The following is a 59,074-nucleotide window of genomic DNA, read 5'->3' on the forward strand; positions in this document are numbered from 1 at the left end:
TCTTCGGTGCTCAGCCTTCTTCACAGTCCAACTCTCACATCCATACATGACCACAGGAAAAACCATAGCCTTGACTAGACGGACCTTAGTCGGCAAAGTGATGTCTCTGCTTTTGAATATGCTATCTAGGTTGGTCATAACTTTCCTTCCAAGGAGTAAGCATCTTTTCATTTCATGGCTGCAGTCACCATCTGCAGTGATTTTGGACCCCACTAAAAATAAAGTCTGTCACTGTTTCCACTGTTTCCCCATCTATTTGCCATGAAGTGATGGGACCAGGTGCCATGATATTCATTTTCAGAATTATGAGTTTTAAGCCAAATTTTTCACTCTCCTCTTTCAATTGCATCAAGATGCTCTTTAATTTTTCTTTGTTTTCTATCATAAGTGTGGTGTCATCTGCATATCTGAGGTTATTGATATTTCTCCCAGCAATCTTGATTCTAGCTTGTGCTTCATCTAGTCCAGCGTTTCTCATGATGTACTCTGCACCTAAGTTAAATAAACAGGGTGACAATATACAGTCTTGATGTACTCCTTTCCCGATTTGGAATCAGTCTATTGTTCCATGTCCAGTTCTAAATGTTGCTTCTTGAACTACATACAGATTTCTCAGGAGGCAGGTCAGGTGGTCTGGTATTCCCATCTCTTTAAGAATTTTCCACAGTTTGTTGTGACCCACACAGTCAAAGGCTTTGGCATAGTCAAAGGGTCTTCCAACAAATGAATGAATTAAGAAATTGCAGTAAATATGAAGACATATTACCAAGACATCAGTGAAATACAGTTCTGATACATGTTGCAAGGTGGATGAACCTTGAAAACAGTATGCTAAGTGAAATAATCCAGAAGCTTTGGATTTGACATAGTCCAGAAGCTTTTGGACTTGACCAGAGTCCAGAAGCTTTTTTGGATTTGACATGATCCAGAAGCTTTGCTTTGGCATAGTCAAAGGGTCTTCCAACAAATGAATGAATTAAGGAATTGTGGTATATATGAAGACATATTACCAAGTCATAAGTGAAATAAAGTTCTGATACATGTTACAAGGTGGATGAAACTTGAAAACAGTATGATAAGTGAAATAATCCAGAAGTGATCCAAGTCTATGCAGTATGTAGAACAGTCAAATTAATCAGCACAGAAAATAGGTAGTGGTTAGCATGGCTGAGAGGAGGGAGAATGGAGAGTTATTGTTTCGTAGGTATAATGTTCATTTTGAGGTGATTAAAGGTTTTAGAGATAGATGGCAGTAATGGCTGCACAAACGTGAATATACTTAATGCCACTGAAATGTACAATTAAATTAGCTAAAATTGTCAGGTAAATAAAATAGAAGTGGGTCTAGAAGAATTAGCACAGAGAGTAGCCTGAGCATCTGAAAAGGAAGTGTTCTGCCAGATATTAAAACATATCATCATTCTGTAATCAGAGTATTGATTTGGCGTTAGAGCAGGAATGGGAAAATTCAAGGGAACAGAAAGATCAGATCATGTATGAATTTAATGTGTGATAAAAACTGGTAGTTCAACAAAGCTGGAAAGAGAAGGACTTACTCAACAAATGGAGCTACTTCACACTGGATGAAAGTAAGTGGAGTCAAGAGAAAGCCAAGCGCACTTCAGATACCCTAAAGAAAGCGAGATGAATCAATGATTTGATGCAATCACAAAAACACTATGATGGCAACGTTTATATAATTTCAGCATGGAGAAGACCTGAAGCTTTTATAAGAAAAACACAACACTCTTGGCCATTAGGGAAAACATCAACACATCCAACTTCCTATTAATATAAATATTCTGTAAATTTAAATGACCACTGATAGAAAAGTCAGGTGAAATATGGTACACATTAATTACTCAGCCATTAAAAAGAATACATTTGAATCAGTTCTAATGAGGTGGATGAAACTGGAGCCGATTATACAGAGTGGAGCAAGCCAGAAAAACACCAATACAGTATACTAACGCATATATATGGAATTTAGAAAGATGGTAATGAGAACCCTGTATGCGAGACAGCAAAAGAGACACAGATGTATAGAGCAGTATTTTGGACTCTGTAGGAGAGGGAGAGGGTGGGATGATTTGGGAGAATGGCAATGAAACATGTATAATATCATATAAGAAACGAATCGCCAGTCTAGGTTCGATGCAGGATATGGGATGCTTGGGGCTGGTGCACAGGGATGACCCAGAGGGATGGTATGGGGAGGGAGGTGGGAAGGGGGTTCAGGATTGGGAACACGTGTACATCCGTGGCGGATTCATGTTGATGTATGGCAAAACCAATACAATATTGTAAAGTAAAATAAAGTAAAAATAAATAAAAAAACAATATGTGAATCACATAAAAAAATTAAAAAGGGGCATTGTTTCCAAAAGTAAATAAATAAATAAAATCATATAAAAAGATAGGACTAAATCTAACTGCAGCTCCAATTCAAGACATTAAGTGGAAAAAGTGCAAGTTTCAGAGAAATATGAACAGCATGATGACATTTTTGGATAAGAATAAAGCCAAATACGTAAACCTACAAAAATAAGAATGCTTACGCATAGAAGTAGATTAAAAAGACTCCCTAAACTATAAAGATATTAACTTTAATAATTAGATAAGAGAAATAAGTGGACACCCAATCTTTTCACTATGTATGCTTTTGTAATATCTGAAATTTTAAAAATTCATATTAGTATGTGTGCATGTTCAGGCACTCAGTCACATAAAGCTCTTTGCTGCCCTAAGGACCACAGCCCACCAGGTTCCTCTGTCCATGGGATTTTCCAGGCAAGAACACTGATATGGGTTGCCATGTCCTCCTCCAGGGGATCTTCCCGACCCAGGGATTGAGCTCACATCTCCTGCACATCTTCTTTCCTGCTGGGAGCCACCTGGGAGCCCCTCAGATTAGTATACTAATATAGTTAAAAGCTACAGAAAGCAATCAATTTTTAATAGTGTAAAATCTTCAAAGAAAACTGACTTTAAATAATGACAAACTAGAGAAAAATTCTGCTTCCTGATGAAAGGATTTTAACTTATAATGAGCTTTGTTAAATCAACATGAAAAATATTTCAGAAATCACATAGAAAAGTGAACAAAAGACCAATATCAGCTCAGTTCAGTTCAGTTGCTCAGTCGTGTCCGACTCTTTGCAACCCCATGAATTGCAGTACGCCAGGCCTCCCTGTCCATCACCAACTCCCAGAGTTCACTCAGACTCACGTCCATCGAGTCACTGATGCCATCCAGCTATCTCATCCTCTGCCGTCCCCTTCTCCTCCTGCCCCCACTCCCTCCCAGCATCAGAGTCTTTTCCAATGAGTCAACCCTTCGCATGAGGTGGCCAAAGTACTGGAGTTTCAGCTTCAGCATCAGTTCTTCCAAAGAAATCCCAGGGCTGATCTCCTTCAGAATGGACTGGTTGCATCTCCTTGCAGTCCAAGGGACTCTTAGGAGTCTTCTCCAGCACCACAGTTCAAAAGCATTAATTCTTCAGTGCTCAGCTTTCTTCACAGTCAAACTCTCACATCCATACATGACCACAGGAAAAACCACAGCCTTGACTAGACGGACCTTAGTCGGTAAAGTAATGTCTCTGTTTTTCAATATGCTATCTAGGTTGGTCATAATTTTCCTTCCCAGGAGTAAGCGTCTTTTAATTTCATGGCTGCAGTCACCATCTGCAGTGATTTTGGAGCCCAGAAAAATAAAGTCTGACACTGTTTCCACTGTTTCCCATCTATTTCGCATGAAGTGATGGGACCAGAGCCATGATCTTCATTTTCTGAATGTTGAGCTTTAAGCCAACTTTTTCACTCTCCTCTTTCACTTTCATCAAGAGGCTTTTTAGCTCCTCTTCACTTTCTGCCATAAGGGTGGTGTCATCTGCATATCTGAGGTTATTGATATTTCTCCCGGCAATCTTGATTCCAGCTTGTGCTTCTTTCAGCCCAACGTTTCTCATGATGTACTCTGCATAGAAGTTACATAAGCAGGGTGACAATATACAGCCTTGACAGATTCTTTTTCCTATTTGGAACCGTCCGTTGTTCCATGTCCAATTCTAACTGTTGCTTCCTGACCTGCATATAGGTTTCTCAAGAGGCAGGTCAGGTGGTCTGGTATTCCCATCTCTTTCAGAATTTTCCACAGTTTATTGTGATCCACACAGTCAAAGGCTTTGGCATAGTCAATAAAGCAGAAATAGATGTTTTTCTGGAACTCTCTTGCTTTTTCCATGATCCAGAGGATGTTGGCAATTTGATCTCTGGTTCCTCTGCCTTTTCTAAAACCAGCTTGAACATCTGGAAGTTCACGGTTCACGTATTGCTGAAGCCTGGCTTGGAGAATTTTGAGCATTACTTTAGTAGTATGTGAGATGAGTGCAATTGTGCGGTAGTTTGAGCATTCTTTGGCATTGCCTTTCTTTGGGATTGGAATGAAAACTGACCTTTTCCAGTCCTGTGGCCACTGCTGAGTTTTCCCAATTTGCTGGCATATTGAGTGCAGCACTTTCACAGCATCATCTTTCAGGATTTGAAATAGCTCAACTGGAATTCCATCACCTCCACTAGCTTTGTTTGTAGTGATGCTTCCTAAGGCCCACTTGACTTCACATTCCAGGATGTCTGGCTCTAGGTGAGTGATCACACCATCGTGATTATCTTGGTCTTGAAGATCTTTTTTGTACAGTTCTTCTGTGTATTCTTGCCACCTCTTCTTAATATCTTCTGCTTCTGTTAGGTCCAGACCACTTCTGTCCTTTATTGAGCCCATCTTTGCATGAAATGTTCCCTTGGTATCTCTAATTTTCTTGAAGAGATCTCTAGTCTTTCCCATTCTGTTGTTTTCTTCTATTGCTTTGCATTGATCACTGAGGAAGGCTTTCTTATCTCTTCTTGCTATTCTTTGGAACTGTGTATTCAGATGTTTATATCTTTCCTTTTCTCCTTTGCTTTTCTATTCTCTTCGTTTCACAGCTATTTGTAAGGCCTCCCCAGACAGCCATTTTGCTTTTTTGCATTTCTTTTCCATGAGGATGGTCTTGATCCCTGTCTCCTGTACAATGTCGCGAACCTCTGTCCATTGTTCATCAGGCACTCTGTCTATCAGATCTAGGCCCTTAAATCTATTTCTCACTTCCACTGTATAATCATAAGGGATTTGATTTAGGTCATACCTGAATGGTCTAGCGGTTTTCCCTACTTTCTTCAATTTAAGTCTGAATTTGGTAATAAGGAGTCCATGATCTGAGCCACAGTCAGCTCCTGGTCTTGTTTTTGTTGACTGTATAGAGCTTTTCCATCTTTGGCTGCAAAGAATATAATCAGTCTGATTTCAGTGTTGACCATCTGGTGATGTCCATGTGTAGAGTCTTCTCTTGTGTTGTTGGAAGAGGGTGTTTGCTATGACCAGTGCATTTTCTTGGCAAAACTCTATTAGTCTTTGCCCTGCTTCATTCCGTTTTCCAAGGCCAAATTGTCTGTTACTCCAGGTGTTTCTTGACTTCGTACTTTTGCATTCCAGTACCCTATAATGGAAAGGACATTACTTTTCACCCATCATCTTATTAAGTTCTAAACAACGTTAGTAAGATAAAGAGGCACTGGATCTGTAGGACTTGACTCTGGAGCTGTAGTTGTTTGAGGACCTAGGAAAAATTAATTTTGATTCAATTCACCCGTCTCCTCAACACAGAACTGTAGAATTAACTTTGATTATTTTCATTTTTGAAGAAAATTATTTCTCACAATGAATTACTTCTCAGAATGAAAATATACATACTTTCCAAACTATGCTATTCTATTCCTGGGAAGTTAACCTAAATATACATTTATACAAGTACCTTAGAATGTATGCATAGGAATATGCACCATGGCTCTGTGTTACAGAGTGGAAACCCTGGAAATTAACAAATAATAAATCATAGAAGTTATGTGTTCAGAATAAGTTTACAAATCTTAAAAAAATACCATCCACATAGTATCATGTCACATAATTTGTATTCTTAGTTTGTCACTTTATATTTGCCCCAGTTTTTTCACATTCACATAATTAGATCTATCTTATCAACATTATATGTCTCTAATGATGCTCTTCAGTCTTTCTTACTGATAAAAAATGACTGAAAACCTCACAAGGAACTTTGATTTATGATATTTAAAACAAAATCCCTCTAGTTTATCACCTGTATAAACTGGTCCTCACAATTCTCCTGTTATTTCCAATGCTAAACTGAATATATGTTTTAGAAATTCGTTATGAGATGCTTATGGTCAACTCTCAAAAGAGCGTATCAATAAGCATAACATACCACAGTGCACGTTTCCACTAGGACCATGTTAGCAAACATGAGTGAGTCAGTGAGTGTAGATTTCATATGCATCTTTACGTATCATCCATAGACATTGCTTTCTCCGCAGCTCCCCCCAAGGTACTCGAGGAAGTTATGGAGTACCAGCTTTACAGGAATTATAAAAAGGTATTCTAATTACCATGCTAATATGAATAATTCCCCTCAATCCTTAAAATTATATGACAATAGGAAGTAAACAAATTGGAAGCCAGTGATTGACATTTGTTTGAGTCATTCAACAGTGAGAAACTAGAAACCACAGAAATGATGCTACTTGAGTAAGCGAGCGGGCTGCTCAGGCTAATGCTCTCGCCACTGTTCTCTTGCTTCTGTCGCATCCAAAAAGAAGAAGCCAAAGGTAAAAGCCTGGACGCAGGAAGATAATGCCCTTCACCATATCAAACAGTCTCTCAAGTCTTAGGCAGAATGGCTGCTCAGTAAACCCTGCCGGAGATCCTCCATTTCATCTCCACAAAGAAGGACTGTTGCTGCCCTTCCATTGTTGCACAGTTCCCTTTCTGTTGCCAAAATAAATAAAGAAAGAAAAGCCAGTAAGGAGAAAAAAAATAATTGTACGAGGTGGTTAGGTTGGGATGGGGAGTAGAAATGCAAATCTTGTTCTGGAGACAGTAGAAACTTCCCAGTTACAATTGCACTGAACACATGTAAGAATTAAAGATTTTTAAATTATTTTAAAAAAAAGATGTTTAAAGAGAGAAAAAAATAAAATCACTTATTATTTGGAAAAAAAAAAAAGAAGAACCAAACTGGCTGTTGGCAGGAAAATGAAACACATTCCTGAACCCAGATGATACCCTGTACAGATGTCGACAGATCACTTTCAAAATGAATAAATTATCAATGTTGATGACACAGAAAACATACATATTAAAAAACAGAAGCCGTGGACCTTAATTAATATTGATTCCTACATTAATATTGACTCCAATGAAACTGTAAATTAGGTGAGCTACCTTTAAGACCTTTCTAGACGCCAGACACTGTGCTAAGTGCTTTACATGCATCCCACTGTTAACTTTAATATCACACAGTGAGGAAGGCATTCAATCATTATACATGTATGTAAAGAAGCTTACATAAGTTACCTAAGTTTACAGACCTGTTTATATCTGTGGACTATGACCTGTAATTTTAGATTCACTAAGTATAATAGCAAAAATGGCTATAAATGCATTCTTCCTCCTTTTATTACTAAAAGTTCTAGTGAGTGTAAATCACCAGACATTTAAAGGATTTTGAAACATCACAAGGAATTTAAAGGATATTGACAAATATAAGCAGGACTTTATGAAACCTGGGGCACCGGAGGTTGTAGACACCATAGTGGTAGCAATTGCTTCTGGAAAACAAACAAACAAAAAATATATATAAACTCACTTAATTACTTGGGATTTATTGCTTTCTACTAATATTTACTTATATGAATTATGTTTTTCATACTTATTTAGGTAAAAATGCACATGTTTTAATTCGGGCTTCCCTGGTGGCTCAGATGATAAGGAATCTGCTTGTAATGCAAACCTAGGTTCAATCCCTGGATCAGAAAGATCCCTTGGAGAAGAGAATGGCAACCCACTCCTGTATTCTTACTTGGAGTATACCATGGACAGAGGAGCCTGGTGGGCTACAGTCCATCATGGGGTTGCAAAAAGTTGGACACAACTGAGCTACTAACACTTTAACTTACACTAAAAAATGTTTGCGATCCATTTTACAGGTAAAGATGTTGAACAAGAGAAATTTATGCATCTGTGTGATGTATGCAACATGCTAAGAGTCTATAAAAGGAAAATCAAAACAAGTTTCTTTGTGAATTAGAAGTCAAACGTGACATGGAAATGAATGTACGACAGACATAAGTACTAAAACTGTTCCTTTCCAATTGCTCTATATCATGGAAATCTATTGTGGAAAAAATAAAATATTTCAAAAAAGAAAAAGGAAACAGACACCTTCATACCTTTAGTAGTACACTTTGGTAGCTCAGGCTCCCAAGTCCCGTTTGCGCCACAGACGACTATGCTACTCCCGTGAAGGTAAAAACCATCATGACACCGAAATACAACTTCCACATTGTAGTAATATTTTCCTCTAAATCCTGATACTATTGATCCATGTTTGACGACTGGATAGTCACATTTGACCACTGAAAAGTGGAGAGATTCCATAATTACTGAAAGCCTGCTTTCATATAAGACCACATATCTAGTGCAAATAATAACCTCCAGTTGAAAGGAAGAAATGAGGAATGAAAGGCAAGATGTTAACTGAAAACAAGTAAATAAAACAACACAAGACTCTGTGCATTGGAATTCCAGGGAAACAGATGTAGAGAAATCTAGTAATGTTTTTCTACCAAAACAGTCTATCATAATATTTTTTGGCTTTCCTACATTTTTTTTTTCCAGTACTGACATGTATTGAGAAAGGTCTGACTATCAGATACAAACTAAGGGTAAGTTCAAAAATGACTTTTGATGCTCTTTAGCTCTAGGATTTTTTTCAGGTCATGCTGACACTAATTACAGTACCATGTTCTTTTAGAAAGATAGTAAACACATTTTTGAGAAGGTAATACTTGAGTACAAATTTAAAAGTTGAAAAGAAGCTAGCCATTAAAAAAAAAAAAGGAAATAGTTCTCAGGTGGCAAAAATATACAGGAACTGGGATGTTCAAGAAAATCAAGGGTCAGTAGAGTTAGGGCAGTGTTTCCCAAACATTTTGAATTGTAAACCCAGAGATCGACATGTTTTAAGTTTTACAACACATTTTAAGTGTTAAACCAGTATGCAAACACATATGCCTGAGATAATGCTAGAAGTTAATATTTAGCACTCACAACAGTGTACTTTGGTATATTCCACTCTCCTCTACCTCTCCAGAAGTAAATTAAAGGTCAGGGCCTTCTAGACTGACTTCAGATCTACTAATGGGTTTTGTAGAATTTGGAAACAAATCTGAAAAAACACTGGGCAGGGAGGTGACTTCAAAAGAACACTTTATGAGATTAATCTGAGCAATAGACGAGGGCCAGAAATATAGCCTTTTAAGCCAGAAAGATGTTTTCTCCTTTCCTGTGGATCTGAATTTTCATTAGGTATAATTTTTGTTCAGCCAGGAGAACTTATCAATTCTTTTAGTTCAGGTTGTCTAATGACAAATTATTAGCTCTTCTTTATCTGAAATGGTTTTCATTTATTTCAGTTTCAGTTTTGAAAGATTTCTCCTTGAGGGGGAATTCTAGGATATTCTTTCAGCACATGAGCGGAAGTTATTGTCTTCTCTTCTTCACAGTTTCTCAAGAGAAGTCGGCTGTTACTCTTTCTTTGAGGTGAGGAAGGAAGAATGTAACATGCTCTTCTCCTCTCTTACTGGCAGCTTTTTCTTTTGTTTTTAGTCTAATGGGGATTATTTGGTAAATTTTTAGAATTTATTTATCCTGCTAGGGTCAATGAATTCCCTGGGGGTGGATCTCTGGGATGAATGTTGTGGCTCAAATTCAAATAATACAGAATAAAATAAATAGAGAATAAAAAATAAATGGAGAACAAACTTATGGGTACCAGAGGGAAACCAGGGGTGGGACGAATTGGGAGATTGGGATTGACGTATATACTCTACTATGTGTACAATAGATAACTAATGAGAAACTACTGTATAACAAAGGGAACTCTACTCAATGCTCTGGGTGATGTAAATGGGAAGAATACCTGAAAAATAGTGGATATATACGTGTGTGTGTATATATCTATATATATATTCTGCTGCCGCTACTGCTAAGTTGCTTCAGTCATGTCTGACCCTGTGCGGCCCCATAGACAGCAGCCCACTAGGCTCCTCTGTCTCTGGGATTCTCCAGGCAAGAATACTGGGGTGGGTTGCCATTTCCTTCTCCAATGCATGAGAGTGAAAAGCGAAAGTGAAGTCGCTCAGAGTCGTGCGCGACTCTTAGCAACCCCAAGGACTGCAGCCTACCAGGCTCCTCCGTCCATGGGATTTTCCAGGCAAGAGTACTGGAGTGGGGTGCCATTGCCTTCTCCGCTATGTATATATACACACACACATATCCATACGTCTGATTCACATCGCCCTACAGTAGAAACTCACACAACGCTGTAAAGCAACTGTACTCCAATATAAAACAGACGAATAAGCGTCTATACTGTACTTTTTCTATGACACTCCAATTACATGCACGTTTAGTGCTTGCTACCCTTCCACAGGTGTATAAATTTCTCTCTCTCTCTCTCTCATGTAATATTTCTTTTGAAATCAGGTTTCATTTGTATTGTATTGATTTCAGGTTCACTGATGTTTTCTCTGTTGTGCAACACTGCTGATACTTGTGCTAATGATTTTCTTTAAGTTAGGTTTCCGTTCAGTTCAGTCACTGAGTCATGTGCAACTCTTTGTGACTCCTTAGACTGCAGCATGCCATACTTCCCTGTCCATCACCAAATCCCAGAGCTTACTCAAACTAACACATGTCCATTGAGTCAGTGATGCCATCCAACCATCTCATCCTCTGTCATCCCCTTCTCCTCCTGCCTTCAATCTTTCCCAGCATCAGGGTCTTTTCCAATGAGTCAGTTCTTCACATCCGGTGGCCAAAATATTGGAGTTTCAGCTTCAGCATCAGTCTTTCCAATGAATATTCAGGACTAATTTCCTTTAGGATGGACTGGTTGGATCTCCTTGAAGTCCAAGGGACTCTCAAGAATCTTATCCAACACCACAGTTCAAGAGCATCAATTTTTCTGTGCTCAGTCTTCTTTATAGTCCAACTCTCACATCCATACATACTACTGAAAAAACCATAGCTTTGACTAGATGGACCTTTGTTGGCAAAGTAATGTCTCTGCTTTTTAATATGTTGTCTAGGTTGGTCATAGCTTTTCTTCCAAGGAGCAAGCCTCTTTTAAATTCATGGCTGCAGTCACCATGTGCAATGATTTTGGAGCCCTCCCAAAATAAATTCTCTTACTGTTTCCCCATCTATTTGCTATAAAGTGATGGGGCCAGATGACATGATCTTAGTTTTATGAATGTTGAGTTTTAACTGTATTACATACAGTTAAACAGTAAAAGTGTACATCTGCTTGCTGTTTAATACTTGCAAATAATCATGTATTACCAACACAATAAAGACATAGAAAGTTTCCATACCCGCCCCCCAAATTTCCTCATGCCACTTTGTAAACAATGCCTACCAATAACTCTGCCTTCCTCAACCAGCCTACCAGTAATCAATATTCAATCCCTACAGTGTTGTTTGGTCATCAGGTGCCCAATATGCTACTGGAGAAAAGCAGAAATAGCTCCAGAAGGAATGAAGAGGCTGAGGCAAAGCAGAAACAATGCCCAGTAGTGGATGTGACTGGTGCTGAAAGTAAAGTCCAATGCTGTAAGAACAATACTGCATAGGAACCTGGAATATTAAGTCCATGATCAAGGTAAATTGGAAGTGGTCAAACAGGAGATGGCACGAGTGAACATTGACAATTTAGGAATCAGTGAACTAAAATGGACTGGAATGGGCAAATTTAATTCAGAAGAACATTATATCTACCACTGTGGGCAAGAATCTCTTAGAAGAAACGGAGTAGTCCTCATAGTCAACAAAAGAGTCCGAAATGCAGTACTTGGGTGCAAGGACAGAATGATCTCTGTTCATTTCCAAGGCAAACCATTCAATATCACAGTAATCCAAGTCTATGCCCCAACCACTAATGCTGAAGAAGCTGAAGTTGAATGGTTCTATGACGATCTATAAGACCTTCTAGAACTAACACCAAAAAAAGATATGTCCTTTTCATCACAGGGGACTGGAATGCAAAAGTAGGCAGTCAACAGATACCTGGAGTAACAGGCAAGCTTGGGCTTGGAGTACAGAATGAAGCAGGGCAAAGTCTAACAGAGTTTGGCGAAGAGAATGCACTGGTCACAGCAAACACCCTCTTCCAACAACGCAAGAGACGACTCTACACATGGACATCACCAGACAGTCAATACTGATTGATTATATTATTTGCAGCCAAAGATGGAGAAGCTCTGTACAGTCAGAAAAAAAAAAAAAAAAAAAAAAGACCAGGAGCTGACTGTGGCTCAGGTCATGAACTCCTTATTGCCAAATTCAGACTTAAATTGAAGAAAGTAGGGAAAACCAGTAGGTCATTAAGGTATGACCTAAATCAAATACCTTATGATTATACAGTGGGAGTGGCCAAGGAATCATATCTGATAGACAGAGTACCGGAAGAACTATGGTTCATGACATTGTACAGGAGATGGTGATCAAAACCATCCCCAAGGAAAAGAAATGCAGAGGCAAATGGCTTTCTGAGGAGGCCTTACAAATATCTGAGAAAAGAAGAAAGGTGAAAGGCAAAGGAGAAAAGAAAAGATATACCCATCTGAATGCAGAGTTCCAAAGACTAGCAAGGAGAGATAAGAAAGCCTTCCTCAGTGATCAATGCAAAGAAATAGAAGAAAACAATAAAATGGGAAAGACTAGAGATCTCTTCAAGAAAATTAGAGACACCAAGGGAACATTTCATGCAAAGATGGGCTCGATAAAGGACCGAAATGGTCTGGACCTAACAGAAGCAGAAGATATTAAGAAGAGGTGGCAAGAATGCACAGAAGACCTGTACTAAAAAGATCTTAATGACCCAGATAATCATGATGGTGTGATCACTCTCCTAGAGCCAGACATCTTGGAGTGTGAAGTCAAGTGGGCTTTAGGAACCATCACTACAAACAAAGCTTGTGGAGGTGATGGAATTCCAGTTGAGCTGTTTCAAATCCTGAAAGATGTTGCTGTTAAGTGCGGCACTCAATATGCCAACAAATTTGGGAAACTCAGCAGTGGCCACAGGACTGGAAAAGGTCAGTTTTCATTCCCAAAGAAGGGAAATGCCAAAGAATGTGCAAATTAATGCACAATTGCACTCATTTCACAGGCTAGCAAAGTAATGCTCATTATTCTCCAAACGAGCCTTCAACAGTACATGAACCGAGAAATTCCAGATGTTCAAGCTGGATTTAGAAAAGGCAAATGAAACAGTGATCAAATTGCCAAGATCCATTGGATCATTGAAAAAGGACAAGAGTTCCAGAAAAACATCTCCTTCTGCTTTGTTGTCTACACCAAAGCCTTTGACTGTGTGGATCACAACAAACTGTGAAAAATTCTTAAAGAGATGGGAATACCAGACCACCTTATCTGCCTCCTGATAAACCTGTATGCAGGTCAAAGAGGAACAGTTAGAAATGGACATGGAACAACAGACTGGTTCCAAATAGGAAAAGGAGAACATCAAGGCTGTATACTATCACCGTGCTCATGTAACTTATATGCAGAGTACATCATGAGAAATCCTGAGCTGAATGAAGCACAAGCTGGAATCAAGATCGCTGGGAGAAATATCAATAACCTCAGATATCCAGATGACACCACCCTTAAGGCAGAAAGTAAAGAGGAACCCAAAAGCCTCTCTGATGAAGGTGAAAGAGAAGAATGAAAAAAATGGCTTAAAACTCAACAGTTATAAAATGAACATCATGCCATCCGGTCCCATCACTTCATGGCAAATAGATGAGGAAACAATGGCAACAGTGATGGGGTTTATCTTCTTGGGCTCCAAAATCATTGCAGATGGTGACTGCAGCCATGAGATTAAAAGATGCTCCTCCTTGGAAGAAAAGCTATGACACACCTAGACCACGTATTAAAAAGCAGAGACATTGCTTTGCCAACAAAGTTCCGTCTAGTCAAAGGTATGGTTTTTCCAGTAGTCATATATGGATGTGAGAGTTGGACCATAAAGAAGGCTGAGCACCAAAGAATTATGCTTTCGAACTGTATGGTGTTGGAATAGACTCTTGAGAGTCCTTTGGACAGCAAAGAGATCAAACCAGTCATCCTGAAGAACTCAATGTTGAATATTCATTAAAAGGACTGATGCTGAAGCTGAAGCTGAATACTTTGGCCACCTGATGCAAAGCGCCAGCTCATTGGAAACAACCCTGATGCTCAGAAAGATTTCAATTGGCAGGCTGAATAGGGGATGGACAACAGAGGACAAGATGATCGAATAGCGTCACTGACTCAATGGACATGCGTTTCAGCAAGCTCCAGAAGATGGTGAGGGACAGGGAAGCCTAGTGTGCTGCAGTCCATGGGGTCTCATAGAGTTGGACAAAACTGAGTGCCTATAATAGAGTCGCTTTTCCAGAATGTCATACGGAATCACATCCTCTGAGTTTGACTTACTTAGGACAATGCATTTGAGATTCATTCCTGTTGTCTGAATTAAAAGCTCATCCTCCTTTGCTTCACAGTATTATAACTATCTGTATGTACCAATGATGTTCCTCCGTTTACCAGTTCAAGGACATAAGAGTTGTTTCCAGTATAGGATGATTATGACTAAGGATACTCTGAATATTCTCATGCAGATTTTAAGTGTACATGTCTTCATTTGACCCTGGGTAGCTGAATTGTACCTTAAGTGTATGTTTAATTGTATGAGAAGTTGCTCAGTTGTGTTCCAAATGCATACACCACTTGCATTCTCATCAGCAGTGTTATCAGAGTCCCAAATATAACATATTCTCACCAAAACACAGAATTGTTCATTTTTTCTTTTTAATTTCATGCATTCTAATAAGTCCTTAGTGGTTTCTCATCATGGTTTTAAACTACATTTCTGTTATTACTAATGATATTGAGCAACGTTTCATGTACTTTTTTTAACATCCACATTCTTCTTCGGTGGGAAAAATTCTATCCAAATGTTACCCCTTTTTTGGTAAACTGGGCCGCTTTCTTCTTATTGTGCCTTTAGAGTTCTTTATACATCATAGCTAGAAGTCCATTCAGAAATGTTCCTGACAAATATTTTCTCCCAGTCTATGACAAGTTTTTTCTTTCTTCAAACAGTGTGTTTGAGAGAAGTTCTCAGTTTTTAAGAAATCCAGTCTTTTTTTTTTTTCTTTAAAGAATAATGCTGTTAAGGTTTTTGAAGAAATCTCTGCTAACTCACAAATATTTTCTGTTTTCTCATAAGTCTCACAGTTTGGGTTTTACATTTGAATCTGTGGTCCAACACCTCTTCCAGCCATGATAGTATGAAACTACAAATCAACCACCAGAAGAAAAATGGCCCAAAACACATGGAGATCAAAAGGAACACGTTACTAAACGATCAGTAGTTGACTGAAGAAATTAAAAAGGAAATAAAAGATATCCTAAGACTAATGAAAATAGAGACAATCCATTCCAAATCTATGTAACACAGGAAAAACAGTTCTAAGACAGAAGTTTGTAGCCATACAGGCCTACCTTAAGAACAAGAATAATCTCAAGTAAACAATCTAAATTTATGCCTATATACAAAAAATAGAACAACCCTCTCTGCAAGTGTGTGGAAGGTTAAAATAATAAAGAAAAGAGTGGAAATAAATGAAATTGAGACTGAAAATCAATGAAAATAAGAGCTGGCTCATTGAAAAGATAAAATTGACAAACATATAGCCATACTCATCAAGAAACGAAAGAAAGTATCCAAATAAGTAAAAAATAAAAGAGAGGTTACTATCAATACCACAGAAATACAAAGGATCATAAGAGAATACTATGAATAATTATATATCCAAAATCGGAAAACCTGGAATAAGTGGATACATTCCTAAAAAAGATATTATCTGCCAATGCTGAGTCAAGAAGAAATAGAAAATGCTGCTGCTGCTGCTGCTAAGTCGCTTCAGTCATGTCTGACTCTGTGCGACCCCATCGACGGCAGCCCACCAGGCTCCCCCATCCCTGGGATTCTCCAGGCAAGAACACTGGAGTGGGCTCCCATTTCCTTCTCCAATGCATGAAAGTGAAATGTGAAAGTGAAGTCCCTCAGTCATGTCTGACTCTGTGCAACCCCATGGACTACAGCTTACCAGGCTCCCCCGTCCATGGAATTTTCCAGGCAAGAGTACTGGAGTGGGGTGCCATTGCCATCTCCAAACAGAAAATGGGGATAGAGCAATTACTAGTAATGAAATTGAATTAGTAAATAATTTCCAGCAAACAAAATCTAGGACTCCATGGGTTCGTAGATGAATTCTATTACACATTTAAAGAATAGTTAAATTTTGCTTCAAAAGATACTGTATAGGAATAAACAAAATGAGCCATAGACTGAGGAAAATAGAACTACCATATGATCCAGCAATTTTACTTCTGGGTATTAACCCAAAGAAGACAAAACACTAATTTGAAAAGATTTGTGCAGCCCTTTTTTTATTACAGCATTTTTTTTGTGTGTGCAATACCTAAGAACCTAAGATATGAAAGCAACCTACGTGTCCTGATAGAATAATGAATAAAGAGGGTATGGTACATATAAAATGGAATATCACCTAGTCATAAAAAGGATGAAATCTTGCCACTTGAAACAGCATTGATGGACATAGTGGGAATTATGCAACGTGAAACAAGTCAGTCAGAGAAACACTGTGTGATTTCAGTTATATGTGGGATCTACAAAATAAAAAAACGAAACTAATAAAATGAAAAGGAAACAGATTCATGAATACAGAGAACTAGTGATTGGCAGAGAGGAGGTGGCTGGAAAGATGAGGAAAATAAGTGGATTAAGACGCAAAATCTTCTAGTTATAAAATAAGTTATGAGGTTATGATACACAGACTAGACAATACAGTCGACAATTCTGTACTTACTTTAAATGGTGACAGATGGGAACTAGACATCATGGTGATCATCTCGTTATGTAAGTAAACGTGGAATCATTATGCTGTACACCTGGCTTTTGCATCAGGGCAATGCTGTCCTTGAAATGAACTGTGAAAGATTCTCTCCTCTTGTATTTTTTAAGGCTTTGTGTTTGTGTGTGTGCATGCACGCTGAGTCATTTCAGTCGTGTCCAACTCTTTGCGACCCTATGGACTGCAGCCACTCAGGTTCCTCTGTCCATAGGCTCCTCCAGGCAAGAATACTAGAGTGAGTTGCCATGCCCTCCTCAAGGGGATCTTCCCAACCCAGGGATGGAACCCATGGCCCCTGACACTTGTGCATTGCAGGCAGATTCTTTACTGCTGAGCCACTGGGAAGGCCCAGTGGCTTTGTGTAGAACTGCCATAATTTATTGCTTAAATGTTTGGTAGAGTTCACCAGTAAAGATGCATGGTTTGCAGTACTCTTTGCGAGAAAGTTTAAGTTGTCAAATTTATAGGCATACAGTGTTTTTTTTTTCTTTATTATTCTTTAAACATCTATAGGATATTTTATGATGTTCTCGTTTTCAATCTTAATATCAGTGATTTTATCTTTGTTTTCCTGTCAGACTGTCTACGGATTTATCTGTTTTCTCCATATTCTCCAAAAACCAGGCTCATTTCTTTGATTATCTCTGTTTTGTTTCTCTTTTCAATTTCATGACTCTCCAGTTTTATTATTTCCTTTTGTTTTCTTGTTTTAGATTTAATTTGCTCTTCTTTTTAAATTTTTAATGGTAGAAGCATAGATGACTGATTTGACTTTTCTGTTTTTCCAACATAAGTATTTCACATTATAAACATCCTCTGAGCAAAACTTTTACAAAACTTTTCCTGTATCCCACAAATTTTTGTATATTAATATGCTGTTCATTTTTAATCAATCAAAAACAGTTTCTGTTTCCCTTGTGACTGCTTCTTTGACTCATGGGTTACTTAAAAGTGTCTTGCACACTTTTCAAGTATTTGGTTTGATTTCTACAATCATCCCATTGTGATCAGGTTGATGTACTGGTACTAGTTTCAATATTTTGGAAATAAATATGTTAAAAATATTACCTAAAAATGATATTACAGAATGTCCCATTGTACACTGGGAGAAGATAAATATTTCGCTATCATTCAGTGGATCCTTCGTCAAGAGTCACATTCCCTCCAGTCTCCCCACTTTTAGTTAACATGAAGCTGTAAAATAAGCTTTGTCCAGAGTTTAACAATCTTATCAGTGAGAAGGTTAGTCTTTTAATGTTCCGGTAGCCCGAACTCTCAGAGGTCTTATACTATAAGATAAAACTTTCTTCTTTCTTAAGCCAGGGTGTGTTGAGTTTTCTGATGCTTGCAAACAAACAACAAAAACAACAAAAAATCCAAAGTTCTAGCTCGTGCATATCCACAGTAGCGCATGATGTGTGAGCTGACATGCCAAGGACATGCTGAGTGACTGGTGGAGGACTCTACAATTAGAACTTTTTGAGTTTGATTTGAGCAATATCAAATTAAATTAGAGGTCAATTTAGCAAGGGGAGCAATTACATGGGAATCTTTTGTTTTCTTGTAGATAAAAATATTTTTGAAGTGTTTCCACAGTATTTAGATTCAGGAGGAAATACATGGAAATATGATTACCTTTACACTCTGGTGGGTCACTGCTCCATCTGTTATGATCCACACAAATAAGGGTGGTTTCTCCAATAAGAGAATATTCATCTGGCCCATTTGAAGGGTTACACCTATACATCACTACTTCACTGTACTGATATACTTCCTTATACTGGGTGAATCTTCCATTCGTTATATTTCCAGGTGCTGTACACAGAATTACTTTAAAAGGGAGGAAAAAGGACACGAAGTAAAAGCAAAATATTAAGACAGCATTAGCAAAGTCCTATGGATTGCCTTCATATAATTCATTAACATATGATTAATATACTCCAGTTGTGAATTCGATATCCGTTTAAAAGAAAGCCTCTATGTGAATATGTATTATCCCAAAATCAAGCCATTAATGTAGAAAAAACTTATTTTCTGAAATATGAAATACATATTTATCTGCAAGGCCATGCTAAGTTTTGCTCTTATCATCATGAAAGATGCTGACAATTTAATGCTAAAATATACTTGTGATTAAAAAGGTAACTCAGTGCTAGCTGAAAAATACTTTATGATTTATAAATATCTCCATTCACAAATTGGTTGTTCACATTAATATTGAGTATCACTGTCATTTTTCACTTTCATCCCGATGATGTATGGTTAAATTTTTCATATACAGCTGTCTGATTTTCCAGTAGACTAGATCCAAATGTGTTCCTTTAAACCAGATATTGAAGTAACTTGCAAAAATATGAAACAATGATACAATTCCCACTATTTGTTTTGGAAAATTTTGACTTTTCATAAAAATATGTTGCATATATTTATATGTATTGCAGCTAACACTTCTTAAAAATGAGTTAATAATTATTTTTAAAACTTTTCATTTTTAATTGCAATATAATAAATATCAAGAGAATAACCCATATGAAGAGAAGTTCTTTGGTGTCTATGTTAATTTAAAAGCATAAAAAGGTCATAAAGTTTGAGAACTGCTGCTCTATAGTCTAAACAGAAGACATACTTACTTTCACAAATTGGGAGATTATCACTCCAGTTCACATTATCTCCAGAAATTTCACAATATATAATTTTTGCTCCAATCAGATAAAAACTAAATGAGAGAAAAAAGTTAGCATGTCCTTTAAGCTATTACAAGATGTATATAATAATCAAAAATGTCTTATATGATGGTTTTTCTGTACTATAGTAATTTGAGTGAGAAAATTTCTTAATATAATGGATGTCCTAAATCTGCAACTCAATCAAACAAAGAGTTTCTGCATGGGGACCCCCTTTGGCCTACAGTCAAATGTGTAAATTACTGTCACGCTGGTCAGTGTAGCCCCTCTGCTCCCTCCGGCAAGTGTATTACACGCTGAATTCTACTGTTTGCTCACACCATTTTGCTCAGTAAGGACTGAGCAGAGAGATCAGGGCCCTAGAACTTGCCTGCCTGGATTCAAGTTCCAGCTCCATGACTTCCTTGAGCTTGGGAAATCCCTTGCTGCTGCTGCTGCTAAGTCACTTCAGTTATGTCTGACTCTGTGTGACCCCGTGGACAGCAGCCCACCAGGCCCCTCGGTCCACGGGATTCTCTAAACAAGAACACTGGAGTGGGTTGCCATTTCCTTCTCCGGGAAATCCCTTAATGCTTCCTTAATGCTTCCCCTACATAACTCATGCGATTGTTCTGAGGATTGGATGGGTTAGTCTCTGGCACATAGTGAGTACTAGGTAAATTTTAACTTTTATTAATATCTTTTTAGATCAGAATACACACCCACCTTATTTTATTGCTCTTAACATTTTGAGATTTTAACAAACTGAAGGTGTATGGCAACCCTGCATCGAACAAGTTCATTTGTGCCATTTTCCTAACAAGGTTTGCTCACATTCATTTCTCATGTCACATTTTGATAGATATCACTTATTCCAAGCTTATTGCTACTATTTGTTGTGGTCATCTGTGATCAACACTATTTAATGTTACTACTATGACTCACTGAAGGTTCAGATTATAACCATTCCCCTCTCCAGGGGATCTTCCCAACCCAGGGATTGAACCTGGGTCTCCCACATTGCAGGCAGATTCTTTACTATCTGAGTCACTAGGGAAGCCCTAACAATTTTTGGCAATATGCCATTTAAAAATTAAGGTTTGTACATTTTTTAGACATAATTCCATTACAGACTTAGTAGGCTAAGGTATAGTGTCAGTTCAGTTCAGTTCAGTTCAGTTCAGTTCAGTCGCTCAGTCATGTCCGACTCTGCGACCCCGTGAATCGCAGCACGCCAGGCCTCCCTGTCCATCACCAACTCCCGGAGTTCACTCAGACTCATGTCCATCGAGCCAGTGATGCCATCCAGCCATCTCACCCTCGGTCGTCCCCTTCTCCTCCTGCCCCCAATCCCTCCCAGCATCAGAGTCTTTTCCAACGAGTCAACTCTTCGCATGAGGTGGCCAAAGTACTGGAGTTTCAGCTTCAGCATCATTCCTTCCAAAGAAATCCCAGGGCTGATCTCCTTCAGAATGGACTGGTTGGATCTCCTTGCAGTCCAAGCGACTCTCAAGAGTCTTCTCCAACACCACACTTCCAAAGCATCAATTCTTTGGCGCTCAGCCTTCTTCACAGTCCAACTCTCACATCCATACATGACCACAGGAAAAACCATAGCCTGGACTAGACGGACCTCTGTTGGCAAAGTAATGTCTCTGCTTTTGAATATGCTATCTAGGTTGGTCATAACTTTCCTTCCAAGGAGTAAGCGTCTTTTAATTTCACGGCTGCAATCACCATCTGCAGTGATTTTGGAGCCCCCCAAAATAAAGTCTGACATTGTTTCCACTGTTTCCCCATCTATTTCCCACAAAGTGATGGGACCAGATGCCATGATCTTCGTTTTCTGAACGTTGAGCTTTAAGTGTAAACATATGTTAAAAAGTCATTTGACTTGCTCTATTGCAGTGGTCTGGAACTGAACCTGTAATATCTCCGAGGTATGTCTTCACCTTCCTAGGAGTAGCACAGGAGTACTCCTACTTGATGAAGTCTTCTCTGATGATTTAAATTCACAATATACTCTCCTCCTTCTGGAAGTTCACTGTAATGATTGTGAGTGATTCTATGTATTTGATACTTCTTCTCACTATTATTCTTTGATGCCTCTCTGTATATGCTGTATTTCTCAAGAAGGATACAACCTCTTTAGGAAGAATCTATGTATCAAACTTTTGGCATTCCTCAAAGTACCTAGCAGGGTCTCTCTCTATAAATACTCACTGAATGTTCCATTATTTCTAATTGATTAAGTTAAATATACCCTATCTGCTTCCAGCCGACTCTTCTACAAGACTCACTCATTGATTCTAGATTATAATGTTTATTTCTGGTATGATGGCAATTTAAGAGGCATCAGGAATCTGTCTCCCCACCTTGATAACAATTGCATGGGTAGCATCTGCCTGATGTCACTATTTTGGAACTCTGACTTCTGTTGATGGTTTACAATGTCCAGGTGAAGACTTAGGTAAATTGGCTTATTTTGGTCCATTTCAATTCTTACCTTAGCACAGTGGTAGCTACCCATCCTCACCCATAGTAGTGTGGCAGGGTTCTCTGCATGTGTTCCCAGAACAGCTTACAAGTTGCCTGTGGGAGCCAAGCTGTTCAAAAAGGACCCTGTCCTCCAAATATGAGGATCTGTGTTCTTATCACTAATAGCTGCTTCTGATCACAGATAATTAGATAAAGAAACAGGCAGCCATTTTCGACACACCTCCCCCTACTCTTGTAATCCCCTTCTGCCCTGGCTGAAGTAACTTTCAAGGGGCTTAAATATCAAGTGCCCTTTGTTCCCCACTTCATTTTTAATTTTCCGCCTTATAGGGGCCAGACATTAAATACTAGGGCATTCAAAAGCAGCTGCGCATGCAGGAAAATAGGACAGTGGTGATGTATGCCCAGGGGATGGCTCAGGAAAGACCTGAACATTTTCCAGTTTGTACATCAGGCTGATATTCAGCACAGAGCCATTAATCAACAATTAAAAAAAAATAGTCTGCCTTGCATTTGGTGCTTTGCCTGTGGGGTGGCATCATTGAGAACTTCCTTGTGCAAGTTTCCCCAAAATACACTCTTACAAATGATCTCCCATTTAGGGATGCCCATATTTAGGTATGCTCACCTAAATCTCCACGCTGCCAACTGCCATAAGAACAAATGCGGCTGTACCAACAAACTGCCTCCAGAAGGAAGTCAAATAATGCCTCTCCACTGGCGCCTGCTTTGACTTCACAGAGGCCTCCTGCCTACCCCCATGGGTAGGCCCTCAGTAATATTTGAAAAACGAAAACAAAATGACTGGCTTAAGGATGTTTAAAGAACTAAAGGAAGAAATCATGAGGTCAAGAGAATATGTGTGAAACATGGAAATCTCAGACGGGAGGCAGATGAACTGGAAAGAAACCTCAAGGAACTTCTGGAGTTGAAAAGCACAATAATGGACGTTAAAAATCCATGGGAGGCACATTTGACCAAAAAGAAGAAAGGATCGGAGAACTTGAATACAGGAGAATGGAAATTAGTGTCTCTGAGGAACAGAAAGAGAAAAGACTAAAGAAAAATGAACAGAGCCTAAAAAAATCTTTGAAACTGTGGAACACCAACAGATTTAACCAACATATACAACGTAGGACTCTCAGAAAGAGACAATGTAGAGAAGATAGCAGAGAGAACAGTTGAAAAAATAATGGCAGAAAACTATCCGAATTTGATTAAAGATGTGAATATAAACATGGCAAAATCTCAATGCACCCTAAGATGAACTCAGAGAAACGCACAATGCTCATGCTTTCAAAAGACAAAGACAAAGAGAGAACATTGAAAGCTGCAAGACAGAGAGAGGATAATCACATAGAGAGGATTCCAAACAAGATTATGAAATTTCTCATTAGGAACTCAGAACCCCAAGACAGTGAGTATATATACTCAAAGTGCTAAAAGAAAAAAAAAAATACAAAAAACAACTATCAAACAAAAATCCCCTATCCAGAAAAAAAAAAAACTGTTCTTCGAAAGTTATGGAGAAATTAGGGCCTTTCCAGGAATAAAAACAGAGAGACTGTGACCACTAGGCCACTATTGACCCACACCTCCACTGGAAACTCCTGGACATGCACAGACTTCTGGGGAAATGAGGTTTGCATGGTGCTGGCCGTGCTTTGTAACAGAGAAACTGGACGTGTCTCAGAGAATTCCTGACCTTTTAAGAATATTTGGAGTTACAGCTGTTGAACATGACAACCGATGTAATGAATACTCATTCTCATGCTCTTCAGTTCAGTTCAGTTGCTCAGTCATGTCCAACTCTTTGCGACCCCATGAACCGCAGCACACCAGGCCTCCCTGTCCATCATCAGCTCCTGGAGTTCACCCAAAGCCATGTCCATTGAGTCAGTGATGCCATCCTACCATCTTATCCTCTGTCATCCCCTTCTCCTCCTGCCCCCAATCCCTCCCAGCATCAGAGTCTTTTCTAATGAGTCAACTCTTCGCATGAGGTGGCCAAAGTACTAGAGTTTCAGCTTCAACATCAGTCCTTCCAGTGAACACCCAGGACTGATCTCCTTTAGGATGGACTGTTTGGATCTCCTTGCAGTCCAAGGGACTCTCAAGAGTCTTCTCCAACACCATAGTTCAAAAGTATCAATTCTTCAGTGCTCAGACTTCTTCACAGTCCAACTCTCACATCCATACATGACCACTGGAAACATCATAGCCTTGATTAGACGGACCTTAGTCGGCAAAGTAATGTCTCTGCTTTTCAATATGCTATCTAGGTTGGTCATAACTTTCCTTCCAAGGAGTAAGCGTCTTTTAATTTCATGGCTACAATCACCATCTGCAGTGATTTTGCAGCCCAGAAAAATAAAGTCAGCCACTGTTTCCACTGTTTCCACATCTATTTGCCATGAAGTGATGGGACCAGATGCCATGACCTTAGTTTTCTGAATGTTGAGCTTTAAGCCAACTTTTTCACTCTCCTCTTTCACTTTCATCAAGAGGCTCTTTAGTTCTTCTTCACTTTCTCCTATAAGGGTGGTGTCATCTGCATATCTGAGGTTATTGATATTTCTCCCAGCAATCTTGATCTCAGCTTGTGCTTCTTCCAGACCAGCATTTCTCATGATGTACTCTGCATAGAAGTTAAATAAGCAGGGTGACAATATACAGCCTTGATGTACTACTTTTCCTATTTGGAACCAGTCTGTTGTTCCATGTCCAGTTCTAACTGTGGCTTTCTGACCTGCATACAGGTCTCAAGAGGCAGGTCAGGTGCTCTGGTATTCCCATCTCTTTCAGAATTTTCCACCATTTATTGTGATCCACATAGTCAAAGGCTTTGGCATAGTCAATAAAGCAGAAATAGATGTTTTTCTGGAACTCTTTTGCTTTTTCCGTGATCCAGCGGATATTGGCAATTTGATCTCTGGTTCCTCTGCCTTTTGTAAAACCAGCTTGAACATCTGGAAGTTCACAGTTGATGTATTGCTGAAGCCTGGCTTGGAGAATTTTAAGCTTTCCTTTACTAACATGTGAGATGAGTGCAATTGTGCGGCAGTTTGAGCATTCTTTGGCATTGCCGTTCTCTGGGATTGGGATGAAAGCTGGAAGTATGGTTTCTATTTGACTCCAAGATGGCAGAGTAGAAGGATGTGCACCCCTCTCCTCCTCTGAGAACTCGGAATTACAACTCACGGCTGAACAACCATTGACAGGGGAATGCTGGATCCCACCAGAAAAAGACACCCCACATCCAAGGGCAAAGGAGAAACCTACGTAAGACAATAGGAGGGGTGAAAACATGTTTAGAATCAAACCCCACAGCCACCAGAGATGCTCAGATGGCTCAAACAAACCTTGTGCACATCGGGACCCAGAGACCTCACAGAGACTGAGCCAGAACTGTGTGTGAGTGTCTGCTGTGGAGGTATGGGTTAGCAACGGCCTGCTGCAGGGCTATGGGCTCTGGGTGCAGCAGACCTGGGTGTGGCATAAGCCCTCTTGGAGGAAGTTGCTATCAACCCCACCATAGAGCCTCCAGAGCTTGCACAGGACTGGGGAAACAGGCTCTTGGAAGGCACAAACAAAACCTTGTGTACACAAGACCCAGGAGAAAGGAGCAGTGACCCTACGAGAGACTGACCCAGACTTGCCGTGAGTGTCCAGGAGCCTTTAACAGAAGTGTGGGTCAGCCGTGGCCTGCTGCAGGGCTGGGGGCACTGAGTGCAGCAGTGCATCATGGGACCTTTTGAAGGAGGTTGCCATAGTTTGGCCTCAGGTCAAACAACAGAGAGGGAACACAGCCCCGCCCATCAACAGAAAATTGGATTAAAAGGTTTACTGAGCATGGCCCTGCTCATCAGAACAAGACCCAGTTTCCCCTACAGTCAGTCTCTCCCAGCAGGAAGCTTCCATAAGCCTCTTATCCTTCTCCATCAGAGGGGAGACAGAATGAAAAACCACAGTCACAGAAAACTAACCAATCTGATCACGTGGACCACATTCTTGTCTAATTCAGTGAAACTATGAGCCATGCCATCTAGGACCACCCAAGATGGACAGGTCATGACGGAGAGTTCTGAAAAAACATGTTTTACTGGAGAAGGAAATGGCAAACTACTTCAGTATTCTTGCCTTGAGAAGCCCATGAACAGTGTGAAAAGGCAAAAGATAGGACACTGAAAGATCAACTCCCCAGGTCCGTAGGTGCTCAGTATGCTACTGGAGAGCAGTGGAGAAATAACTCCAGAAAGAATGAAGAGATGGAGCCAAAGCAAAAACAACACTCAGTTGTGGATGTGACCAGTGATGGAAGTAAAGTCCAACGCTGTAAAGAGCAAAACTACATACGAACCTGCAATGTTAGGTCCATGAATCAAGGTAAACTGGAAGTGGTCAAACAGGAGATGGCAAGAGTGAACATCGACATATCCGGAATCAGCGAACTAAAATGGACTGGAATGGGTGAATTTAATTTAGATGATCATTATATCTACTACTGTGGGCAAGAATCACTTAAAAGAAATGGAGTAGCCATCATAGTAAACGAGTCTGAAATGCAGTACATGGATGCAATCTCAGAAAGGACAGAATGATGTCTATTCATTTATAAGGCAAACCATTCAATATCACAGTAATCCAAGTCTATGTCCCAACCACTAATGCTGAAGCAGCTGAAGTTGAATGGTTCTATGAAGACCTACGAGACCTAGAACTAACATCCAAAAAAGATGTCCTTTTCATTACAGGGGACTGGATGCAAAGGTAGGAAGCAAGAGATACCTGGAGTAACAGGCAAATTTGGCCTTAGAGTACAAAACAAAGCAGGTCAAAGTCTAACAGAGTTGTGCCAAGAGAACACACTGGTTATGGCAAACACCCTCTTCCTACAACACAAGAGAAGACTCTACACATGGACATCACCAGATAGTCAATACCAAAATCAGATTGATTTTATTCTTTCAGCCAAAGATGGAGAACCTCTATACAGTCAGCAAAAACAAGATCAGAAGCTGACTGTGGCTCAGATCATGAACTCCTTATTGCCAAATCCAGACCTAATTTGAAGAAAGTAGGGAAAATCACTAGGCCATTCAGGTATGACCTAAATCTAATCCCTTATGATTATACAGTGGAAGTGACAGATAGATTCAAGGGATTAGATCTGATAGATAGAGTGCCCGAAAACTATGGATGGAGATTCCTGACATTGTACAGGAGGCAGGGATGACGAGTATCTCCAAGAAAAAGAAATTCCAAAAGGCAAAATGATTGTCTGTGGAAGCCTTACAAGTAGCTGAAAAAAGAAAAGATGCAAAAGGCAAAGGAGAAAAGGAAGATATAAGCATCTGAATGCAGAGTTCCAAAGAATAGCAAGGAGCGAGAAGAAAGCCTTCCTCAGCAACAATGCAAAGAAATAGAGGAAAACAGTAGAATGGGAAAGACTAGAGATCTTTTTAAGAAAATTAGAGATACCAAGGGAACATTTCATGCAAAGATGGGCAAAATAAAGGACAGAAATGGTATGGACCTAATAGATGCAAAAATATTAAGAAGATGTGGCAAGAATACACAGAAGAACTATACAAAAAAGATCTTCATGACCCAGATAACCATGATGGTGTGATCACTCACCTAGAGCCAGGCATCCTGGAATGTAAAGTCAAGTGGGCCTTAGGAAGCATCACTATGAACAAAGCTAGTGGAGGTGATGGAATTCCAGTTGAGCTATTCCAAATCCTAAAAGATGATGCTGTGAAAGTGCTGCACTCAATATGCCAGCAAATTTGGAAAACTCAGCAGTGGCCACAGGACTGGAAAAGGTCAGTTTTCATTTCAATCCCAAAGAAAGGCAATGCCAAAGAATGGTGAGACTGTTGCACAATTGCACTCATCTCACATGCTAGCGAAGTTATGCTTAAAATTTCCCAATTCAGACTTCAACAGTACATGAACTGTGACCTTCCAGATGTTCAAGTTGGATTTAGAAAAGGCAGAGGAACCAGAGATCAAATTGCCAATGTCCGCTGTATCATGATAAAGTTAGAGAGTTCCAGAAAAACATCTATTTCTGCTTTATTGACTATGGCAAAGCCTTTCACTGTGTGGATCATAACAAACTGTGGAAAATTCTGAAAGAGATGGGAATACCAGACCACCTGGCCTGCTTCCGGAGAAACCTGTATGCAGGTCAAGAAGCAACAGTTAGAACTGGACATGGAACAATGGACTGGTTTCAAATCAGGAAAGGAGTATGTGAAGGCTGCATATTGTCACCTGCTTATTTAACTTATATGCAGAGGACATCATGAGAAATGCTGGGCTGGATGAAGCACAAGCTGGAATCAAGATTGTGGAGAGAAATGGCAATAACCTCAGTTATGCAGATGACACCACCCTTATGGCAGAAAGCAAAGAAGGACTAAAGAGCCTCTTGATGAACTGAAAGAGAAGAGTGAAAAAACTTAAAACTCATCATTCAGAAAACGAAGATCATGGCATCCGGTCCCATCACCTCATGGCAAATAGATGGGGAAACAATGGAAACAGTGAAAGACTTTATCTTTTCAGCTCCAAAATCACTGCAGATAGTGACTGCAGCCATGAAATTAAAAGACACAGACTCCTTGGAAGGAAAGTTATAACCAACCTAGACAGCATATTAAAAAGCAGAGTCATTACTTTGCCAACAAAGGCAAAGCTTTCCATCTAGTCAAAGCTATGGTTTTTCCACAGCCATGTGTGAATATGACGGTTGGACTAAAAAGAAGGCTGAGTGCTGAAGAATTGATGATTTTGAACTATGTTGTTGGAGAGGACTCTTGAGAGTCCCTTGGATTGAAAGGAGATCCAACCAGTCAATCCTATAGGAAATCAGTCCTGAATATTCATTGGAAGGACTGATGTTGAAGCTGAAACTCCAATACTTTGGCCACCTGATGAGTCACTGACTCATTGGAAAAGACCCTGGTGCTGGGAACGATTGAAGGCAGAAGGGTAGGAGAAGGGGACATCAGAGGATGAGATGGTTGAATGGCATCACCAACTCTATGGACATGAGTTTGAGTAAGCTCTGGGAGTTGGTGATGGACAGGGAAGTCTGGCATGCTGTAGTCCATGGGTTGCAAAGAGTTGGACACAACTGAGTGACTGAACTGACTGAGACCTCAACTGTAAGAAACACTTAAGGGAGTCTTACAAGGTGAAATAATAGGACACTAGACAGTAACTCTGGAGAAGGCTATGGCACCCCACTCCAGTACTCTTGCCTGGAAAATCCCATGGACGGGGGAGCCTGGTAGGCTGCAGTCCATGGGGTCGTGAAGAGTCCGACATGACTGAGCAACTTCACTTTCACTTTTCCCTTTCATGCATTGGAGAAGGAAATGGCAACCCACTCCAGTGTTCTTTCCTGGAGAATCCCAGGGACAGCGGAGCCTGGTGGGCTGTGGCCTATGGGGTCGCACTGAGTCGGACAGGACTGAAGCGACTTAGCAGCAGCAGCAGCAGACAGTAACTCAAATTGTTGTGGAAAAATAAATATCTCACTAAAAGTAAATTCATAGGCAATTTTAAAAGATAGCATTGGATTACAGGTGGTTTGCTAGTACAGTTTTTGTAGTTAATTTGGTATTAATTCAACTTGGACTTCTGTAACTCCAGGAAGTTAAATGTAGTCCCAATGGTAACCATAAACAAAATAGCTGTAGAATGCACAAAAAGGAAATAATGCAGAAACTATTCATCTCACTATAAAAATCAACTAGACACACACAAAAAGTAATGCTGGAAATTAGGAACAGAAAAGCTAAAAGGCTTATAGAAAGCAAATGGTACCATGACAGAAATAAGTCCCTCCTTTCAGTAATTTATTAAATTTAAATGTATTAAACTCTTATTCAAAAGTCAGAGATTGGCAGAATGCATAAAACACATGATTCAGCTATATCCCCATGAGACTCACATGACGTCCATAGACACAAATGTGTTGAATATGAAAGGGTGCAAAAAAATATTCCATGCTAATAGTATCTAAAAGACAGCAGGGATGGCTATACTAATTTAGACAAAATAGACTCTAGAGAAAAAGTGTATAGGCAAAGAAGGACATTATATTTTAAAAGGATTAAGTACTTGAATAAGATATAACAATTATAAACATTTATGCATCTAAGAAGAAGCCATCAAAATATATGAAGCAAAAAATGACAGAACTGAAGGGAGTGAAACACATTTATACAAAATAGGCATTTCTACAGCAATAGTTGGAAACTTCAATACCCCACTCATAATAATGTATTAAACAACTTGGTAGAAGATAAGTAAGGAAGTAGAGGACTTCAACAATACAAAACAAACTAGGTTTCACCGACATATACAGAGCTCTCTATCTAACAACAGAACATAGTCTTCTCAAGTGCACACTGGACATTTCCCAGCTCAGATCACATTTTAGGTCACAGATGAAAAAAATTAATATTCTTCATAATAGATAATACATACTTGAAGTGAAGTGAAGTCGCTCAGTCGTGTCTGACTCTTTGCGACCCCATGGACTGTAGCCTACTATGCTCCTCTTAATAGCAGTTAATTCTGCTAGGCCAAAATTAATAAGAATTAATGGATTTTAAAAGGTGGCTATCAGGTTGGGGAGGGAAAAAAAAATAAGGTAGATACCATACAAATACATTCTTTGATCACAACAGGACAAGCCCCAAAATCAAAATAAATGGGAAATTTGGAAAATTCTCAAAATTGCTAAAATTTTAAAAGTCCTTTTACACACCAATGAATCAAAGAAGAAATCATAAGGCACTTAGAATACACTTTGACATGAATGTGTTACAGGGAAGAGTCAATACTGACTCCAAGTTGGGCTTGTATCTTTGATTTTAACCTTTGCTTTCCTTTGCTTTTATTATCATAACCATACATAATGGCCTACCTCACCTCTTTGTTCAGGACCTTGTCCCACAACAAGGGAAAAAATTTCACATCCCCTCCCTGAGGTTGGCCATTGCAGAAGACTTCTGTAAGATTAATGGCCTTTTTTCACTTTACTTCCTCACCACCGCTCCTCACCTTCTCTGTTCTATAGAAGAACCTGGCATCTAGATCACAATAAGATGGTTATTTTGAGATATTAGTCTGGAGTCTTCTCAGTCGGCCAGCTTTCTGAATAAAGTTGTATTCTTTGCCGTAACACTTCACCTCTCACATTTACTGCCCTGTCATGCATCAAGGAGAATGTACTCGGACTTGGTAAAAAAAAAAAAAAGGAAATGAAAATATAACCTAGCAAAACTTATGGATGGAATAAAGCAAAAGATGTGACAAGAAGGAAGTTTAAATGTATAAATGTTTACATTAAAAAATGTAACACCTCGCACACTTTGAAACATAAGCCAGACGGAGTAACTTCAAATGAGCCTGGATAAGACTCAGTTTGTGGTCTTGCAGAGCCTCCCCAAGAGGCAACTGGGCCTCCTTCTGGGAACACAGAGGCTGGTGGTAGCCAATGGGGAGTTCCTTGTACCAGGAGGACACGTGGTGCTCACAAAAAATACCATATTGAGAACCTCTTCCTCGCTTATTAGTGTTGGGGGCTTACCATTCACCAACTAACTGGCAACAGTCCCAAGATGCACTGGGATGAGCAGCCAGACACCCTGGGCCTGGTCCTGCCAGTCAACACCAGCCCCATGACTTCTTGGGTCATGCAGACAGCTGCACCAAGACGCAGTCCCACCCACTAGTGGGCCATCAGATTCTGCATGCGGCATGGCCTGTCAGCCAACCCACCTGAGGGCCAGCACTGCTATCAGTGTTCCCCAGCAGGTGACTCTGCCACAGATAAAGAGCCTCGCAGTGCATATAAGGAACAACATTAGAGGATACACATATGGTAAACAGATGGGAGTACCCTGCTGGGCCATATAGAATGTTTTCTACATAAGACCACTTTTCCAAAACTCAGAAACATATCTGAGCTACCTAGAACAAAGAGAACACAGAGATAAAATAAGGTAAGAAAAAATACATCCTATGGGAAGGAAGTAGCCCAGAAGAAGAACTACCTGGAGTGGAGACAAGCAATATACCTTATTAAAAGTCCAAGTAATGATTATCGGAAAGTTAAAAAAAGTCAGAAGTAGAATGGATGAATATAGTAAGAAATTTAATAAATTATGAAATATTTAAAAAACTTGAACAGAGATGAAGAATACAATAGTTGTAATAAAATTACACCAGAAGGATTCAACAGTAGATTACATGATTCAGAACCATGGATCAGCAACTGGAAGACAGAATAGTGGAAATCACTAAAGCTGATTAGAAAAAAATTGAAAAAAATGCAGATGGTTTAAGAGCTCTCTGAGACAATATCAAACATACTAAATAATATGCATCATGGGGCCACAGAAGAAGAAGAGGGAGAGAAAGGAGCAGAGAATTTAATTAAAGAACAAATAGCTGAAAATTTCCTTAACATGGGAAAGGAAATAGATTTCTAGGTCCAGAAAGCAGGGTCCCAAACACAGTGAACCCAAAGAGATACACACCAAGATGCACTGTAATCAAACTGGTAGAAATTAAAGATAGAGAGATTCTTAAAAGCAGCAAAAGAAAAGCAGCTGGCTGCATATAACAAACTCCCATATGATTATAAGCATTTTCAGAAGAAACTTTAAAGATCAAAAGGCAGTTGCATGATAAGGTTAAAGGGATGAAAGCTAAAAATCTATATATAAAAATCCTGTACCTGGCAAAGATATCATTTAGATTTTTTAATTTTAATTTTTACTTTATTTTACTTTACAATACTTTATTGATTTTGCCATACATTGATATGAATCCGCCATGGATGTACATGAGTTCCCAATCCTGAACCCCCTCCCACCTCCCACCCCATATCATCTCTCTGGATCATCCCCATGCACCAGCCCCAAGCATCCTGTATCCTGTATCGAACATAGACTGGAGAGTCGTTTCTTACATGATAGTATACATGTTTCAGTGCTATTCTCCAAACAACCCAATCAAAAAATGGGCCAAAGAACTAAACAGACATTTCTCCAAAGAAGACATATGGATGGCTAACAAACACAGTTCTATCATTTAGATTTGAAAGAATGTTACAGACAAGCAAAACTAAAAGAATTCAGCACCACTAAATGGGCTTCAAAATCACTGCAGATGGTGACTGCAGCCATGAAATTAAAAGATGCTCACTCCTTGGAAGGAAAGTTATAACCAACCTAGATAGCATATTCAAAAGCAGAGACATTACTTTACCAACAAAGGTCTGTCTAGTCAAGGCTATGGTTTTTCCAGTGGTCATGTATGGATGTGAGAGTTGGACTGTGAAGAAGGCTGAGCGCCGAAGAATTGATGCTTTTGAACTGTGGTGTTGGAGAAGACTCTTGAGAGTCCCATGGACTGCAAGGACATCCAACCAGTCCATCCTAAAGGAGATCAGCCCTGGGATTTCTTTGGAAGGAATGATGCTAAAGCTGAAACTCCAGTACTTTGGCCACCTCATGTGAAGAGTTGACTCATTGGAAAGGACTCTGATGCTGGGAGGGATTGGGGGCAGGAGGAAAAGGGGATGACCGAGGATGAGATGGCTGGATGGCATCACCGACTCGATGGACATGAGTGTGAGTGAACTCTGGGATGGACAGGGAGGCCTGGCATGCTGCAATTCATGGGGTCGCAAAGAGTTGGACACGATTGAGTGACTGAACTGAACTGAACTGAACTGAAATAGGCTTCACAAAAGAAACGTTAAAAGGATTTTTTTAAGTAAAAAAGAAAAAGGCCACAACTAAAAAATATGAAGACTGTGAAGGAATTATCTTATCTGTAAAGGGAAACACACAGGAAACGTAGCGGATAAACCATTTACAAAACTAGCAGGAAGGTTAAAAGACAAAAGTAGTCAAATCACACACACACACACACACACACACACACACACACACATAAAATAAGAAGTTAAGGGATGCACAAAACAATGAGCTATAAAATATGATGTCAAAAACACTAAACATGAGAGGAGGGGAGTAAAAATAAGTGTAGTTAGAATGTATTTGAACTTAAGAAATCAGCAATGTTAAGCAATCATGATGTTTTATATAAAAATCTCATGGTAATCACAAATGAAAAATCTATAATACATACACACACACACAAAAGAAACAAATCCAAACTCAATATTAAAGATACTCATCAAATCACAAAGAAAGATAGCAAAAGAAGAATGAAAGAGAACTGCAGTAACAAACAGTAAATGATTAAGAAAATGACAAAACATGGATACCTACCAATTATTATTTTAAATGCAAAAGAAACAATACTCTAATCAAAAGGCATGGAGTGGCTAAATGGGTAAAACACAAGATCTAATGATATGCTGCATCAAAGAGACTCACTTCAGATATAAAGACACAAAGTCTGAAAATGGAGGAATGAAAAATTGTATTCCATGTAAATGGAAAGCAAAAGAAAGTTATAATGCAAATACTTATCTCAGACAAAATAGAGTTAAAACAAAGACTGTCAAAGAGACAAAGTAGAACCTTACATAATGATCAAGGGATCAGTCCAAGAAGATATAGCAACTGTAAATACATATGTACACAATAGACAATCAGCTAAATACATAAGGAAAATATAACAGAAATAAAGGGAGAAATTGACAGCAACATCAAATAGGACTTTAACAACACACATACATCAAAGGACATATAGACAGAAAATCAATAAGGAAGCATTGGCTTTAAATGAAACATTATATCAGATGAACTTAATAAATATGTATGGAACACAGATCCCAAAGCAAAAGAATATAGATTCTTTCCAAGGACACACAGAACATCCTCCAGGATAGATCATATTCTAGGCCACAAAACAAGCTTTGGTAAATTTAAGAAAATTGAAATCATGTCAAGCATTCTTTCTGACCACAAAGACATGAGCCCAGAAATCAGCTATAAACACTAACAAGGCTCAAAATTATGCTGCTAAACAATGAACAGACCACTCATGTAACCAAAGAACAATTTTTTAAAAACTGGAGACAGATGAAAACAAAAATACAATGACTTAAAGTCTGTGAGATGCAGCAAAAGCAGTTCCAGGAGGAAACTTTCTAGCAATAGAAGCTTACCTTAGAAAACAAGAAAAATCTCAATTAAACAACCTAACTTACACCTCAAGGAAGTAGGAAATGAAGAACAAACAAAATCAAAAGTTAGTAGAAGGAAAATAATATCATAAAGATCAAGGCAGAAATAAATGAAATAGAAAAAAAAGACAAAAGAAAAAAAGACCCGGTACTTTGAAAACATTTTAAAAAAATGTTAAAACATTTAGCCTGACTCATCAATTAAAAAGAAAAAAAAAGAGGGTCTAAATCAGTAACATGAGAAATCAAAATGGAAAACTTAAAACCAATGCTAAAGAAACAAAGAGGATCATAAAAGGTTACCATGAACAACTATATGGCAATAAAATGAACAGCTAAGAAGAAATGCACAAATTCCTTGAAAGGCATAATCTCCTAAGACTCTACCAGGAAGAAAGATAAAATATTGACTAATTAATTATCAGTAATGAAATTAAGTCACTAATAAAAAAAACTCTCAACAAACAAAAGTCACATAAGGTGAGAAGAGTTGACACTTATCCTTCTCAAACTAACAATATATTATATAACCCAAGTAATATGGCCAATATTTTATAATAATGATAAACCAAGCCTAATCTATAAAAGTTTTGAATTACTTTATTGTACCCCTGAAACTAATAGAATACTGCAAACTAACTATGCCTTATTAAATTGAAAGAGAACACCTATCCTTCTCAAACTATTTCAAAAAATTTAAATGAAAGAAACACTTTCAGATGCATTGTAAAAGTCTGGAATCACTCTAATACTTAAGCCAGACAAAGACACCACTGCAAAAGAAAATTATAGACCAATATCCTTGATGAACTTAGATACAAAAATGTTTAATAAAATATTAGCAAATGTATTTAAAAAATACTTTAAAAGGGTCATACAGTACTTTGGCCACCTCATGCAAAGAATTGACTCATTGGAAAAGACTGATGCTGGGAGGGATGGGGGGCAGGAGGAGAAGGGGACGACAGAGGATGAGATGGCTGGATGGCATCACTGACTCGATGGACGTGAGTCTGAGTGAGCTCCGGGAGTTGGTGATGGAGAGGGAGGCCTGGCGTGCTGCAATTCATGGGGTCACAAAGAGTCGGACATGACTGAGTGATTAACTGTACTGAACTGAACACCATGATTAAGTGGGATTTATCTCAGGGGTGCATGTACTGTGCTTAGTCGCTCTGTCATGTCCGACTCTTTGTGACCCCATGGACTGTCACCCTATAGGTTCCTCTGTCCATGGGGATTCTCCAGGCAAGAATACTGGAGTGTATTAACCTTCCCTCCTCCAGGGGATCTTCTTCACCCAGGAATCCAACTGGGGTCTCCTGCATTGCAGGTGGATTCCTTAACAGCTGAGCTACCAGGAAAGCCCTACCAGGGCTGCATGGATGGTTCAAAGTCACAAATCAGTCACTGTGATATACTACAATAACACACAGAAGAATAAAAATCATAGATTATCTCACAGATGCAGAAAGCTTTTAACAGATTCCAGATCCATCTATGATAGACTCTCAACAACATGGGTATAGAGGGAAGGAAGAAAGCATTACATGTGTGCTCAGGTGTGTCTCACTCTTTGTGACTGTATGGACTGTAGCCAACCATGCTCACCTGTCCATGGGTTTCTCTAGGCAAGAATACTGGAGTGGGTTGTCATTTCCTTCTCCAGGGGATCTTCCCAACCCAGGGATGGATCCTTCATCTCCTATGGCTCCTGCATTGAGGCAGATTCTTTACCACTGAACCACCTGGGACATTCCCCATAAAGGGAACATACCTCAGTATAATATAGGTAATATATAAGATAATAAATTATTTAACTTATGTGCAGAGTACCTCCTGTGAAATTCCAGGATGGATAAAGCACAAGCTGGAATCAAGATTGCCGGGAGAAATATCAACAACCTCAGGTACACAGATGACACCTCCCTTATGGTAGAAAGTGAAGAGGCATTAAAGATCCTCTTGATGAAGGTGAAAGAGAAGACTGAAAAACCTGGCTTAAAACTCAACATTCAAACACTGAAGTTCATGGCATCTGGTTCCATCACTTCATGGCAAATAGATGGAGAAATAATGCAAATAGTGACAGACTTTATTCTCTTAGGCTCCAAAATCACTGTGGACAGTGACTGCAACCATGAAATTAAAAGATGCTTTCCCCTTGGAAGAAAAGCAATGACAAACCTAGACAGTGTATTAAAAAGCAGAGACATTATTTTGCCAACAAAGGTCCATCTAACCAAAGCTACAGTTTTTCCAGTAGTCGTGTATGGATGTGAGAGCCAGACAATAAAAAAATCTGAGTGCCGAAGATTTGATACCTTCAGACTGTGATGCTGGAGAAGACTCTTGAGAGTCCCTTGGAGAGCAAGATCAAACCAGTCAATCCTAAAGGAAATCAACCCTAATAATATTCATTGGAAGGACTGGTGATGAAGCTGATGCTCCAGTGCTTTGGTCACCTGATGCGAAAAACTGACTCACGGGAAAAGATCCCGATGCTGGGAAAGATTGAGGGCAGGTGAAGGGGACCACAGAGGATGAGATGGTTGGATGGCATCACTGACTCAACGGACACGAGTTTGAGCAAGCTCGGGAGTTGGTAATGGACAGGGAGGCCTGGAGTGCTGTGGTCCATGGGGTTGAAAGGAGTCAGACACGACTGAGTGGCTGAACTGAACTGAACTAATAGAAAATGATTATATTCATTTAAAGACCTTTCAATAGACTAACTGGATTAAGAACACACACACACACACACACACACACACACACACTGGATTATAAGTCAGCCATAAAAACTGGGAAATCTTGTCATTAGTGACAACGTGGATTGGCCTATAGAATATTATGCCAAGTAAGACAAGTCAGACAGAAAAATAGAATATTGCATGATATCATTTATATTTGCAATTTAAATACAAAGCAAATGAAGAAACAAAAATCAGAAACAGACTCCAGTTCAGTTCAGTTCCGTTCAGTCGCTCAGTCGTGTCCGACTCTTTGCGACCCCATGGACTGCAGCATGCCAGCCCTCCCTCCATGAACAGTATGAAAAGACTCCAGTTACAAAAAACAAAAGAGTGTTTGCCCTGGGAAGGGGTGGAGGGAGAAATTAATTAAATGAGTGATATTAAGAGGTACAAATTTCTAGCTACACAAGAAATGTTACAAGGATATAATGGGGAAAATAGTCAATAAAGTGTAATAACCTTGTATGGTGATAAATTGTATCTAGACTTATCATGTTAATCACTTTGAAATGTATAGAAATATCAAATCCCTATCTGATACATCTGGACTAATTTAGTTTGTAGGTAAACTAGTCTTTAATTAACAGTAAGAAGAGAGCTGTAAAATAATCAACCTAATGTTACAACTTAAGGGACTAGTGAACAAAGATACACACACAAAACTAGCAGAAAGAAGTAAACAATAAAGATTGAGCAGAAGAGAAATTAGTAGAGAATACCGAATGAATCCAAAAGTTGGTTTTCCAAAAGAGGAAGAAAACTGATATACCGTTAGCTAGATGGACTATGACAAAAAGGAAGATCCAAATTACCTAAATCAGAAATGAAAATGGTGATATTTCCCTTAGTTCTACAGAATTAAAAAATATTATGAGACATCTATGAATAATTTTATGACAACAAATGGATAGCCTAGATATAAAAGACAAATTCATGTAAACACAAACTCTACCAGGACTTCATTTAAAAATACAAAATCTGAATTGATTATGACTAGTGAGGAGATTGAATCAGTAATCAAAACTTTCCCAATAACGATAAAAGTATTGGATCTGATGTCTTCACTGTTTAATTCTGCAAAACATTTAAAAGAGAAGTAATACCAATTCTTAGCTTAAAGTTTTACAAAAATTGAAGAGGAAGGCAGCCTTCTGAATTTATTCTGATACCAGTGTAATAATGACGTCAAAGCTAGAATAAGACACTACAAGTAACCAAGCTACAGAACAGTATTCCTTATAAATACTGATGTAAAAATCCTCAATGTAATACTAGCAAACAGTTCATCAGCCTATAGAAAGGATTAAAACCATGACCAAGAATAAATTATTCCTGGAATGCTAGGATGGTTCAACATGAAGATCAATGCGATATATCACATCAGCAGCAGGAAGAGGAAAAACTCACATGATCATCTCAACTGATAAAGAAGAAGCATTTGACAAAATTCTACATTTTTCATGGTAAAAAAATATTCAACAGTCTAGGAACGGATGGAAACTCCCTCAGGGTAATCAATACCATACACGACAAGCACACAGCACACTCTCATACTCAGTGGCGACAAACTGAAAACTTTTCCTCCAAGATGAACAAAGGCAAAGATACTTAACATTAAGAAAACCTGTTGCATTCCAGTGCATTATATTTTAATCCTAAAATCATACTTTAAAATAAATGCCCAATATCTCCAATATGTAATAATAAAGGAGCCTTGTAGGGGGAAAAAAAAGCTATTATTAAATGCTCAGTACCTCTTTTTGAGATGTTTCACTCCTTTGTAGCAGCATCAAAAATAAGGTTTTCCAATTAAGAGATTATGATCAACATTATCATCCAGGCTAAGCAGATCGATTTAGGTCCTTAAAACTACAGATTATCTCAAAATAAGAGTATGTTTGGTTGACAGTTCTACTTCCTAGTTCCATAAGCCCCATTTCAACTCTAAGAATTGGCAATTTTAAATTATTGTCAAGAATAAAGTTACCATGATAACTACATTTATAATTTATACAATAGGTTTGTTATTACATAAATAAGTTATACGGGCTTCCCAGGTAATGCTAGTGTTAAAGAATCCCCGTCAACGCAGGAGACACAAAAGATGCAGGTTCGATCCCTGCGTTGGGAAGATCCCCTGGAGTAGGAAGTGGCAACCCACCCAGGTATTCTTGCCTGGAAAACTCCATGGACAGAAGAGCCTGGCAGAACCCTGGCAGTCCATGGCGTTTCAAAGAGTTGGAAATGACTGAGCAACTGAACACACACATAGTAAGCATACAGTTTTGTTTTACCTCAATTTAAACTTCTTTCTAATTACACATTTTTCAGGTCTTCATAAATAGTGCAATAATTGTTTGGCTACAAGTACGACTTGTCACATAGAAAACAAAATGAAATCTAGTTTGTAGAAGTGTTTAAAAAGATGAGCAAAACAAAAATGGAATTAGTAATACTGAACCTTATTTTCTGTAATGAGCATCTTACTTACCCTGGATTACAAGCAAAGTGAGCCTGTGAACCGAACAGAACACTTCCATTCACTAAGTTAACGTAGCCATTCACAGGATCTCCTAGATTAGGACATGATTTTTCTAAAAGAAAATATTCAAATATGTTGGTTTATACTAATTTCAAAAATAGATTTAAATCAAATTCAAAAGTCTATATTGCTTGTTTGAATTCATGGGAATCTTATTATTCATTTAACTATTATTTTCTTTCCATATTATACGGCCAAACAAGATTCATATTTACCCAGGTAAACAATTACCAAGAAAAAGATTCCCTGGGGATTTTTCAAAGCCTGAACAAATACACAGATATCTAAAAGCCTATATTCACATGATAAAATCATCACTGAAGTAATGGAAGAGGCACACGAAGATGTGTGTAAATATCCAGTGCTATAAAACATTTTTGTTCGTTTATTTACCTACACAGGCATCCTGGAGAGATGACCATGTATTATTATCTTGACAAACAGCAGATCTGGGGAGAGCAGGAAGCTTGGGCTTGAAACCTAGACGACACTCATATTGCACGCATTCCCCAGGACGATAATTGGGTTTAGGCTCACCTTGGAGCATCATAGTTTTAAATCTTGGTGGATCACCACAAGCCTCTAGGAACAGAGAGAATAAGAACAGGCAAGTTAAGTGCTTTACCTCTTTCATCAGCCAGGGACTGCGGCCTGGCCTCAGGTAGGTGCTACAGAATAAATAGATTCCAGGACTGCCTCATGCTTTCCCAGGCGGCTAAGTGGTAAAGAATTACTGAGGACGCAGGAGACGCAGGAGATCTGGGTCCAATCCCTCAGTTAGGAAGATCCCCTGGAAGAGGAAGTGGCAATCCAAAATCCCATGGACAGAGAAGCCTGGCAGGCTATAGTCCCTGGAGTCGAAAAGAATTGGACACAATTGAGCACGCATACACGCCCATGCTTTTACCCGTGTGGTAGTAGTAGCAAAGGCTGTGCCTTGCTTACTTTAAATAACCATCTATAAGCTTTTTTGGTTTGTTGAGGAATAAGGTGAACTTTCATTCAACACAATTGAAAAGACAGCATCTATGTTTTGGGTTTTAAAATGTATTTATAGGTATGTGTCCTTCCCTCTTCTTTCTAAATTCATCATTTCAAAACTCACCTCTCCCTAAGAAGTCTTGTAAGGTATATAGCACTCTGATCAGATTACTTTTCCATAGTTTAGGCTTAGTTTCCTCTCAGAAGGCAATGTCCTAGAGGGCAGAGATCATATGCCTTCTTTTTGTACTATACTCTGTACACACTGGGTAAGAGGTAATATCAAATAAACATTGTGAGTTTCATAGGTCAAAATAAATATGGGCTAAAGTATTTAAAAATATAACTTCTTTCTATTTGTTTTGTATTAGTGAATTGTTGTTCAGTCACTCATGTCCAACTCTTTGTGACCCCATGGACTGAAGCTTGCTAGGCTTCCCTGTCCTTCACCATAACCCAGAGCTTGCTCAAACTGATGTCCATTGAGCTGGCAATGCCATCCAACCATCTCATCCTTTACTTCCTGCCTTCAATCTTTCCCAGCATCACTTCTAATGAGTCACTCTTCCCATCAGGTGGCCAAAATATTGGAGCTTCAGCTTCAGCATCAGTCCTTCCAATGAATATTCGGGACTGATTTCCTTTAGGATGGACTGGTTTGATCTCCTTGCAGTCAAAGGGACTCTCAAGAGTCCTCTCCAACACCATAGTTTAAAAGCATCAATTCTTTGGTGCTCAGATTTCTATATAGTCCAACTCTCACATCCATACATGACTACTGGAAAAACCATAGCTTTGACCATTAAGACGTTTGTCAGCAAAGTAATGTCTCTGCTTTTTAATACGCTGTCTAGGTTAGTGAATTGAACATTTTATAAATAAATGGGTACCCTTTAAATACCAAATTTTATTACTTTGAATAACCTTACATAAAAAATTGGTTTCTTGGATGTTACTGTAAACATGATTTAATCTTCATTCACTGATTAATGGATTGTACACACCCTTAAAAGCTTCCTGCAGTAACTCTTTGGGCTGTTTATCCAATGTATCCTGACTGTAAACTATATTGCTATGATTTTAGAATTGTTTATGTCTGGCCTTTTTCTGTGGGGGGGTTCTTCCCTAGGACAGCGTTATTCTTGCTTCAAGAAGTCCTCTTCCTTTTAATTATCTGTGCTCTTGGAAATCTTATGAATCTGCTAGAAACGATGTAAAAATATTATGATATTTAAAGTCTTAAAGTGCTAAAAGAATGCAGAGGCCTCTCCTATAAGGTTAAGGACCTAAAGGAGAAGGGAGATAGATCTAGTTTGATCCCTGAGGAACCTTTACTGTAATTACTTCTTGGATCTAGGTCTTAAAATAGACAGACTAGTCAAGAGAGAACTCTAAACAAGTGAAATATTATTCACCTTTTTCATCATTTTCTAAATTCCATATTCCTCTCTTGATACTCTGTCCGACATTTCATTTACACCATATGCTGAAATCCACCTATTGGCAAAATGTTTTCAACATTTCCAGTATTTTGATCTGAATATATGAATGCACCTCCATCAACTGGCCAAAACAAAAGCAACAAACAAACAAACAAGCAAAAAGGATGCAGTTATTAAAAATAGAGTTGGATTTTACTAACAACATTAAATTTACTCAATTTGAGCTATACGTTCTCGTTTTACATTAGGGGAAAAAATGGACTAGAAATGCTAAACAATTCCATTCTACATAGAAATGTATAACATCATTCAGAGCTTCCTGGAACCAAGAAAGAAATCAAGTTAATAGCATGCCCATAATTAAATTATACAAGTGTCATTTGTTTTATGTATTTGATTTGCTTTATGTATCTGAACAATTTCTTCTCTTATTCAGTATATTGGATTCTTTATTCCCGTGAGGATTTTCAAAGTAAACATATCTTGACTAAGATTTTTTTCCAGATGGTTTACAGTATAATTATTATTGGCCTGCAATGCTATACTTTTACAAGAAGCATTATATAGTATGTCATTATAGAATATGATAGATTGCATTCAGAAAATCCCCAATTTTTCAATTTTCCAGATGAGTTTAAAGAAGATGAAACAGTCTCTATACGTATCAAGAGAACTGTTCATCTTCTGTACACTTGTAAAAGTCATGCAAGGACTCTCTACCTGCTTACAAAATTTAAAAATAACTCTCATACTCAAGCACAAACTCAGATCCGTGCCCAGATGGTAACTTCAGGATAATTATGGTCTCTGATCAAAGTGGGACCTCAATGAAACCTGACCATCCTGCCCCTTTTCTCACTGTCCACACAAACTACTTTTTAAAAGGAATACCAAAATAAATTTCACTGAAACTTAAGTCCATGTTTGTATAAACTAACATTCTAAAAGGCTGATAGAATGCGCGTAAGCAAGAACATCTATATCCTATGTTTTTTTTAATCAAACTTGAAAAAAGTGCCACATAAAGAAGATTCTAGTTGGTGGGGAAGATGAAACTGAACACGTCATCAATTGTAAAGGAAAGGTACTGAATGCCAAGCCATGCCTTGTCTTCAGAAATCGTAAGATGGGCTGTCCGAACACCTCTGCTGTGGTGATCTGATCACTGTGTGCACCACTGCAGGAATGCTGGGCCCCTGGTCTGGATGACTGCCAGGCTCTGTTCTGTGTTGAGGCTGCTAGTCACTGGTGTGTAGGTCTGGATTTTAGTGTGATTTGCTGCGAGGTCAGGGGAATCCCAGTCCTGGAGCCAGCACTTTGATAGGTAGAATCAGGTCACAAAGTGGCTTGATGTGGAGACGTGTTTGGGTGTTTTTGTTTTGGGGCGGGGAGGATAGAACCTGGTCTCAGGGTGGCAGCTGCAGGGTCAGGGGCCCCAGAGCTGGTGTCAGCCTACTGGTGGCTGGGGTCAAGGCACAGGTGGGTTCCATAGCTGGTGCTGACCAGTTGATGGGTAGGGTCAGATCCCGACATGGCTGGCTGAGGGGCACAAGGCATCTTGGAGGATGTGTCAGCTTGCTGGTGGCCTGGGGCTCTGTGGGTCTTGGCATTAGTGCTGGTGAGCAGTACCAGGCTCAAGGCGGGCAGGACCAGGTCCCACGGACCCTGCTTTCAGGGACAGGGTCCTGCAGTTGGTGTTAACACACAGTGGGTGGGCTGAGGCTCAGGCGCTCTTGGGGCTGCTGTCCATCTTTTCATGGATTAGGCCAGGTCAGGGATCTATGCTGACCTCCTGGCAGACAAGATCCTGTTCTACACCTGGTTTTGGGGTGCCAGGGATCCTAGGGTTAACATGGGCCCACTCTTGGGTAAGGCTGTGTCTTCAGCCTTCTGGTGGGCAAGACTGGGTCTTGGGGTGGCTTGGGGCTCTGGGTTACCTATGACAGTCAGCTTGACGTTACGTGCATGCATGCTAGGCCGCTTCAGTCGTGTCCAACTCTTTGCGACGCTATGGGCTGTAGCCTGCCAAGCTCCTCTGTCCATGGGATTCTCCAGGCAAGAATATTGGAGTCAGTTGTCATGCCTTTCTCCAGGAGATCTTCCCCACTCAGGGACAGAGTGGCGTCTCCTGTATCGCAGGCAGATTCTTTACCACTGAGCCACCTGGGAAGTCCAGCGCTGCCTCCGGTAATCAAGGCAAGTGAGCACTTCTCACCCTCCACTGCCTCTCTCAGGATAATATGCCCACCGGCCACCGTATCACTGCTTATGCCTCTGCGGTCACTGGTGCCTTGCTGCTGCCAGTGTCAACGGTATGAGCACCCGGGGCACAAGGATGGTGACTTCTTATGCTGCCTCCTGGATTCTGAGCCACAGCCTCCATCACCAAGCGGGGCTGGGAACGTGGGGGTGTAGGCAGAGTACACAGCGACTTCTCCCACCTGACAGTTACATGCACCACAAGAGCTTCCCAACTTGGCACCGCTGGGTGGCCACTTCTACAAAAGTCACACTAGAGAACACCCTGCACGGACTCCCCCAGCCCAGGCCAGCAGGATACAAATACTCACTCCTGTTAGAAACCTGCCCGGAGTACAGAGCAAACCTCCCCGCCCAACTTCTCCCCTCCCTCCACACATACACAGGCACAGAACCAGCCTACCAATATCCCCAGGCACCTGGGAACTCAAAAGCAAGTCGTCACCACCACCAACAAGCCAGCAGGCCCGCCCCCAAGTGGCTCAGTCTCAGACACCCTGCAAGCTTTTGCTAGTGACCCAGTTTGCCCCTTGGTAAATCCAGGCTGTGCGCATTACCCCGCACCGCTGAGTGCGCACCAACAAGCAAGACGGCTCTTCTAGTGCTATGTGGTCCCCTTTGGTCACGCTTTCTACCCCAATTCCTTATGACCCCGGAGTGGACCCAGCCCCACGACTCTCACGAGAGACTAAAAGCAAATCTCATCCCACCCTCGGTTCCTGTCGGCCGGCCTCGCGAGCCGCTCCGGTTCCCCACCAGCGCGCACACTCTGCAGGCTCCTACCGGAGACTGTGGGCAGCAGAAGCACGAGGACCACTAAAAGCATCCCTATGAGGCACCAAACAAAGGGCACTCCCGGGGCGACCAGGAGGGGCTTGCGCGATACGAAAGCCTCTGTCACTTTCGGGGAGACCAGCGGGAGAGCTGAGCCCAGCCCAGCGGAGCTCTGAGCTCGGTTGCCAGACGCAACAATCCCGACTCATAAGGTGTCGGGTGCGGTAACGCGGAGGGGCGTAGCTGGGCCGTGCCGGGGGCGGGGTTAGTGTCTAGCGGGGCCAATGGGCGGGCTGCAAGGTGGGGCCTCGACGCCGGGGGCTGTCCCCGAGCCTGGTGGGGCGGTTCCTGCGCTGGAGGGGCGGTCCCTGCGCCGGGGGGGGCGGTCCGTGCGTCGGGGGGGCCGGTTCCCGAGCTGGAGGGGCGGTCCCTGCGCCCGGAGGGGTGGTCCGTGAGCCTTGAGGGGCGGTCCCCGCCCCCGGGGGGGCGGTGCGTGCGCCCGGAGGGGCCGCCCCCGCGCCCGGAGGGGTGGTCCCGGCGCCCGGAGGGGCGGCCCCCGCGCCTGGAAGGGCGGGGCGCGGCGCTGCAGAGGGTTCCCCGTGGGCTCGCAGACTTCCGTGCGCCTCCGCCGACACACGGGGTGTCTCTGGTTAGAGCCGCGGCGACTCGACGGGAATATCTAGTTCACCGCCTCTTGGTGAACAGACTGTTATCACCCTACGCAGGGAGGGTGGAAAGAAATCAAGGGCTGGCGCGGTCATTATTGTCCCTTTTCTGGAAGTCTGGATTAAAGAATCAAGTGCGGAATCCACCTGATTCAACCTGATTCAAAGAATCAACCTGAGGGTAAAAACCTAAGCCCAGGCAGCGTGTCGCGGTCGGCCAGACACCCCTCAGGACTGCAGTCCGGACACCTGGGTCCTTTGTTAACTCTTTGGCATTAGTTAGGGATAATTCAGGAAACTATTATAGTTGTGGTTGGGCGTCTACTACTGAAATCTCTCATGGCCTGATAGATTTCAGAATCAGAAAAGATTTGCCCATTGCTCTCCCAATTGCTAGCATCAGTCAGTCTCCCACATATTTCCAAGAGAGTGCCCTGGGAAGGTAAATTATTAAATAACATGAGCCATTAGCCTCAGTTCAGTTCAGTTTCAGTTCAGTCGCTCAGTCGTGTCCGACTCTTTGCGACCCCATGAATCGCAGCTAGCCAGGCCTCCCTGTCCATCACCAACTCCTGGAGTTCACTCAAGTCCATCTAGTCGGTGATGCCATCCAGCCATCTCATCCTCTGTCGTCCCCTTCTCCTTCTGCCCCCAATCCCTCCCAGCATCAGAGTCTTTTCCAATGAGTCAACTCTTTGCATGAGGTGGCCAAAGTACTGGAGTTTCTTTCAGCTTTAGCATCAGTCCTTCCAATGATACCTAGGACTGATCTCCTTGAAAATGGACTGGTTGTATCTCCTTGCAGTCCAAGGGACTCTCAAGAGTCTTCTCCAACACCACACTTCAAAAGCATCAATTCTTCAGCACTCAGCTTTCTTCACAGTCCAACTCTCACATCCACACATGACCACTGGAAAAACCATAGCCCTGACTAGACAGACCTGTGTTGGCAAAGTAGTGTCTTTGCTTTTGAATATGCTATCTAGGTTGGTTATAACTTTCCTTCCAAGGAGTGAGCATCTTTTAATTTCATGGCCGCAATCACCATCTGCAGTGATTTTGGAGCCCCGTCAAAATAAAATCTGATACTGTTTCTACTGTTTCCCCATCTATTTCCCATGAAGTGATGGGACCAGATGCCATGATCTTATGGGTTTCAACTCTCAGGAACCCTTGTTATTGAATGACTGAATGTTTTATTAAAGATGAAATACACTTTTATTGAAAAGGTGAGGACAAGGATGCATTAAGTGCAAAATTCTTGGAAACAATGAATGTCATTAGAGTTGGGAGGGGTAGGAATTGGTTAGGTGAAGTGGCAAGGGGGAGAACTTTGCTGTTGAAACAATCTTGCAAATGACGCTGCAAAATCAAGAGTGAGCACAATTTATTTGTAAAGTTATAAGTAAAGCTGTATGCTTAGTAGAAGAAAGACAAAAGTAACATGACTGGCAGTAAAGAGCAGACAAAAGGAGTTGACATTTTCTTCTTAGTCGAGAAAAACTAAAAAGGGCAGCCAATGTGAGTAAACATATTGGGAGACCAGTACTCTCAAATTTTTATATTTACCATAACATTTTATATGCCACAGTTTTAAAATGAACATGACTTCTTAACAATTTAGCCGTCCCATTTAGAGGTTATCCCAAAGAATCATCTGTGAGCAAAGATTTATAGTTTTGGGGAAAAATTTAAGCCCTATGTACTTAGCAGAAGTCTTAAGGATTCTATGATAGGTTATTTAAAAGATGGAATTCTGTGCAGCAGCTTGAAAAATATCACTGTGGGAAACTATGATATATTTTAAGTGGACAAAACAGACTCCAAACCACTTCATAACTTTTGTCATTCCTTCTATTAAAAAACAAAAGTAGTACTTGATACACATAAAGAGATTAGCTGGAAAATTCCAAAATTAAGTAAGAGTTGATAGGATTATGGATATTTCACTTTCCTTGGGCTTTTCAGCTTTCTATATTGACCCTATGTTACATTCAAACCAGGCAAAGAAAAAAATTTACATGCAACCTGCATTTCAAGTGTTACTTTGTTCATAGAAAGGCTGGGACAGAGCCGGTATCACACAGAGTAAAGGTATGCGAGGATGGTGAGGAGATGAAGATTCTCCTTATAAAAGTCACATGTATCAGGTGGAACTGTTATACTTTACAAACATTTAAGCAACTTTATATCTGAAATATGGTAAAGATATTCTGGGATACACAAACCATGGGATTTCTTCTTCCTCCCAGACCAACACAATTTTTTGAATTCTTGGAAGAGCATATAAAACCCAAAGTGTGGGTGTGATGTATAAAAGAAATACCTTAGTGTCTTGGGTTATAAAATCCAGATATTCCATCCATGATAATGCAATTAAGGGAGTTATAAAGACAATGAAAGGAAACACAATGAGAGAGAACTGAAATTTCTTTTAATTCTTGTATTTGTGGAAGAGTGATGTAACAGAAATAATCTGTGGTTTATTGTTGGCAATTATTTGTGAAAGGAGAATCCATTTAATTATATTTCAATAAAACTGAGAAAAGTTTCCTGTGTATTTTTAGGTTTGTAAGTTGTGTGTGTTTCTTCATCCGATTTTTAAAAGGTAGGAAAGAGATAAGGCTATTTTTTGGTTTCCTAGTTTCAGTTGGTATTTCAGATTTAAAGGTTGGGTTTTACTGAAATGTTCTTATGAGCTCTAAAATTTCTACATCTGGGCTTCATCAAATTATTCTAAATTAAAGACTTTCACATGGATTTCTTCAGCTTATTTCGATTTGACAAAAAGGAGGTTCCATTTGCAAGGTTTTGAGCCTTGTTTTCTATTTTTCTGTACGAGTTCCATCAGGCAGAGACAGTTTTCTTGCTGTATCTCCAATACTGAGACAGTTCTGGACCCATATTAGGTGCATAACAAATGCCCACTAAATACTGAAGAAAATAAATGGGTGTTGCTGTCGGATGCATTGAACATGTCTCTGCTATCCCTCCCCCAGTGTGAATTTACCAAGTCTTGGGAAGGTTATGAGAGATTTTAATAATGTTAGGTTCTGGGAACAAAGCAGGATTTGCCTCTGAAAAGAATGACCTACAAGTGTCTGCACAGAAAACTTTCCTAAAGCAGGCAGACAAGCTGACCTATGAAGTGGATCTGTTCACTGTCTAACCCTTAGCTTTGAGATCATTTTAGTGACAGAGTTCAAAGTGGCAGGGGGGTGGGGGGGTGGGCATGGTATTGACTGTGAACTTCCTAAGGTCCTGAGAGAAATAGAACTTAAGACTCAAGGCTTTGAGTGAAATAGGGGCTTAAACACTAGTGGTTCCTCCAACTCCCCCTAAAGATTTTGTGAAAGTGCCAATGAGAAAATGAGGAGAGAACGGAAAGCATAGGCTTTGAGCTCTGTAGTAGCTCTCCTGCAAACTTTAGGAACGATGATAGGGTAGAGGGAGGTGTCTGGGGATGTCATTAAATGAAGAGTTGCAGCGACTTCCCTGGAGGTCCCGTGGTTAAGACTCTGTGCTTCCACTTCAGGGAGCATGGGTTCGATCCCTGGCCAGGGAACTAACTAAGCTCTTATATGCCACAAAGTGCAACCAAAGAATAAAAATAAATGAACCGAGAGGGACTTCGTTAAATGAAACAATGTTAGATGATCCTTTGCCTCCTCAGTGGGTATATGTGCATTCTGCTTTTCAGAAGTGGACACAGCAGCATGAAGGGACCTGTGCACGCTCTCAGAAGGGGCTTGCCCCTCTCTGCAGGTTAGGCATTTGCGGAAACCTGAAAGAGAATGGCTTAGCGAAGCACAGTTAAGCCACCTTTCTGATGTTGGTCCTGGGAGCCCCGCCACCTCTGCTTGCACCTGGTAGGCGCCTGCCAGACCTCAGAATCACTGCGGAGCCACACCCACCAGGCACAGAGAGGAGGGCCTTGCTCAGAAGGACCAGGCCTCGCTTTGTTTCCTCTTGGCTTTCCGAAGCTTCACACCCAAAATATGTTACAAAGCAAATGAAACAAAATTAGAATGCTGTCACTAGGAATAGCTTCCAGACCAATTGTTGCAGTCCCTGCTTTTCAGATAAAAAATGTAAAGCCAGAGGTGAACAGAGTTGCTTAACACTACAAGTAAAGTTAGGCAATATAGTGTTTTATCCATAGTTAATACATACAGTATTTCCATAGATAACTGAAGTTTAGAAAAAGTCATGGATCTCTTGCAATTACATTTTTTCCCTTAAGAAAGTAAAAAACTGATACACTATATATATTACTTTAGTCTGTCTACAGGAAATATACTATAAATCTATAAAATAATAACATAACTATATAAAAATAATAGCTATTTAAGAAAGGTATATGTGTATAAAGAAACATATAAAGAAAGATTACAAGAAAATTAAAGAATTAATAATGGTTATCATTGAGTAATAAAAGTACATGTGACTGATAACGTGTTACATATTATCTTCCTGCATTTTCTAAATTCTCCTTGGTGACTCCCTTCTATATTATAAACATTTGAAAATAAGGAAGATGACAAAGATGTAAACAGAAGCCCTAGGTGACATCTTTGTTTTTGTAATTGAGATGACTTACAGGTCCCACGTGTAGTTTCTCCTGGCTAGATGATGTTTGCTTTCAGCACAAGAGAAGAGGGTGAAGGGGTGGCCAGAATCCAGAGTAAGAGGAGGAGCTTCGCTGCATGCTGGGAGAGCTTCCGCACCTTCGAGGGCACATGTTCGCATCTCTGTGAAGTCACTTCTTACGTTTCATAACTCTCAGAGCTTACTCTGGTGACATGAATTGGCTCCTTTTCAAACAACAGTTTAATATAGGGTGTTCTCCAGCTTTGTGTTACTTTGTCAAGGAAGGACACTGAAATGATAGATTTATGTTTAGATGAGAGCATGATCGACATATGAATTACCCAAAATTTTTATGCTGATAATCATGATGCAAGGACTGCACACACATCATCAGTATAAGTTCAAAAGAAGTGTCTGTTTCCTCCCTGTGGCGGTTCCTATGTTGAGTGCAAAAAAGTTGGCATAAATCGAGACACCGAGTAACTTGACCTTTCCTTATTGTTTCTTTTGTCAAAGAAAGAGTTTTCAGAGTTAAGCAACTAGATAAAAAGAGCCTGACTCCAGAACACACTCTGCGGGCCTCCAGGGTGCGGTCTTTAGAGTCTGCTGCTTCTCCTGTGTTGCCCTGTTTGGCCCGCCCCTGTGCTAGGTGCACAGACCTTAGACTTTCCACAGACTGACCGGATCCTTACCCACCAGATGTTGCTGCAAATGATTAACTTTGCTATTTTAGAACATTGTGAACAAAGAAACTATTTTGAAAGAAATAGTTGAGGCAAATTCATTGAGGACTTCCTGCCGTTTTATTTGAAAGGTGCAGAGTCAGATACGACTGAAGCAACTCAGCAGCAGCAGCAGCAGCGGTCCTTGCGCACAATTTGAGATGCTGTAACTGGGTTGCCATTTTCTTCCCCAGGGGATCTTCCCGACCCAGGGATCAAACCCAGGTCTCCCGCATTGTGGGCAGACGCTTTAACCTCTGAGCCACCAAGGAAGCCCAAAGTATGTTTTCCAAAGACTGGGGAATGATTGTAATTTTGATAAATTCATCCTAAATATTTACACTTCTCATTTGATTATACTCAGAAATTATGTTAATTCAAAAAGTGAGCCTTACACAAATGTTAGTTTAGCATGGGAAAGAAGACATATAAGCACCGTCTATGGTAAATTAAAATGACTACTCAATGTTAGAAGAATTAATGAATGAGAAATTGAAAGAATGCAATTAAAAGACGTGATTGTCAAATACTATGGGATGTGTTCATATACAATTTTGAGTAAAGGGTGAAATGATTGTCATTTGGTAAAAATTTTTTTAAATATTTCAGTATTATATGGTCAGTATAATCTCAAGATACAAACCTGGAAATGTAAAATAATATGTGAAGAAGCTTAAGAATGTTACCACTGGAAGGAGGCCATTACAGATAATTTTTATATTTTTCTATGTTTTCGGTGTGTGCAATAATAAGCACATATTACTAAAGGAAAATGGTTTATTTTAAAAAATGTTTAAAAATAAGTACAAACTAGTATGAAGAGGAAATGCTGAGAGTTCCAAAGAAAGATATCACTTTGGAATTGTTTGGGAGAGCTTCATGGGTGAGTCAGTTCTGAGCTATATTAATGAAACGTAGATAGAAAGAAAGGTGAAATGTGTTTTAGGCAGGTAACCTGGCAGGAATAAGGCCAAATCAAATGATATTTTGAGCATTCTTATGGAATATACTTTTTAAATAACTTGTAAAGACAACCCATGTTTTCATAGTCTGGAATTAGTCTGTTTGTATTTGGTGGTGGCACAGATGGCTATGGATCATTCTGTACAACTTTTCTATCCTATGACCCTACTAGTAAAGGAAAAGAAATGCATCGCCCAAGAGAGTTGGAGGCATAACTTGAAGCATTCCTGAAAACACAATAGTCTCTTGTATTCCTTGTGAACTATCCTGCCTCGTTTGCCTTCTGCTCCCTTATATATGTATTTGTGTAAATACAGAAATAATTCTATTTCCCCTTCAAACTATTGGAATAACAGTAGAAAAAGCATTCTCTTAGGAAGCCTTGGCATCTTTATCTCAAGCCTTTATAGCCTATTGCCGTACCAGCTGAGCATCCTCAGAACACATGCACAGGCCCACTGAGAAAGATCAGGCTGGATGATCTTTAATGCTTCAAAAAATGAATTACTAATTCTAAATTCTTAAAAAGTAATGTAGATTTTGTTTCCACAGATATTAGAGGAAAATATGTTACTCCAGGGGCATGGTGACGCAGAAGCAAGTTGAGTGCCATCCCAGATAATACAGACAGGGCTTTGCAAATTTATTTCTGTTTAGGAGAAAATAGGATATAACCTGTATTATTTTTGTTGTTCAGAAAAAATTGAATTGCCTATATATTAGCCCTAAATGCCTCTCCCTATCTTTACCTTCTCCTGTATCTGCTTCTATTAATATTAATACTACCTTCTGTTGAAAATAAGATTTCTGACATGGTGTAACTAAGAAATGCCAGGTTTAGATTAGTTCACATTGATGTCTGAAGAAGTAGCTCAGAAAGATAGGAAATTTAATAAAAATTGTATTTTAAACTCTGTTATCTATGCTGTGCTCGGTCGTGTCTGACTCTTTGCGACGCTATGGACTGTGGCTCGCCAGGCTCCTCTGTCCCTGGGAGTCTCCAGACAAGAACACGGGAGTGGGTAGCCATTTCCTGACCTACCGGCAGGACCTGATTTCACACCTGTTCTCCATACGCGGTGGCACCTCAACCACCTGGGAAGCCTTTCGAGGTCCAGTTCCTGCCAGACTCCCCCCAGCTGGCTGCCCTGCCCGGTGGGGTGGGGTGAGGTGGGTGAAGCCTCTGTGGGGGAAACTTCCCTGGGAATGGGGGGCGCCTCCCACTGTAGCTGCAGGGCTGTGTGGGGCTGTTGACTGGAGAATTCAGGTTCTGGTTCCCAGGATGTGGTGGGGACAGGGAAGACCCTGGGTTGCTTTATTCCCCTCTCTGCTGAGGTAGCTACAACAGACCTGTGGGCGTAAAAGCTTTGGGTCAGTTGTAACAAACTGGACAGCTTCTGATTCACCTACTGTGTCCCTGGCTCCAGGCTGGGTATTGCCAATAAAACAAGCAACTTATGGATTCTGCCAGCAGGTTGCTGTGATTCCAGTCCCCAAATGAGAAAGTGCCAGAAGACAGAGTTGAACATAAAAGCAAAAAACAGTGACTTGGGACATCTTTTCTGTAAAAGTAGTTTCTGGAGTTCTCATGAATGCTTAATTTTTAACAGTGCTCAAGGCTGGGTCATGAAAAGCAAAATGCATGCCCCAAGTAACTAACATGACCATTATTTAGGTTTCTTTTGCTTTATTCATCTGCAGGCTAGCAGCTCTTTACCTAAAATCAGCATTCCAAGTGATTTTTCCTAATAAATTGCTAAGCAAAATGTTTCTTTTGGAGATATCTTGAGTCTGGTTTTCCAAGTGATGATTTCTATCTGGCTAGAAAATTCTTTGTCAGGCACGAGTGCCACTTACCTGAGTTTTGCCATATATTTACTGTAAGCGTATCAGTGGAGAGTGCATTGGGCTGAAGGCACCCCCAGCCTCATGCTGGTTGCACTGGCAAAGAATTTCCTGCTGTGGAACTAAGTGCTGATGAATCTCAATGAACACAAGAGAAGTCGAATCTTTGACCAACTCAGGGTAAAAAGACTGTGTTAAATCTTGAGCCTGGTAAGTCTTCATGTAAGATGTTGGCAACTCTGCATTTTGAGAAGCTGGTGTATAGTTTTATAGAAGTGCCTAGCAGCCAGGGACGGGGGAGCCTGGTGGGCTGCCGTTTACGGGGTCGCACAGAGTTGGACACGACTGAAGCGACTTAGCATTTACATTTTGGGGCAGTTTGAGAGTTTTCCTTGAACACAAGGAACGCTATGCTTTGTGTCTGTTCTAATGTGATTCTGTTCCCACCTTCCCATCACAATCACCCAAGGGGCCGTTAGAGTAGTGGTTTTGAAATGGCAACCCACTCCAGTGTTCTTGCCTGGAGAATCGCAGGGACGGCGGAGCCTGGTGGGCTGCCATCTATGGGGTCGCACAGAGTCGGACACGACTGGAGTGGCTTAGCAGCAGCAGCAGCAGCAGCAGGTTATGCTGCTGTGCAGTCAGGGGCGAGAGCCCCTCTGTTTTAGCTTTTCTGCGGCTGCTTTCACGAAGTACAGCAAACCTGGTGTTTGTCGTAGTGGCTTCGGGCGGCTTATAACAAACACTCCAGACAAGGCAGCCTGGAAACACAGATTTGTTTCTCACAGTTTGAAATCTGGGAAGACCAACATCAGGCCCTGGCGGAGGTGGTGCCTGGGGAGAACCAGCTTTCTGGTTTGCAGACAGTGCCCTCTAGCGGTAACGTCCTGGGGCAGCGGGGTGAGCCAATTTTACTGCGTCTTTTTTCATACCGACACGTTTAACCCCAGTCATGAGGCCTCCACCTTCGTGACCTAATCACTTCTCAGTGGCCCCCGCTGGCTAATGCTGTCACTTCTGGAGTAGTATTTTAACAGAAATTTCGATGTGACGCAAACATTCACACAATTACTGTTTAAAACAACGCATCTGTGTTCTTTGAGTTCTGGAGGCCAGAGTCTGAGATCAGGTTGCAGGCAGGGCCACACTCCCCCCAAGACGTACTGGGAGGCAATCCGTTTCCGCGCCTTTTTCAGCTTCCAGAGCTGCATGCTGTGGCTTGCGGCCCCCTCCTGCGTCCTCCACCCTGGCACGCTGCCTCAGCCGTCTCACCGCCTTTCCGCTGTACTCAGGTCTCCCCTCTGCATTCTTCTTGTGAGGATTAAATGTGGTTACATTTAGGGCCCCACCTGGGGGGCGGATAATCTTCCCATCCAAGATCTTTTCTTCAAAGACCTTTTTTTTTTTTTAGTTATAAGAGAATATTCCCAGTTTGCGGGCATTAGGACTCGGATACCTCTGGAGGCTGTTAGACATCCTCCACAAATGATGTATGGAACACAAAGAAATACAGAACCCCAGCAATCTCAAAAACGACAGAATGATTTCTGTTTTTTGTCAAGGCAAACCATTCAATATCACGGTAATCCAAGTCTATGCCCCGACCCATAATGCTGAAGAAGCTGAAGTTGAGCAGTTTTATGAAGACCTACAAGACCTTCTAGAATTAACAACCCCCCAAAAGATGTCCTTTTAATTATAGGGGACAGGAATTCAAAAGTAGGAAGTCAAGAAACAACTGGAGTAACAGGCAAATTTGGCCTTGGAATATGGAATGAAGCAGGGCAAAGGCTAATAGAGTTTTGCCAAGAGAACGCACTGGTCATAGCAAACACCCTCTTCCAACAACACAAGAGAAGACTCTACACATGGACATCACCAGATGGTCAATACTGAAATCAGATTGATTATATTTTTTGCAGCCAAAGATGGAGAAGCTCTATACAGTCAGCAAAAACAAGACCAGGAGCTGACTGTGGCTCAGACCATGAACTCCTTATTGCCAACTGCTGCTGCTGCTGCTAAGTCACTTCAGTCATGTCCAACTCTGTGGGACCCCATAGACGGCAGCCCACCAGGCTCCCCCAGTCCCTGGGATTCTCCAGGCAAGAACACTGGAGTGGGCTGCCATTTCCTTCTCCAATGCATGGAAGTGAAAAGTGAAAGTGAAGTCTCTCAGTCGTGTCTGACTCTTAGCAACCCTATGGACTGCAGCCTACCAGGCTCCTCTGTCCATGGGATTTTCCAGGCAAGAGTCCTGGAGTGGCGTGCCATTGCCTTCTCCACCTTATTGCCAAATTCAGACTTAAATTGAAGAAAGTAGGGAAAACCACTAGGCCACTCAGGTATGACCTAAATCAAATCGCTAACGATTATACAATGGAAGTGAGAAATAGATTTAAGGGACTAGATCTGATAGAGCGTTTGATGAACTATAGACGGAGGTTCGTGACATTGTACAGGAGACAGGGAGAAAGACCATCCCAAGAAAAAGAAATGAAAAAAGCAAAATGGCTGTCTGAGGAGGCCTTACAAATAGCTGTGAAAAGAAGAGAAGCAAAAAGCAAAGGAGAAAAGAAAGATATAAGCATCTGAATGCAGAGTTCCAAAGACTAGCAAGGAGAGATAAGAAAGCCTTCCTTATGATCAGTGCAAAGAAATAGAGGAAAACAACAGAATGGGAAAGACTAGAGATCTCTTCAAGAAAATTAGAGATACCAAGGGAACATTCATGCAAAGATGGGCTCGATAAAGGACAGAAATTGTATGGACCTAACAGAAGCAGAAGATATTAAGAAGAGGTGGCAAGAATACACAGAAGAATTGTACAAAAAAGATCCTTACGACCCAGATAATCACAATGGTGTGATCACTCACCTAGTGCCAGACATCATGGAATGTGAAGTCAAGTGGGCCTTAGGAAGCATCACTACAAACAAAGCTAGTGGAGGTGATGGAATTCCAGTCGAGCTATTTCAAATCCTGAAAGATGATGCTGTGAAAGTGCTGCACTGAATATTCCAGTAAATTTGGAAAACTCACCAGTGGCCACAGGACTGGAAAAGAGAAAGGCAATGCCAAAGAATGCTCAAACTACTGCACAATTGCACTCATCTCACACGCTAGTAAAGTAATGCTCAAAATTCTCCAAGCCAGGCTTCAGCAATATGTGAACCATGAACTTCCAAATGTTCAAGCTGATTGTAGAAGGCAGAGGAACCAGAGATCAAATTGCCAACATCCGCTGGATCATCGAAAAAGCAAGAGAGTTCCAGAAAAACATCTATTTCTGCTTTATTAACTATGCCAAAGCCTTTGACTGTGTGGATCACAATAAACTGTGGAAATTCTGAAAGAGATGGGAATACCAGACCACCTGACCTGCCTCCTCTCAGTCCTAATGCATGAGAAATCTGTATGCAGGTCAGGAAGCAATAGTTAGAACTAGACATGGAACAACAGACTAGTTCCAAATAGGAAAAGGAGTACGTCAAGGCTGTATATTGTCACCCTGTTTATGTAACTTATATGCAGAGTACATCATGAGAAACGCTGGGCTGGAGGAAGCACAAGCTGAAATCAAGATTGCTGGGAGAAATATCAATAACCTCAGATATGCAAATGACACCATGCTTATGGCAGAAAGCAAAGAAGAACTAAAGAGCCTCTTGATGAGTGAAAGTGGAGAGTGAAAAAGTTGTCTTAAACCTCAACATTCAGAAAACAAAGATCATGGCATCTGGTCCCATCACTTCATGGCAAATAGATGGAGAATCAGGGGCAATAGTGGCAGACTTTATTTTTTGGGGCTCCAAAATCACTGCAGACGGTGACTGCAGCCATGAAACTAAAAGACGCTTACTTCTTGGAAGGAAAGTTATGACCAACCTAGACAGCATATTCAAAAGCAGAGACGTTACTTTGCCAACAAAGGTCCGTCTTGTCAAGGCTATGGTTTTTCCTATGGTCATGTATGGATGTGAGAGCTGAACAGTAAAAAAGGCTGAGTGCC

The 59,074-nt window shown here is 40.4% G+C and overlaps 1 protein-coding gene across 1 annotated transcript; it reads right to left on the reverse strand.

Moving 5' to 3' along the window:
- Positions 1 to 1,680: 1,680 nt before the first annotated feature.
- On the reverse strand, positions 1,681 to 46,486 carry LOC105611356 (membrane cofactor protein-like). Its single transcript, XM_015099398.4, has 8 exons — positions 46,287 to 46,486; positions 41,215 to 41,403; positions 40,771 to 40,873; positions 19,797 to 19,882; positions 18,802 to 18,996; positions 8,344 to 8,529; positions 7,678 to 7,722; positions 1,681 to 5,537 (listed from the first exon to the last, which is right to left on the reverse strand). Exons 1-8 carry the CDS (start codon positions 46,327 to 46,329, stop codon positions 5,446 to 5,448), a joined length of 939 nt encoding a protein of 312 aa, XP_014954884.3. The 5' UTR covers positions 46,330 to 46,486; the 3' UTR covers positions 1,681 to 5,445.
- Positions 46,487 to 59,074: the final 12,588 nt, after the last annotated feature.

This window comes from Ovis aries, chromosome 12, assembly GCF_016772045.2.
Source record: "Ovis aries strain OAR_USU_Benz2616 breed Rambouillet chromosome 12, ARS-UI_Ramb_v3.0, whole genome shotgun sequence".
NCBI lineage: Eukaryota > Metazoa > Chordata > Mammalia > Artiodactyla > Bovidae > Ovis > Ovis aries.

Coding starts and splice junctions, on each gene's coding strand:
- LOC105611356 (XM_015099398.4), bottom strand. CDS start 46,329: ATGCTTTTAGTGGTCCTCGTGCTTCTGCTGCCCACAGTCTCCG. Junction 19,883..40,770: donor CACTTTGCTTGTAATCCAGG/GTAAGTAAGATG, acceptor TCTCTCATTTAG/TTTTTATCTGATTGGAGCAA. Junction 5,538..7,677: donor TACAACCTCCGGTGCCCCAG/GTTTCATAAAGT, acceptor TTTCCATTATAG/GGTACTGGAATGCAAAAGTA.